Source organism: Nymphaea colorata, chromosome 9 (assembly GCF_008831285.2).
Source record: "Nymphaea colorata isolate Beijing-Zhang1983 chromosome 9, ASM883128v2, whole genome shotgun sequence".
Taxonomy (NCBI): Eukaryota; Viridiplantae; Streptophyta; class Magnoliopsida; order Nymphaeales; family Nymphaeaceae; genus Nymphaea; species Nymphaea colorata.
This window is the reverse complement of record NC_045146.1, coordinates 15,122,891-15,186,114: the sequence shown is the minus strand read 5'-3', so window position 1 is coordinate 15,186,114 and position 63,224 is coordinate 15,122,891. Positions and strand designations below refer to the sequence as shown.

At 40.2% G+C, this 63,224-nt stretch overlaps 7 protein-coding genes and 2 long non-coding RNA genes across 16 annotated transcripts; 3 read left to right on the top strand and 6 right to left on the bottom strand.

Moving 5' to 3' along the window:
- Window positions 1-3,676: 3,676 nt before the first annotated feature.
- LOC126410363 (uncharacterized) lies at window positions 3,677-7,623 on the bottom strand. Its single transcript, XR_007574213.1, has 4 exons — window positions 7,058-7,623; window positions 6,813-6,934; window positions 5,079-5,177; window positions 3,677-4,972 (listed from the first exon to the last, which is right to left on the bottom strand). It is a non-coding gene; the product is annotated as an uncharacterized LOC126410363 (long non-coding RNA).
- Window positions 7,624-8,305: 682 nt separating this feature from the next.
- Window positions 8,306-13,273, bottom strand: LOC116261382 (endo-1,4-beta-xylanase 1). 2 transcript variants are annotated; one of them, XM_031640117.2, is made up of 7 exons: window positions 13,100-13,273; window positions 12,408-12,998; window positions 12,163-12,331; window positions 11,347-11,696; window positions 10,965-11,142; window positions 9,625-10,161; window positions 8,306-9,537 (listed from the first exon to the last, which is right to left on the bottom strand). In XM_031640117.2, the coding sequence occupies exons 2-7, from the start codon at window positions 12,734-12,736 to the stop codon at window positions 8,422-8,424; spliced, it is 2,679 nt and encodes an 892-aa protein (XP_031495977.1). In that variant the 5' UTR covers window positions 12,737-12,998; window positions 13,100-13,273; the 3' UTR covers window positions 8,306-8,421. The 2 variants fall into 2 exon arrangements, with proteins under 2 accessions (XP_031495977.1, XP_031495976.1); XM_031640116.2 differs by having other exon boundaries at window positions 12,408-13,273.
- Window positions 13,274-17,077: 3,804 nt separating this feature from the next.
- Window positions 17,078-20,524, bottom strand: LOC116261061 (ubiquitin-conjugating enzyme E2 1-like). Of its 4 annotated transcripts, none has more exons than XM_031639666.2 (7): window positions 20,378-20,524; window positions 20,000-20,111; window positions 19,770-19,854; window positions 19,524-19,616; window positions 17,651-17,739; window positions 17,469-17,554; window positions 17,078-17,372 (listed from the first exon to the last, which is right to left on the bottom strand). In XM_031639666.2, exons 2-7 carry the CDS (start codon window positions 20,069-20,071, stop codon window positions 17,330-17,332), a joined length of 468 nt encoding a protein of 155 aa, XP_031495526.1. In that variant the 5' UTR covers window positions 20,072-20,111; window positions 20,378-20,524; the 3' UTR covers window positions 17,078-17,329. The 4 variants fall into 4 exon arrangements, with proteins under 4 accessions (XP_031495526.1, XP_031495525.1, XP_031495524.1 ...); XM_031639665.2 differs by lacking the exon at window positions 20,378-20,524 and adding an exon at window positions 20,225-20,367; XM_031639664.2 differs by lacking the exon at window positions 20,378-20,524 and adding an exon at window positions 20,221-20,365.
- A 7,919-nt stretch (window positions 20,525-28,443) lies between these two features.
- On the top strand, window positions 28,444-29,618 carry LOC116260616 (EPIDERMAL PATTERNING FACTOR-like protein 2). 3 transcript variants are annotated; one of them, XM_031639067.2, is made up of 5 exons: window positions 28,444-28,565; window positions 28,682-28,812; window positions 28,930-29,015; window positions 29,130-29,164; window positions 29,278-29,618. In XM_031639067.2, the coding sequence occupies exons 3-5, from the start codon at window positions 28,976-28,978 to the stop codon at window positions 29,530-29,532; spliced, it is 330 nt and encodes a 109-aa protein (XP_031494927.2). In that variant the 5' UTR covers window positions 28,444-28,565; window positions 28,682-28,812; window positions 28,930-28,975; the 3' UTR covers window positions 29,533-29,618. The 3 variants fall into 3 exon arrangements, with proteins under 3 accessions (XP_031494927.2, XP_049935668.1, XP_049935667.1); XM_050079711.1 differs by having other exon boundaries at window positions 28,682-28,816; XM_050079710.1 differs by having other exon boundaries at window positions 28,682-29,015.
- Window positions 29,619-38,043: 8,425 nt separating this feature from the next.
- LOC126410392 (uncharacterized) lies at window positions 38,044-41,304 on the bottom strand. The gene is made up of 2 exons (XR_007574312.1): window positions 40,536-41,304; window positions 38,044-38,319 (listed from the first exon to the last, which is right to left on the bottom strand). It is a non-coding gene; the product is annotated as an uncharacterized LOC126410392 (long non-coding RNA).
- Window positions 41,305-43,510: 2,206 nt separating this feature from the next.
- On the bottom strand, window positions 43,511-46,093 carry LOC116261327 (cysteine desulfurase, mitochondrial). 2 transcript variants are annotated; one of them, XM_031640036.2, is made up of 2 exons: window positions 45,840-46,093; window positions 43,511-45,294 (listed from the first exon to the last, which is right to left on the bottom strand). In XM_031640036.2, the coding sequence occupies exon 2, from the start codon at window positions 45,230-45,232 to the stop codon at window positions 43,853-43,855; it is 1,380 nt and encodes a 459-aa protein (XP_031495896.1). In that variant the 5' UTR covers window positions 45,233-45,294; window positions 45,840-46,093; the 3' UTR covers window positions 43,511-43,852. The 2 variants fall into 2 exon arrangements, with proteins under 2 accessions (XP_031495896.1, XP_031495895.1); XM_031640035.2 differs by having other exon boundaries at window positions 43,511-45,257; window positions 45,840-46,091.
- A 1,627-nt stretch (window positions 46,094-47,720) lies between these two features.
- On the top strand, window positions 47,721-49,878 carry LOC116261040 (probable xyloglucan endotransglucosylase/hydrolase protein 10). The gene is made up of 4 exons (XM_031639630.2): window positions 47,721-47,940; window positions 48,689-48,789; window positions 48,898-49,091; window positions 49,372-49,878. The coding sequence occupies exons 1-4, from the start codon at window positions 47,754-47,756 to the stop codon at window positions 49,772-49,774; spliced, it is 885 nt and encodes a 294-aa protein (XP_031495490.1). The 5' UTR covers window positions 47,721-47,753; the 3' UTR covers window positions 49,775-49,878.
- Window positions 49,879-50,695: 817 nt separating this feature from the next.
- Window positions 50,696-53,852, bottom strand: LOC116260053 (probable E3 ubiquitin-protein ligase RHY1A). The gene is made up of 4 exons (XM_031638130.2): window positions 53,706-53,852; window positions 53,221-53,600; window positions 53,013-53,125; window positions 50,696-51,075 (listed from the first exon to the last, which is right to left on the bottom strand). Exons 2-4 carry the CDS (start codon window positions 53,413-53,415, stop codon window positions 50,772-50,774), a joined length of 612 nt encoding a protein of 203 aa, XP_031493990.1. The 5' UTR covers window positions 53,416-53,600; window positions 53,706-53,852; the 3' UTR covers window positions 50,696-50,771.
- Window positions 53,853-58,936: 5,084 nt separating this feature from the next.
- Window positions 58,937-59,719, top strand: LOC116260615 (ethylene-responsive transcription factor ERF084-like). Its single transcript, XM_031639066.1, has one exon. It carries the CDS (start codon window positions 58,937-58,939, stop codon window positions 59,717-59,719), a length of 783 nt encoding a protein of 260 aa, XP_031494926.1.
- Window positions 59,720-63,224: the final 3,505 nt, after the last annotated feature.

Genomic DNA, 63,224 nt, shown 5'->3' with positions numbered 1-63,224 from the left:
GAAAAAGAAATATATTTGGTTGGCGAATGAAAAGATGTAATGAATAATAAATCAAATCAGTGGGCTGGGCGTGGGGTTTCCCCGATGGTAATACAATGCCTTCCTGAGATAAACTTGAAAGGTTATATGACCAAAATAAAATTTCTTGAGTATGATTTACCCACCTGTCGGTGGAAGAGACTAGAGAGTCACTTCTTGCCTGCTTAATTACATTCTATCTAATTATCTATTAATTTTTCTTCAATCTAAATTGGACCATTTCATGTCAATCTTGTAGAACAGTACTGCGAATATGGAACAAATCTTAAAGCGCGGAAATAAATTTTTGAAAAGGAAGGCAGTTTTCCTGCTACCAATCTCACTGACCTGCATCCCGATCTCGGCTGCTTCTGGTGGCCTTCGTGGCTGCGGAAGAAGAGAGAAATGCGGCTCATAAACAAGATTGATAATGTTGGCTAGCTCTAGCCTGGGCCATGTACTATGCAAGAACTTTCAAATTCCTAGTTGGAGATCTGACCCTTCGTAGGCTGATAAGTTCTAGATAGTGAACGCACACAAAATGTTAGGCTTCGTTCAAGCAGGATAAATTTGAAAAACATGCGATTGGTTGGGATAATGTTCAAAACTTCAAAACTGTGGTTAAAAGAATAGCAGCATCGTTGAAAACAAAAGTCTGCAGATTCCTTTTGCTGTCAAATCGATAGTGTTCAAAATGATTTGTTCCAAACTAGTTTTGAAATTTCGAAGTGGAAAACCTAGTCATACCAGATTAGAATGTGATAGCTGGACCCTAATGTTAGCTGTATCTTAAGACCAGGTCTTAGATGCATAACCCCTTAGGAGCTATTCCTAGATCAAAGAGGGAGAGGTAGGTTCATATGCAACCCATTAGGGGTTGCTCCTAGGTGAGGGAGAGATCCTAAGTCCATGTCATTTCCTTGCTTTCACCTCTCAAACACAAACAGCGGGAAAAGGAGAAGAAAGAGCACCAAAAGTTAGGAGCACAAAGACTGAATATTAGGGGTTAGAGAGAGATAGCTGGTTGGTAAAGAGACACTAAACTAGCCTGTGGTAGGATCCTACCCTCCATGGTCATCCAAAAGAGAGGAAAAAGAGGGCATATAACTCAACTGCTCCGGCACTGCCTGCCCCACCTACAGACCTTCTCCTATTGACATGCATAAATACACATACACACACATAGACACACACACACGCGCACAGGTGCACGCATGTCGACACTCACACTCGGGTTAAGAGGAGACATCTTAGGAGTAAGCACCAGCTAAACCCATAAAGGAAGACCTACCATTCATCCCCTTGTTGCAAAGGATTCAACAGCAAAAGCTAGAACCTACTGTAACAAGGCTTATCCCGGTAGCTTTCGTCTTCCATTAGAGCACTCTCAACGTTCAGCATCATATGCACTCTCATGCTAGTGATGCCATGGGCCATATGATGGTGAAAACTCACTAATTTTTTTGGCAAAAGCGACATGTCCAATTACGTGTATAACTTAGATTGATAAGTCCGATTGGTAACAGTCAAACACTAGGTAGAGCACAGACTAGCTAGCCAAGTCTTTGAGTGTCAATATCAAATCAATTATGCATGAAGCTTCCTGCAATTTCTTCGCCGCTTCTTATCTCAACAATTTAAGCTGTCAATGTGAACTTATTGTTGGTCTTCATACCCGGCATGTGCATCCATCCTGGGCACCCACATAGATTTCAGAAAACGCTGAGACCTTTTAAAACAATAATTGCCGAGAAGTAAATTTCCCCAGAATTTCCTGAAGATGCCATCATTTAGAATTTCTTGGTTTTGTCATATGACTTCATATGGTGATATACTGTAAGGATGTCGAGGGAATTTTGAAGAGCCATTTACTTTTGAAAATACCATATTTTGCATGATGTTTGTGCCGAGTTTTTTACATTAGGTTTATAAATACACATTACAGACCAAAGCTTTCAAAGAATTGAAATCAGCTGGCTGCCGGATGTTGTTGGACGACTAAATATTTAAAACTTGTTAGTGTCACTAAAAGAACCACGCAAGAGAAACATTAGCAACAGTTTATGGTGTAGTGATAGTTTATGATGTTTTTGGCAACTAGTTTTAGATATTTAGACGGTTTATGGTGTTTTTGATGTTTGATTTATGATGCTTTTAGTAACAATATTTAGCCATCCAACAACATCTGTCAACCAGCTGATTTTAATTTTCTAAAGTTTTGAGTATTTTTCTGGGGAGAAGCCAAAAAAGTAATTCACTGCCCCACACTTCATGTGACATGGCCAACCATTTTAGATTCCTGTTAGCTCTAATAATTGAAGGGCAAAACACTTCTTCTCCATAACCATCAGAGACTGGGGCATCGTTTCCATAACGTGTATCTTGAGAACAACTGCCTTCCATATTAAAGATGGCATGTGTTAAGCTAAACTGACTCCCCGTTAATAGGACTGCACAATGAGTCTGGTACCTTGAGCTCTGCTCCAGCTCTACTGTTATAAGCTTAGCCTCATTTAAATGATAGTTTGAGTCATAACTTCAACTCGAGAAGTTTAATCAGTCGAGTTCAAGCCTGCATGATTTGATTTACATACCATCAGACAAATAAACCCTTCGTTCAGCGGTCTATATGGGTGGATTTCCACTCATCTTTCGTCAAATCACAAGTCACTTTTCTGAAAAAAGGGGAATAAATTTTCAATTGAATTGAGCTGGGTTGAAGGCTCAGCTCCAGCATACCATTGGCTTGGGTCATGGCTAGGCTCGAGTTGAGCAACGAGTTAGACCTTCATTCCTTCGACTCTTTCAAGCATATAGCTTGAGCTTCATAAGGGTCGGGCAGGGTCTGAGCCTCCCTAGCTCAGGCTGCGTTCACTTTTATCTGTCCGACCTGCATTCAGCTAATTCTAGCGACACTTTTTTCTCCACTAAAAGAACCTCCAAGATCCTTACAAGCTAATAATTGCACAAGTAGCTTCCAAATGCTACCTATGGTCCTTAGTATACAACACTTGCTCAGTATGTGCCTGCTCCCTTTATTCAAAGAGGTGGAGGTGGTGGATTCCACTAACGGTTCAGAAAGAAGTAGGCAAAATTCTCCTCATACACACACAAAGAACAAAAGCATACTGCATATGCTTTATTCTCCTGCAAAAAGTGTCCATCTCCAAATTTCTGCCTCTCCTTGTGCATCCCAGTGTAAATATCCAAGGGCTCCAGCATGACGAGCATACATATGTATGCAAATGGTTAGAATAACTATTGTCTAAGAAAGTCCAACAGGATAAAGCTAGCAACTAAGAAAATAATTTCATCACGGAGGTGCTGAATTTGAGAGTTTAACAACTATCGGACTCCATTTTTATCCTCATCGTGTATTCATTTCCTAAAAAGAATCTTCTGGTAATCTCTAAAGCACCATGTCGCAGCTGATTATCATAAGCTACAGAAGAATTACGACTCCAAAGTAGCAACAATTCCAACTTCATGATAAAGAATTTCTTTCAGGAAAAAGAAAAGATTTTCCACATCTTATGAAGGACAGGCCTCCAATGTAGATACAAACAATAGGCCACACATCCAGCAACGTGACAGGCGAACACAAACAAAAACATCTGCAACCTCCAGATTCTATACAAGAGAAAAAAGGCTACAAACAGGAGAAATATAAATCTTCAACATATCTTTTCTGCTAATTTTCCATCATTAACCTGATACTGCATCACATAACTTGTAATCCAGAACTTTAACAAATATCATACATTGGTTAAGCCTTCAAGGATCATAAATAAGTCAAGACCAATAAATGAAACATGAACTACCAAAACAAAGCAAGTGAGAGTGCAGTTACAGGTGCATTTGGAATTTCAAGGACAATTCTGCAGTTACCTTGGTCATAACTTGTCACTATTTCATTTATAATGATAAAAATTTGTCAGGTAGAAGAATCAGTCTATGAAAGACGAAAATTCTACAGTTTTCACTCATGTCATAACATCTAAGGACAAATGTCAGGAACAACCAACAGTTCACACACACACACGGGGAGAGAGAGAGAGAGAGCGCTATATCAGGACAAATGTAGTGCGAGAGAGAGAAAGAGAGAGTTGCATCAGGACAAATATAGTGCCATCTGTAAACTTTTTATTGCCACAAGCAACTTGCCCCCTCACTTAACAAATGGATTACGGAAGTTCTTGATATATGGTAGCCTTCATAAATGGACAGACTAGCGTTCATCATGTTAGTATGAGTCATAGAAGTATTTTGATCCATGAAGAAAGACTCTTCAGTCAGATCCTTGTTTGCAGAAAAGAAGATGGCATGAAATGCAGTACCGGCTGTGGACAATAGAATTCCAGGTGACATGTTCCAAGCTCCTGATATCACCACTTCCTGTCCAAATACCTTCAGCCACAGTGTTTCTTTTGAGATCATACCCATAACCCAGGCAATGGGAGTCACGGTGGGGTCAGACTCATTAAACAGGTCCCATCCCTGATTTGGGGTGTTCACTTTAGCAACTGCAAATCAACTACCAAAGCAACTGAAAAGGAACCAGATCCTGTCTCTAACGATTCCAATGAAACCATGGTGCACGAATTCTGCATTCATCAAGACCAGCTCAAAAATTCTAGGACTAGATGTAGGCAAGGTTGATGCTGGTTGAATCAGGCAGAACTTACCTGAACTTGGTGCAGATCCATGTTTCCATCTTAATCCAGTCCATTACTCCACACAAGATTAAGAAAATTGCAAGTTTAACAGTGCAACATAGTATAAACCACTAAATCACTAGGGATCATGTCCTCCAAACACACGTCTAAGATAAGACCAGAACCAGGCTATATCCAAATGAGAAATACTCCAAGACGATCCATCATGTTGTCAGAATGACATTTTAAACCAGATTTGAAAGGGGAAACAAATCCCTGCAGGCTCCAAAAATTGTAACCTGTCATTAACACTGCCACTTAATCAAGTTTTTCTCATCAAAGCTTCAAAGTGATGTTTCAACTTATTCTCTTTAAAGCAAGAAATAAGGATCAAGAGACCCTTACCCCACTCCTCCTCAACCAAAAAAAAGGGAATGATAAAATCTCTTGACAAACATGTTAGTCTACACCACAATCCTCCCAAACCTTGCATCTCCTTCATTTCTGATATGAACAGAACCAATATAGTCATTGGGTTTAATCTTTACAGTAATAGAAGTTCAAAAGGAACTAGAGCCTTGAAAAAAAAGTAAAAATAGAATGTTTTATTTGTTACATGCCACTTATACTGAAAAATGGCATGTGCTATAGCACAAGTTCCAGGTGGTGGTGGCTGTGACATACATGGGCTGGCCCCTGTCTCTGCACTGTGTGGCCTGATGTTTGGTAGTATGACCTGGTCACCAACCGAAACTAAAACACATAAAAAAGCCATGCAGAGCATCCTATCCAACAATAGGTTCAATTTGAGCTCTGGTTTGGATTTCTAACAATATGATCTAAATACCATTACAAAATGGTCAACCATATGACATTATTATGACTTGTCCATTTGATTATGGGGCAGAACATCCACTCTAATAATAAGGCTTTATAGTTTATACTGTTCAATCATATGAAAGCAATTGTCTGAAATCCTAGGCTGTACAAACTCAAGTCACTGAACACTGATAAAGTATGCTACAAATAATTTAGTACATATGGATGTCCTTTTTCCTGGTCTTTCCTAGTGGACAAAACATGCAGAAAAAATGCAGGATGAACTGTTGGTGTAACCATCTGCATGCACAAATATATACATAGTATCTGGTTCCATCAGCTAAACTTTGTCATTGACATTGTTTGTTATAATACTTTGAATAGGATGGGGATTCCCTTAAGGTTCAATACACCATCACCAGGTGTGGACCCATTGTTCTTCTTTTATTTCTGTGCATCAATGTTCATGTATTGTTAACTTATTCTATGTAGTTTACTGCAGCTAAATCATACAGCTATCAGGTTCGTTCATGTATGGAGGACATGATCCCTAGTGATTTAGTGGTTTATACTATGAAGAAACAAAAACAAGAAAATCATATTTTCATATGTCATTCTCTGAAAGGAACCATCTCCCATCAGAGACAATTCTATAGATAAATGATATTGCACTCAACATGCAATCTGCAGCTTTTTCTATCTTGGGAAATTGGGGGTTTGCATGCATGCCCTTGATATCATGGTCCTGTTCATGTATGATCGCTCTATATCTTGAAGAAACAATTAAAGCATTTATTATAATCCAATGCCAAAACATCTGATCAACAACTAAACATTCAGCGTGCCCAACATTTCCAGCAAGCCAGAAACTGTGCTAACATTTTCAGGATCTTTGCAATATTTTGAACATCAGGTAAATTCTTAGGAACTTAAACTGAAGGTTGCAGCAGAGAAGGATCAAACATGTTAACCATGAAAAAAATTCAGAAGCACAAACACGAGCTAGCAGAGTTTCCATCAAGAATATATTGGAGGAGTACCAAAGAGGATTAGTCCAGAACACAAGTGTGAATTGTTAACATGAAAAAGTCAATGTTATGAATATGAGATGTCGAAAATTATATATGAAGACCATTTTTCTTATTAATAATTCAACCAAGTGGCCAATCAACTAACCAATTGAGGAAGAGTCCTAGAGACAAAGTTTATGATAGTTGATTAACAAAGCAGATTCTTTATGTCCAAACTTAAGCATAAACCAAGAAGAGAAACCGAAGAAAGGAACACGGAAATGGCGAATGGCAATCCACGAGGGGACACCTTAGTACTTCAAGAGAAAAATGGAAACCGTCCAAAACTGCTGAACCAAGGAGTTGTGGATAGTCCGATGACCTTCAATTCCCCAGCGCGTTGCTGTGGATGGAACTCCAGAGACGCCGTTCCTTCAACATGACAATGAGACGCATATCAAACATAAAAACCGTAGTGCGCGAGAAAGGAACAGCGTCAGGGAAACACACAGCGGGAGAGAGAGAGAGAGAGAACTAGTCGCTGCGAACACCTACTCTGAAGTCGACGAAAGTCACGAAACGATCCTGCTGAAGGGATCACCTCCGAAATATATTCAAATCAAAGAAGAAAAAGCTGTACAAGAAGAAACAAAATAGATACAGCGCAAAACAGCAGAGGGACCCATGAGTCCAAACTCCAAAGCCAAAAACTAGGGGGAAGAAGACCAGTTACTTGCTATCTGTTTGCAGCATTAAGCTCGTGATTTCCAACGCAGGGTCGTCGTCGCTCACAGCCACTCGGTTTTCAAATGGGAAGCAGAACGAGGGAAACAGGTGGCGATCGTTCGTTGCTTCGCCTTGATTTGCTGATTCTCAAAAGCTTTGCATCCCAATAGGGGTGGCATTTTCCTAGAACATGAGAAAGCAACGTTTGGCCTGCTATTTACACATTTTACAAAGCTGTCATAACTAAACCGTGGAAAAATACACGGAGGGGAAATTTATGCTATTTACAAACATTTAGCAGGAAAGTTTTCGGGAAAACATATCCTAAAAGGTATATAAATGTCAACAAAGATAACAATATTACAAAATTGAAACATTGCACATGAGGTTTATATGCTAATAGAGTATAACGTTTGCAGGCTAGGATTCTTCGCCTGTTCAAACCTTTGTGTAGACGGGAGACCTTTTTTTCTTTCCCCATAGTTGAAGAGAAAAATTCAGCATTGATAGCAGCAGTAAAACTCCGCAGGTCCTTTCCAGCTGAAGAGTAAATGCAATTTTGGTTTTTATGCAAGAAAAGACTTGTGAAAAGCTCCACCCAAGAAAAGCTTGTCAAAAATTCAACTTCGTTTACTAATCTTACAGCCATGACTCGTCTTACTGACCAACACCTTTGGTCTTTGACGGCAGAAGGCTGTCCAGAGACTGAAGTTTCGTTCCAGTGCATTACAGTGCAAAGCTAACTGCAGCATAATCAAGCTAGGAAGGGTTACTCCCTTTTATTTAACATGTACGAACTATATATAGAAAATCAAATTGATGGCGTTCAAGCAATGGTAATTTGTGGCCAATGAAGGTGAACTCAAGCTCAAGCTTGGGTCACCTGAGAAAAGATGCAGCTTGTTAATACAAAATAAGTTGATTTTGCGTTCTAGATTTCATGAGTTAACTTAAATGGGTATCCCTATGATATCAATATGTCACCCCATGCTCCAAGTAGCAGGACTTGAACTTTTAAGCTTACAATTGGTAGACCAAAACGTATGATCACATGCACAAGCTCTCAGAAGAAAAGTGTCAGGCAAATCAAATGAAAAGAAATATTTTATTCCTCTTAAACAATATCCGTGTCAAGCCGAAGTACCAGAATTTTTCTGCATATATCAGGAGCTTCATACAACCAGTACTATGCGTTACAGTTTTATTTGAATCTCCAATGGAGACTCCCCTTTATCGACAACAAACGTCTGAGCGACCTGCCTCCCGAAATTGAAAATTTCCAGATTATATGAGCCAAGGAAACCTCTGAACCTGAACTCTCCCTGCTCATCAATGTGCCCATGTGCATGGGACATCCACTCTTTTTTGAGTGACAGGTACCTCTTTCCAGCTTCATTTATATCACCTTCTGCACCAACCAAGTATGCATTATCCCTGCTCATAAACAGCTCCCAGAATCCCCATAGCACGATCCCCTCAACTGCAGGATGTGCATAGCATTCACGAAGCATAACCTCCAAATCATCAGCTCGTACATACTCATTGATTGATGAGACATCAAGTTCTGTAAACCAAACTGGAAGACCAAGTATACCCAGTTTATCCAGTGCTGAGCAGACGATGGATCCCACTGGATTGTCGATGTGACCCTGTACTCCTATTCCGCCAACTGGTGCACCCTGCTCTTGAAGATCAAGTATATGCTCAATGTACTTCTCCGGAGAAGATCGTGTGTCATCACCATCCTCTACATGATAATCATTCACAAAAAGCATGGCTGATGGGTCTAGTTGATGGGCTGTTTTAAACATGTATGCCCTTATGTCCTTTCCTAACCTATCTTGATAAAAGGACCCATGCAACATTTCATTATTTACATCATAGTGTCTGAACCTGCCTTTGTACCTTGAAAGAAGGCTGGTCAGACGATTCTGCACAGCAGTCCTCAGGTCATTACTGTTTAAAGATTGCACCCACTGTTGAATGGCAGATTGCACTTCCCAGAAGATGCAGTGGCCTCTGGTCTCTATGCCATGGCCCAAACACAAATCCAACATTTCATCTGCATCCTTGTAATTTAAATTTCCTTGCTGAGGCTCTGTCCAATACCACTTCAGTTCATTGCCAAAGACAACCCAGTTAAAATTGTTCACAAAGAAATCAACAAAATCTTCATTGTCGATGTTAGACCTGCCGATGCATGTACCAAATGGAAAACTGTTTCGGATCTGTTTAACTCTCACAACAGTGCCAGATAGTCCATCTGAATCTGAGGATGTAAATTTGAGTATGACATCACGCTTCCGAACCTGAAAAAACAAGTAGGTACATTTTTATAATATAATGCCATAAAAAATATGATTTGTGACAATGATTTCCAGATGTTTCCAGCATACCTTGTCAATTTGCTTCTTTAGATGCTTAAACCTTGCCTGCCTATCAACAGGAAAAATTTGAAGACCTGCTACCATTAGATCAACTCCTGGAGCAGGGCCTTGAATGTACACCATTATTTTTGTTGGTTGTTTCTCCATTCTGAATGAACCCCCAATCTCGAACCACCTGTCTTCACTAACTTCAACTTGGCCCCCATTTACCCATTGGTTGTCTACACCCAGAGCAACATTAACATTCTGAGGACCATTTGCCATCGAACCAACACGTACCCATGCAGACACTTGGTAAGTCAAGAACAGTTTTACTTTGTCCGAGATCATCTGAGCTGGTCCCATCCAGTTTTGTGTCCGATTGGTTACAAGGATATAGGAACCAGTAAGAGGTTCATGTGCTCCTAGAGATTCCCTTGCCATGGGAGGAAGCAAGTGAGGTGAACCTGTAGATACAGCTAATGTACATGGACCAAGCGGGAACCATCCATTCAAGCCATTAGACAAATTGCTGTTCTCAATTATGTTTACTCCATAAGCAGGATTCTGCAAGAGAATAAGAAGTCACAGAAAATATTTTGCTTACTGTTTACTACTGAATAAGACCACTTCACATTACACATGTTTACAGAAGAACAAGCTGATGATTCCGGCCTGTCTGCATTACATTCAAAAGTTCAATAGGTGATGCATTGGGCACAAAAACTAGAGTATATTCTTTTGCTTTGTCAGGTGACAGGAAAGTTATGGAAGAAAGTGATTCTTCCAAGAAGCAAATGCTGCAAATCAACCAAAAGGTAACAGCTCCATAAGACTCCTTACCAGTCACATCAAAAGTAGCCATAGTGTCCTCCAGAAATTATTTTGCATCTAAAAGTGGCCTGGCCCTGTATCTGCTTGCATGATGAAATGGCCCCTCACCACACATAACTCATATAAATTATAAAATATTGCAATAATGTGGATGAGAAAATAAATTATTTAAAACAGAAAAAATAACAAATGCATGCAAAAACCAATAGAACTACCTACAGTACAATCAAAGCAATAAGGATATCCTATGATCATGAAAGAATCCGAACATAGAGTTGGTGCCCATGTCAGTGGTCTATACCATTTGAGGTAGACTTACCAAACAGCTAAACCATAAACTGGTAAGTATATAGCCCGAGATAATTGTCAATTCTGTCCCTTCCAGTAAAACAGTAGCAATCAAATGATAAACATGAACAGTCATATATGTGCAAGGTATCTCTGACAAACATGAGATAGAGAGAGAGAGAGATAGATAGATAGAGAGAGAGAGAGAGAGAGAGAGAGAGAGAGAGAGAGCTTCATAATTGACTAACCTCAAGGACAGGTGGAAGTGAAGGTGGTGGCTTCATAGCATGCTTCACAACTAAACTGTTTACAAGTATATCAGTTCCTGCTGATGGTCCTTCCAAATATATAATTGCCCTAGAAGCAGCACCATTCAAAAGAAACTTTCCTTGCAACTGAGTCCACTCCTTATCTGTTGCCTGTACACTGTATAAGCAGCACCTTTCTCTATAAGTTCAATGCAATCATTCTACCAAATTCAAATGAAATATGAGGTCAATCTAAAAAATCCTACATCTCATTAGAAATTATGTTCAGAGGAAACCTATTAAAACAATAAGTGTTAGATCTACAAAGCAAGGATGATAGCACTCCCAAGACGAATTGGCGTATAAGTCATGCCACTCTTACTTGGCAATGCCAATGTATTGCTCTCGCTGGTTTGTGTTTTGAACCCATAATGTTGCCCGTACATCTGCACTGGGAGAATTTCCGAATATTCGAACAATTGCACTGACCTCGTAGGCAAGCTTTCTCTGCACACGACCAGTTATCTCCTGCTGAATCCCGTTCCAGTTTTGGGTGCGGTCAGTTGCGGAAGCGAAAACCTTTCCAGTCATCGGGAGAACTTTACCATCTCCCATGGAATCATGTAAAACAATCTTGCAACCTCTTTCAGACCAACTATTAAGACCATCTTCAAACCGAGGATTCAGTATGATGTTTTCAGCCTCATCATCTGTAACACCTTTAACCTCTTCCTTTAAGACAACAACAGAAGAAGCACAAGACTACAATTTTAGCAGCTCATCCGTTCAAAGAATGACATAGCATGTGAACTACAACTTCCAATGATTTTTTTTCAGTAGTGGAGAAACCAATCTTGAGGTAGTAGGACTAGGTGCACTGGTTTAGCCCACGATACCTATGCTCGCCTCCCCAGCAGCGTAAGACTCTATGGTGAAGGCTCCTTAGCCCATGAACCTTGAACCAAGCAAGCATGGCAATTGGCAAGTTTACACCCATTATCAAATGAAACGTCCATAGGTTTCCAAGAATTTTTGTTTGCAGGGATCACAAATTAATGTTATAGACAAGAGATCATGCATTCTGATCATGCATTCTCACCGTTTTCTGAGTTACTTTTCTAACAAAGTGGGATGAAATTTATCCACATTATAATATAAACAAAGCTGCAGATATATAAAAGCAATTTCAGAAGAGCACCTCAAATTTCCTGTGGCTAGGGCCAGAACAATGACAAAGGTAAACATGATCAACAAGCAATTCAACGCCGGGATCAGGCCCTTCCAGGTAAACAATCACACGTACTGGAACACTCGTCAAAGAAAACTTCCCTTCCAACTTAACCCACTTGCCGCTTGACGCCTTGGTGCTGCAACAAGGGATTAAACTCGCCCATCTTTCATGAAAATGCAAAAGCAAAAAACAATGAAAAAATTCAGGGCTACCTTCCAACGTGAGCAAAAGTCGGCGAGGAACCCACGTGCTCCAATCTGACCGTAGCTTGGACATGAGACTCATGGCACCCACGTACTCGAACTGAAGCAGAGAAGGTGTAGCTGGAATGCGGGGAAAGTCTTGAAGTGATGTCCTGTTCTAGGCCTTGCCAAGGCTGGCTTCTATTCGAGACAACTGCATAGGCTGTCCCTGATTCAGAAACCACTCCTTCAGCGCAACCAGATGCTTGTGATACCACATACCCATGGCAGCAATTTGGGTGCCAGAATTGCAAGCCTCCAGAGAAGTCATGGTTGAGGATGATATTGTTATTTGCCATTTGATGAAAATAAAATCCAAAGAATAGATCGGTGACAGATTTCCTTTGGACGAGGAAACGGTACTTGGTACAAGAGGATTGTTGTTAGTTGATCCTGCCCATCCCTTGTTCTTAATGGTATTTATGCAGCCAGCTAGCAGAATAAAGAATTAGAGTAGAAGAGAGGGAACCAGCGTTTTGAGAAGAGTCGGTGGCTTTGACTTCTGAAAACATTTGAAGATTGAAGAGAGGGAGCATCGTCATTGCGTAATCAGATCCCCACCTGCAAAAAATCAAATGGCTCTTCCTAGATTACCCATGGGAAAGAATGTTTTGCTGGGGAGCAAGTGAGGCTTGAGCGAGTTGCTTATGCTAGTGTCATACATTTTAGTAGACGATGAACCAATAGGCCACATTGGCAGAACCATTAAAAACTTAATCGAAGCATCCCCGTGCTTATCTAACGGAAGCAAGCTCCTGTTGAATCCCTTCTCCATTGCAGCTTTTTTCGTGTTGTCTCTGCAGAAAAGCATGGTTCAAGAAAGTTTCATGGTTAGCTTCTTTTGCTCATCAGTTCTGATTTCATCTTATCGTAAGATTCGAGATCGTATGACCTTGAACTTGATACGGTGGAAAAGAGAAAGACTAGAAGGCCTTTACAAGTCAGCTTGCTTATTGGTAGGCTGGTTACAATCACAAATACGGGGGCAGGAGAGGGACTTCTCCTCTCGTCATCCTCTTTCTTCTATTCTTTTTAATTTCTTTTGTTTTTAACCGTAAGCGTTGTGGACCCGGGGGAGGACGCACTGTTACTGAGAAAAACTCCACGCTAGGTAAGCTTGAAGTGCATTTCAAGGTTGGTTGGTTGGTTTGCTTGTCCAATTTTTATATTGAGGCAAAGTGGGCATGGAAGATGACAGATCCCTTCTTGTGTGAACCATCTAATCGTGCTTTCCCATTTCCTAAGCAATGCTGTTGGCAATCTGTTCATTTCTAAGTGGCATTTGAAAAAAACCACAGTCGTATCTTTGCTTTTTTCTCTCTTCCTAGGTCTCCATCAACAACAAAAGCGATTGTGTCATATCACAACTGATTAGCGAACGAAAGGGGAGCTTCGGCCTTCATTGCATTGCACGAGATTGTTGGTAGAGGAAGGATTGGCACCGACTGGGAGAACAGAAAAATGGGAATCGAATTAAAGAACCATCAGGTTGAGAAGAAGACCAACTGATGCTGGCCTAGAAACAATTCTTTGATATGTCTAGCAAATTTTGGATGAGGAATTAGAACTCTACATAAAGATTGCCCATGTTGAATAAACACATAAGGGTTGATTGCTAGTAAACCTAATCCCATTTGATTAAGTGTTTGTGTTTGAGACCTTCAAGATGGAGAAATCAAAACCTAAATGCATGTAAGGTTGTCATATAAACAAAGTGGTGACTTCCTTGGTGGCCTAGACGCGGTTGACCTGAGAATGGATTGAGCTTAGAGCTCTATATAGCTCGATCCATGCCCCATTCGCAGGACTATTTTAATGATTTGGAAAAAATAATCTCCCTTTCTTTACGTTTATCGAATTTTAAAAAATTAACTCTCTTTCTTTCTCTTAACATGAAAGATTAATATCATCATTTTTTTAAATAATTAAACGTCGTTTGAGATAAAGAATGATGTCGTGTTTGGGTGATATCCTTAAATGCCATTTTGGAGGCAAAACATTGTTCTCTTGCCTTCAGAATGATGCTTAATGCGTGTTTGGGCGACATTTGAAAGTGAGTTTGTGAAAGAAAACCAAACAAGTTTTGTCAAAAAAAAAAAAAAAAACACAAGAACGTCGCTTTTTCCTTGTCATCCAAACACAAATTAAGTTTAAAGCCTGATACATTAAAACAATGTTATCACAAAACTGTGTTTTTCAAAAGCATCATTTTTTGAAGGTGGCATCCAAACACAACTTGGGAGTTGACTTTCTTAAGTGATGGAATGTAATACATGTATAGGGGCTTATGGAGTTTGTAGACTAAGTGGGTAGGACAGCTATGTAAGCTTATTATATGTCATTTAGTCAATGTATACATTCCTTTTAATGTTATTTAAGGGAAACCACCTTGGATTTAAAGCCTCTAAGGTCGTACCGTTATACATTTAAGGCTTTGACTGGAACTTAGGAGGACTTATTGTACATCATTCAATTCAAGTATTGCACTTGCCACCTTTTGGTGGCTTAAAGGAGTACCAAACCCATAGTGACCATGAGATTCAAACTTCAAACACTTTGAGTGTGAGCCACCTTGCTGCTCAATTGCGTTATGCCACTTGAAACAGTGGATGTGTACATTTATTTTTAAAAAAAGTAAATGGAAACTTGTGCTTCTACTTGGAGAAAAAAACTTTGTAGGGGGAATATATATATATATATATATGTGTGTGTGTGTGTGTGTGTTGAATGGTGACTCTAGTTTTTTAGAGTCATCTAATTTGCACTGTTTGATCCAACATGATAGACGATTAAGAAAAAAATAAGAAAAAAAAAGTCATGGGTATTTTTGTCTTCTAATATTAGTTTACATTTTTTTCTTCTTGTTTTTCTCTTAATCATTCATGTGCTTTTGTTAGATGATATATATATATATATATATATATATATATATATATTGGTAAAATGTATACACATTTAATACATGATTTTTAATAAATAATGGTAACATTATAAAAAATCAAAAAATGAAATTGAGGTTTAATAAGGGCTAAATGGGTTTTCCTCTCCAGGACCGGAAGACCGAACTGAGTAAGGCAAGAGTCGGATTAACCCCAGATTTTCTTGACAATCCCAGGGCTAATGACGATATAGACAAGTTTTCAGCATTACATTTCCAATAGTTACACAACCAAACCAATTCCCTTTGTCCATTAAGCTTTTCACTGGTAATTACCAAGGCAGATTAGAGAATTGATTTTAACCACTATGGCTCCCCATGCTCCACTGAACAAGGTCTTGTTGTTGTTAAATTTTGGCTAGATATTATATGATTAAGAATCTCAACAAAGTATTTTGTCCCAACGCACCCCCCAAACCCCAACGATGGATCTTATACAAGGAATCTAACAAAAGTTTACTATTCGATTTGAAACCCTTCCAATTGTTAATTTAGGGCTTTGCTCTTAACAGTAACAAGTTTTAGTCCTCAAGTGATTTCCGTGGTAACTCTTAGTTCGTCCTCGTATGCAAACATACACACACATTATGTGAGCATGTGCACAAGCAAGTGTTATTTCCTAAAATGAATCATACTTTTTGGCTTAATGCTTCCCGAACTGATTAGATTAATCATTGACAAGAGATGTGGTCGTTCATAGTTGTTTGGGAAGGGCTTGCTCTCTGAAGGGCACAGTATGACAAAAATTGTAAGCTGTGGATGTGGGGAGGGGTTTTTAATCCATTGCTCCATCCTCCATTAATCAAGAATTTTTATCTTTGAGAAGTATCATTGACTATCCTATAAAAAGGGCTTCAATCAACAACCATTTGCAGAGTTATCGCACACAAAGACGACAGAGAGAGAGAGGTAGCCAAACAGAAAATCAAAGTAAAAATGAAGATCTCATCAGCCATGTTATCACCAAACAAGTTTAGCTCATTGATATCACTCTCAGGAATCCTGCCTCAAGTACCCTAGTCATCATTGTGTTCTTTGACTGGACGATAACCGGGACGGTCTCAAGGTTAACTGTGGCGTCATAAAAGTAACCAAGTTAATTTTTAATATACAAAAATATGCAAATAAAGCAGCCTCGCACTAAATATATTCAGTATATGTTTACACTTTGGACGAATCAAAGCCGACCAACATTTAATAAATGATCCATCTTTCTTCCGCATCCATTTCAAGTGAACATTGGGTTATGAGTTCACTGGTGTATTTAAGCTCACGGGGATTCCGGGTGGGAGAATCAATATTAGGTCTGAGTCAGGAATCAGGATGAACTCAGCCTAGTCTTGGCCATGTTCTCAATCAACAGACTAGGACAGTGATAGAAAAACCTAATAAAATCAATCAGATTTTCTGATAAATAGTGGCAATAAAATGGAAAGCATCTGATCATGCGGACAACAGGAGGTTACATGCTCTGATTTGCTCAGCATTGCTGCTGCTGTCTTGTGAACATTCAGAATACAAATCCACATTTCATCAGAAACACTTTCAAATGATGGATCAATGATGCATACAGTTGTTTTAAAACTTAAATGCAACCTTATATGTTCAAGAAGCTGCATGTGCCACTTTTGCACATGACATCTTTAACTGACAGAACCTTTTCCCCTTCCAATCACAGGATATGAATGATCACAACCCAATCTACGACAACAGAACAACATTCGTATGCAAGTCAACCTCAAAAGTTTAAATATATGTGCAATGGATGCTAACACCCAAACAATGAATCTCATAAAATGTCATCACAAAAGCACACAACAGTGAAGTACCCACAATACCCTGAGCCAGAATACACCAGCACAACTATGACACACATCACTGGAAGTTGGACATGATTGTTAAACATAATGAGGTGTTCTGAAGGTCTAGAAACTGGGCAACCCAATGCACAGAGCTATGATGACTCAATGGATCTACGAGCACACCGTCGAACTTTCCTGTAGAAAGGAAATTGCAAGTAACAGAATTCTCATCCAGTGCTAGAAGGACTTGCCAATGAAAAAGGATCAAGCATATTAAAGAACCCAATTTACCTGTTATAACCCTGAATATCACACTGGTAAAGGTGTGCCGCTTCAGGATTTGCAGGACTTGCTGGATTTGGGTCGGTAAGAAGGGACTGCCAGATTCGTAGAGAACAAAAGGATCTCGCTTAGGGATTTTGTGCAGACAGATATGAAAATGTTATTTTCAGCATGCAAAGAGGAAACCTTACTTGAATTGAGGTTAATATTGTGCAGACATTGTGACATGGTGACCAGGCATCCTGGATGATGTCCATACACAGTGTACCATCATGATAGACTACAAAAAGAAACACAACAAGGTAAAATAAAGTAATGGAGCATATACACATTTTCATTCCTTTTTTCTTCTTCAATGTGAAGTCGGTCTATCCAGTATTTCAGTCATTCATGATAAAGAGATAATTATTAGCCATCCAATCGTACAGACGCTGAATAAAAGAATCTAGTGAAGCTAAAGCTTACAACACAAATCATCTTCTCTGTCGATACTAATAGTTCAACTGCTCATGCCTGAAAATGTGAACGTTTAAACTTTAAACCCAAAAAGATGAAAACTCATTATTTTCTCTATGATCATTTTACTGAACTACTATGATTAAACCCAGTTCTCTAGCACAACTTGTGAATGACAGAAAAGCTTTTGATGTCAGTTTCAATTTTTAAGGGCTCTCATAAAGATGTTAGTCATCAACGTCTACCTTGCCACCACATATTTGACATCACACTTCAGGCATGGTTGTAGGAACTGTACATGACATCGAGACAAGAAAAACTAATATTCTAGCACAATTCAGCTGAATGATCTCATCTTGTAAAAACCACCTTACTTTGACAGTAAACATGATCTAGCAATAACGGGAAAAGAAAACATTTTGATCTATTACCATCAAGGAGGTCAAGTGGAAATTTTCCACATGCAGCTATCTAGTTATAAAGCAGGCCAAATGCAACCAATTGTTTCCATCATACATCGAGGGCGTAATTGGTCATTTCATGTGACAAATGACAACAATGTTGGATTCAGCTTGTTTTCCATATAAGTGAACTGCTCTTCTACCAAAAAGGAAAAAAATGAAGGTCAAATCCCCTTCATAGAATGTTTCCACAGGGGAGTTCAGTTTGATTCATGGAAGCTATATGGCTTCATGAATCATCATAAAATGGGCTTGTACAGGATATCTTTATCTGCAGAATGCAGTTCATGTTTTTTCTGTCTGAAAGGAATGCTAAAACACATACCCTGTATCTACTAAGAATCAAAATGATTCAAAGAGATGGTATCCCATGGGCAAACACCATGGATAACTCTTTTAAAGGAAGACAACCCAAGAGAGATCTCAGACTGTATTTCTGTATGCCAAGCCAAACATGAAAGGGATGATAACCATGTTTTCTGCCTGTTTGTGATGGGGAATGTCAAGGGAGGACCCTGCTGCAGCATCTTTCGCATGTCTCTAGGTAGACTTGTCTCAGGATAGTGCTCTACTTTACATGTATTTTGGAATTAGAATGCCTGGATTATGTGTATTTCTTTAACCAGATGGCTGAGATGGATCTCTCTTCTTTGACATCCCACATTACTGGGTCAGCACAGGATGGAAGTTCCAAGGATGATTTGAAGGTTTCTCATGACAAGCAGTAAGATGACATAATTAGCGAGATATCAGAAGACGCAATAGGAGCGTTGGCTACACACCTAAGATTCACAAATGGCACGCAGACACTGGAACAACTTCAGTGAACATACATGATGCATGTAGGCTTCTGGGCAGTTTCAAGGGGAAAATAAAAAAAAAAAATTCCCATCGAAAGTACTATGGTTGTAGTTTCTTCTTTATTTCAGTATCAAAAATCCTTTCCAACCTGCTGAAAATATTATCTTCATAAAGACGGACAACACATCTTTTAATATTGAATTGAAAGAGAATTGTTTCAGATCTATCCTTCAATAGAAATTAGTAACACCGTGTATCTAGATCTGCCAAGACACATAAAATGAACTACAGGGTAACGAGCACATAAATAAAATTCACCGGAGAAAAGGTGGGGAAGAAAGCCAACCATTTGGATGAAAGACTTCCGATGTGAATCTAACACGAGGGGGCTTCTCTGGATAATTATCTCCGAATGTGAGACGCAATCCAAAGATACCGCCTTCAGACAATCAAAATTCAAGGACACCCAAAAATTAATCTTAAGAAAAGAATAATGTTAAGAAAATGATCAAGAGAAAACAGAAATGGCTTTAAAATCTGATCCAGACAATCAAGAAAACCCCTTTAAGAATTTAGAAGGTATTGCAGATACCCTCCCAAGGAGTCTCATCCGGGCCAAAGATGGTGGCGCTCCAAACAAAGAGATTCTCGTCGGATAGCGGACTTGCGCTACAACCCTGAGGCGAGCGATGATCACAAGGAAACACCATAATTCAATAGCGAGATAAAATTTTAATGAGACTCGGAAAAATAAAGAAATGGACTTCCTCAAGATTGAAACACCCAAAAAACATGAAGACCGAAATCTGTCTACGATCTAACCTCCGGAGGCTCATTCCTGATGGCTTTCAGATCGGACATGAGCCGCAGTTGCGCAGAAGATGACGACGCCATGACCCCGATTCAGGAGAATTTAGCGCCAAGACGCGCTTCTCTGTATGTTCAATTTATAAAAACAATTCCCATTTCGTCACAACGATCAAGACTGAATACTCATCAACAAATAACAAAGTACACATAACATTAAGAGAAAAGAATTGTACCCACAGAGAGAGAGAGAGAGAGAGAGAGAGAGAGAGAGAATGGTATATCTTATCGTCTGGTAGAATGATGCGACAGCAGAAAGGAATCTGTAGTTCTCTAAGGAGAGGAGCAAAAGAAAATCAGAGAGAGAGATTGAGAGAGAGACGTCTTGCTTACCACCAAATTTCCTCCAATAATAAAACGCAACGGTTGTTTTTCTTGTTTGATTGTTGCTCGTCCAGGTGCAGTCTTACTTCATAATCACATTCACAAATAATCGTGGGATTTTTGGCGAGAGAAAGTCCGGCGGTGAATTAAAAGCTTTTTCCTTAAACATTTCCTAAAACAACAACCGCGAGGCTATATAAACGTTAATATGGCCTGAACTACGCATTAATATCATGACAATCTGGAAACGTATAACAGGGAAAATTTTAACTCTCCCCCAGTTTATATCAGTTTTTTTAGGAATGTCAAGATCAAAGATCGACATTTTAAATCAAACATCCGATATTTCTATACATTATTGCACATGAGGTAAATCGACCTAGAGAAATAAAGTAAGAAACACTTCTTTTTGACTAAGCCCTTCATTTTCGTCAGCAAAAAGTAAGAAACTCTCAGAGTTGCCCTCCTCCAATCATCCATCTTCTCTCCTTTTTTGGGCTCATGCCACCTCTTTTGTTTGGTGAATGATATTTGGTTGGTCCTTCACTCATTCAATTATTTCTTTTCAAAACTTTTGTTACATATGAAAAAAACGGATAAGTGCAAGCATATGGGTCCCTCGGGCTATGAATAGGGAGGATTCCCTCTGAAACCCTAAAAGGTTTCAATGACAGGCAAGGAATGATTGGAATCATTCTTTTCTTCTTGTATTTTGCATCCCCAAATTCTGCTTTTGATATGGGCAATGAATTAGTGGCCGGAGTGCGATTTCTTGAACGCAGGATTTGATGGCATGTGCATATGCATATGCAGATAGAAATTTAATGACCATAGATGCGACGTTGGTGCACTTCCTTCGGACCCACATCCCATCTGGCTTACTCTATTTATATGGACCTGAACTGCTTAGTCTCGCATCTTAATAAAAACAATCTCCAAATTGCAGTACAGAAATCGGCGTTTGAGTTGTGCATATTTTATCTGCTGGACTAAAGAATCAGGAGAACTTTCTTAGTATTAATTAATCCTAGACCACAATGACTTTTTCGTATTAAAGAATGACCCAGGTAAACATCTCCACTTTCGAATGGCCGGTTCGAATTGAATCCGTCCAACCATGATTGGTGCACCATCTGTCTATTCTGCATTTTTATCTATTTTTCATTTTTTTATATTTTCTAGTTAATAAAATATAGCATTAATTTTGGATTCTCATTTTCAATTTGAAAAATAGGTTTCGGTTGTTTAAGAGAGAAAAAAAAGGCGAATGGCGAGTGGGCCCAGTCTAAGTGGGTTCGAAGGGTTCGGGGCTGGGGCCATGAGGCTAGTGGCTACCAACTTGGGGGTGCAAACCGTGCGGATGGGGCCTATGGAAATCAGCAAGACAATCCCTTGGTCTCATCATTGCAAGAATGTACTGACCCCACAAGCTTTCATTTCATAATTCATTTTTATTTCACTTGGACCAAGACCCAAGATCCAATATTTATTGCCAAATCCAAAATGTTTGAACTTAAATGTTTGAACTGCACGCTTAAGCATGTACATGCAATCATTGGAGTTTTGTGAATATGAAAATGGGTACATGACTATTTGTTTCGGTGTTTTTGTGTGTGGTCAGGTGTCAGAAAAAGACTCAAGTCTCCACCCAACTTGTTATCCCTTATGATATCGGGCTTGCTTTTGGTATCTTGAGTGTTGTCTTCGTTCAGCTTTTACATCAGCAGCCCTTTTTTGGGGCACAAAAGGTTAATGCCACCAGAATTTGAAACGGGAACCGGCCACTTCTAAGCCCTTGCCCTGGTGTTGCACCAAACCCCTTGGGAAAAACTATTCCTTTTGGTGTTTATGATTTACTTTTTCCATTGACACATACATTTAGGTCTTTTTTTGCAACAAGGACACTAAGTTCATGGTGTTCAGTTGTCTTAAAAATATTTTATAAATGTATCTCAATTTTTATGACAGATTTATGGAACACTATATTACTATTTTTGTTGTCAAACACCCCCTTAAAACATAATGCCCTAAAAATTAAAGCACAATTTAGTTTCAATCTTTAGAATAATATTCTAGTTGCCAAAAAAAATGTGGTTCTACATACCGTCCAACCCCTCTCCTTCTCTTTGTCTAGATCCATGGTTTTTATAATGTAATGTGAATCTCATTCTGCAGCTTCAGTGGATTAAACAGTTTAGAGATCAGCCTCGGATGTCAAATCTACTATAAAGATGTCAAATCTACTATCAAAATGTACTATCAAACCTGGCCTTAAGGAGCAGAGACAAAGGGGAAATGAGAGTGGGTGTAAATGAACATCGTTTATAACCACCTAGCCAATCTGATCATTAAATTATGACAATTTTTCAAATCCAACTTCTTCAATGAGCTCAATGTGGGGTTGACGAAACTTTGTCAAAACCCAACGCACTAATACCAAATTTATTAGAGCTTCTAAATTCACAGTTTAACATTGATAAAAAAAAAATAGAGGGATCATAATCTAATTCGTACATTTCAATAACCTATTTCCACACATAGATTTAGGTCCCCATCGTTTATCCGCCAAGACAAACTAAAAAATATAAAGGATGGGAAAGAAAAAGTAAGTAGTTTAAAGTCAAAAAGAAGGGAATTTTGACGCAGTAAAAAATAATTACTTGTGAGATATTCTCAGACAGATCTAGACATATTCGACGATGGATAATTCCTTTTATTGGTGGATGTCTAATCTTTTAAAATAACAATAAATCAGTAGTCCAGTTATTGGTAAAACTGTAAACGCCAAAATTGCCAAGGCATGTCCTCAAAGCAAAAAACTGATCTCTAAAATGTTTTCAGATGAAGCTAAGGCTGTGCTAATTAAAAACCATGGTTTTAGCCCCGAAACAAGTTTTTTCCAAAATAAACTTTGTTGTTGTAACCAGTTAATTATCAGAATCATGATCCAAAGCGAATAGCTAGTGATTTACATGATTTTGGCACGTAAAGAAATGCATTTCCCTTCTAAAGGTGAACAGCTGAAGGCCTTTTTATTTTGAATCATATATGTTTCTGCTCAACAATCTAAACGAGAAAGAATTAAGAGGGATCATGATCCTTGATTTTCTTTATAGTTGTAGGCTTCCTTGGCCAAACCACGTTCGTAGCGCCAGCTTCCTTTGATCTATTCTTTCTCAACTTCTTTTCCTTTCGTTCAATTTATCTTATTCATCTTTAACGTGATAGTTAATAGAGTCATAATGTGGTCTTCATTTTTCTTATGGGTTATAAAAACACACTATAATCATTACAAGGATAGATGTGATTTGTTTCGAGTGAGCGAGATGATCGTCCCATCGCCTGAAGCAAGGCCTGAAGGGCCCCCATTCTTCCTGCCTCTAGGGTTCTGAGCTGCGTCGGTGTCAATGATAAAACGGTGCACCCTTCAACTAGATGTTATTTGTTTTACATCTCTAAAACGTAAATATCTTTTATTTTGTTTGCAGATGATCTTGTTTTGTTGGTATCTGGAACTAGTATAATGTATCAAGTAATTGAACCAACAAGAAAGAGGAAACGTGACTTACTTTTGCAGCGGGGAAGCTTGGATACCGATGGAAGATTTGGATGAGCAGTGGCCGTCTTCTTGTTGACATTGACATCCTGCCGACCTCAATGCACTCCATGGCCATCTCCCCTCTATTCAAAACCATCTGCTCTACTGTTGGACCTTCTCCGGTAAATTCTCGTAGCGTTGTTAAGTGCCACCAACTCAAGGTCCAGCCAACTATACAAAATGATCATCTCCAACAGTTAGCTAGTCCACGGCTGAAAGTTGGTCCAGTCCCATAGCTTGGTCCCAGTAAGGCTGCCATTCTGAACGTTGCAGAGTTTACACCAAAGGATGATGTGGTCAATGTTGGATCGAATCCTTTAAATCTCTTTTTAATGTTCATTTTCACGATGCGATTTGGTGCCATTCTACTCACCAAAAAGCCTTGCAGCAGAACAACGCAGATCTGTCGACGCTGGTTTGTAGTAGCTCTGACCCTAAGGAGAGCAGAATCAGATCCAGTTAAATATTGCCCCACCTACACCTGACCAAACTGAATTACTTATACTTTTTACCCAGCCCACACACTCTTAAATATTACAGTAATCACTTTTCTTAATGGTTGGATATTTATATGTTCACCACTAAGTGATTGTGCAGCCTTCACTGAATAAATGGTAGAGCACAATTAAAGATGGGACTGATGGAATCCGACCTGTGGTTGGGCATAGATATACACCCTTTTAAAGAAAAAGGAAATATCAGAAACAGCTAACACCGTAATACACGTGAGATATTTGAGAGAGGCCGATCTATATATTGTGATCAACGCAAAATAATAAGCCTGAATTCGAGGGAAACAAATGATCAAAGAAGAAGGAGAACGGGTCATCGTTCTGCTGTCTGAACATTTTCTCGACAGCCCAAAAGTGAATCACATAATTGTCAAGAAAATTTCGAACTTGTTTTTGACCACCACCACCACCACCACCAGCTGATAAGGGGATTCCTGACAAGGAGAGTTTCCCTCTGCTGCATGCTTCTTCTCCTTCCCGACTGGGCACCTTCCCGGATCGAGCTAAAATTTAGAATAAAGAAATCAAAGTACTTAACACAGCCAAGAGATGAGCAGACCAAAGAGATCAGAGTAGGAAGCAGAATCTTAACAACCACTTGGAAATCGCGTTTCATGGAGAACCATCCCACAAACAGAGAGAGAGTGAGAGCCTGCCAAATGGCCTTTAGCAAATTTTGGGAGCCATTTCTGCTAGGGGAAACTTCCACGCAGGCCTGCTAAATTCCCCTTTTAGTAGTCTTCAATGGTTTACCCAGTTTATCATGAAACTTCCAGGTCACAATATGTAACGTTATCTTCCAGCAGACTTTTGATCTTTTACAACTAAAACGTACCCCCTGATCTACCTCTCAAACTCGTCGCGAGTACTCTGACATGACATCTTGACTGCCTAAAGAAACCAACAGCATAACTCCAAATATTGGCTGTAACTGGCAATTGAACAACAGATGTTTTCGCTCTCCATTCTTCAATAGATCCTTTTACATAGAACACAAGAGGTCGAACTGACACAAACAATTATATTCTTTGCTCTATAAGAGGCCTAGATTGCAACCAATCAGCAAACACCAAGAAGCCCATGGAAGCCCTTTGGAAATGCATAAGTGGACCAAAATCAGCTGCCCAATCTGCTTGTCTATCTGTCAAGGCCATGTTATATGGGATTCCAATTTGGGTGGCTCCTTTCTATATAATTTTTGGCTCTGGAGTACTTTTCCATATTCGAGCCCACTTTCAAATGCACGGTTGAGCAAGTCTTGATTCGAACATTGTGATGATGCCGCAATTCAACACTTTCCTGCAGCGCGTGTTCGTGGACCAGTTTTTTGGTGCAATAATGGGTGCAAGGCAAAGAACATCTCCTCCTTTATAGTGCTAGAAAATCAATCATTCCGAATACCCAACTTCGGCATGGAGGGAGTGGATGTGGTTTGAAGGGGCGCATCCCAGAGCTCATTGGTTCACCTATTTGATTTGTGAAGGAAGGCTGTTATCCCAGAGTTAATTCTTCTTCTGCCCTCTTTCCATCAAGTCCTGAAGGATTAAGTGTGGATAGTTCAAAAATATCCTAATTCCAACTTTTCAGCATGGTTTTGGCCTATGAAATGTTGGCCGAAAGCATCCTTCCACACTGTTCTGTCGGGTATTTTGCTTGCCAGGAACGAAGCAGGGTAGTCCACAAGAGGTCATTTGAAAGGAAGCGTACAGCATTTGGGCCAGCTATCAGGCGCAGGCGAAGGAGCCTTTCGAAAGATCCATGGCAACAACAGAGCCATGGTCAGAGGTCTCAGAGTGCCAATTTTGCAACCAAATTGTGATGAGTGACAAGAACACCAACAAGACGTGCACCATCGGAGTTCGTCACTGGCAAGAGAATGTTACCATGTTCGGTATTAGAAATTTAGAAGGATATACATTGATGAAAATCTTTTCCTAAGACAGGGCTGCTGAACGAAGCCTTGGAGGAGGAAGGTAAGAGCAGGCCTAGCACATATTTGTGGTAGACAACCGTCAAGCTTTGTTGAAGTGGCTTCTGCCAAAGTTTTTTGTTTAATAAAATGTCAAAGGCTATCTTGCAGCAGTTTATTGCGGCCTTGAAAGCCATTTAGAATTCCGAATATTGGCACAGAAATGTGCGCACGTAAGCTCTTTAGTTTTCTATGAACCTACTGTCAAAATTGCTTATGGATTTATTGGAAGTATTTGGCGTCCTTTATAAAGTATCATCCCCATTGCTGAAATTAATCCGTACAGCTGGAAAGAACCTTGAGTCGGAAGTCCACATAAGTTACTTCCATCATATGATGTGTAGAGCATATTATTCTTCATAAACAAAAGCCATAACCATTCTGAAGCTCTTTTAACAAAGGGTAGCCCAACCATCTTACCACCCAAAATCATGCTTTATAGGTACTGCAATTCCCTACCTAAGTCAGCTTCCGGGCTTTAGGTATACTCTTCCATTGTGGCGAATCATTGTTGTCATAAGTTCGAGTCCACAGGCTACAACAAGACAGATACTTGCACCTCATAAGATCAGATCATAAATCTTTCTTCATCAGTGCTAGGTAACCCAAAAGGGCTAGATTAGCATTATTTACATAAAAAATTCTTCTACTCTCTGCACAACCCTCAGTAATATAGAATGACATAGTACCTCTCTCAGGCTGGCGCCTGGCATATGCGGTTTCTTACAAGGCTCCATATCTCATAAAAACTTACTGAACATATTCCCTAGAAGACCATAAATGGAAGCAGGACAGAATGACAAACAGCGAACAGAAGCAGACAAAATAAACTTGATTAAGGATAAGTGGCCAACAGAACAGAGCATAATTGTCTTCCCCTGTTAAACTTAATAATCACTTGTTCCTCGTCTGAACACCTAAATTTTTAATGAGAAATGGACCAACTCTCCACCCATACACCTAAGTTCCTAACAAGTTACTTCTCTCATTTAACAGACGAAGTGCAAAGAAAGAAAACTTATCAATCGGTGATAACAAAGGCTCACCTTCCCGAATATACCTTCCCATTTCATTGCATCAGAGAGAGAAAGAGAGAGAGAGAGAGCGTGTCTGCGTATGTGGATTAATAAAAAAGCTAACTGGAAAAGGCCGGTACCATTAACGCACATATACGCCCGTATGGAGAAGCAATTAATAAGGATACAGTGCCTCACAATCTAAAAAGATTGGGGAGGAGTTTCCTCTGACTCTCGCTGCTCTAGAGCCTACCAAAATCCCTCTTTCCCAAGACAACCGCTCATTCCCTCCATCCAATAACCGCATGTTTAGCATCATCACGTAATAAGACCACACCGTCTATTGCCCTTTCGCAGTCTGCAAATATTATTTCGATGATCATCATATCTCGTGGAAGATCTCTGCAGCCTGCATGGTTCTGTGTTCATCTGATCACGGCCGATTTCCTCCAATGGGCGACATTCTTGACTTATGACAACACAATGCAGAAAAGATAACAAAAAGTTGGAATGATCTCTCTCTACCATCGTCGTCACAAGCAGAACAAATTGATGCCAAGCCGTGCTCTGTAACTAAAAGAATTAGACCAAACAAGTGCCTCTTAATTGCTGCTGATTGAATTCATCAACAGCATCTAACGGTTTGGATGGCCTAGAAGGGAGAGATAGAGAGAAACAGAAAATCTGGCTACCTCCTTTTCGGAGGCAGTGTTAAATTTCGTTTGCCATTTGAGGCAGTAACTAGCAACCACCTCTCTGACACCTTAGAAAGCCACTTCTCAGAGACAAATTGGAGACGTTCGGAATTTGGATGCAGAAAGCGACGTCTTGAGATGTGTGATTTAACAACTATAAAGCATGTGTTTGAAATTTTTGAAATATATCTTTGGTACGTAAATAACGAGAGATTCTTCAGCCGAGAGAGAGAGAGAGAGAGAGAGAGCAGAAGGTGGCGTGCGAACTTGGGTTTGGTCAGATGCAAAATACATACAAGAAAAGCACCACACGCCAAGAGACGCCCAGCTGTGATTTCATGTCTCTTGTGGAAACTTAGCTGGGCGATGTGGGTTAAGTCCCTTCACTGATTCTGGAGGCAAAGAGTGTATTGTTATTTCACTTAACCATTTTTGTTATCAATGTATCATTGTTGGGTCATGATAATCAGACTCATGTTTTTTCTGTTTTTCCTTTTTTTGCTCATGAACCAATGTGCCGCAGATTGCTGAGGTTTCGTGGGCATTCATCAGATATCATGCTTGTTCCGTCGACCGAACAACGTATATATATTATGGTTAAAACTTAAAAGACGGCATCAGTCTAGGCCACTCAGACTCTTTTCAAGATCACCTGTAGGTCTCTCTGCTGCTTACCCCTCTTCCCTTTCCTTTGCTGCGCACCACTATAAAGATAAAATCCGGAGGCCACCAACTAAACACCTATTGCTCACTTTTCTTACTCATGGACAGACGTTGCTGCCTTTACGTATGTCTTCTCTCCTCTCTAGTGCTCCTCATGCTCTTAAACCCAGCCCAGTTGAAGTTCCCTGTTGCAGGTGAGTGAGGCCACTCTCAAATCTTCTTCTCTCGCACTTAACGTGGTTTTCGTTGCTCGTCTTTCTTGATCTGCTGAATAACCTTTGTTCTTTCTTTAACTTTTCTTGTTTCAGGAAAATCGCTGTCCACATTGCTTGATGAATCTAAGGTAGTGCCTGCAGCCAAGCACATTGCTGATATCTAAAACCGCCTCTTCAGTACTATTTAGATCATCTGTTAAAGAAAGAATATGGTCACCTCATTTCTCTTCCTCTACTGCAGGTTCAAGCTGCTGAGGGAGAAAGCAAGGTTGTTTACGGAGGAGGCATGGTCATAGGCTCAAGGCCTCCAAGATGCCAGAGGAGGTGTGCTTCTTGTGGGCACTGCCGAGCGATTCAGGTGCCGGCCGTCCCTCAATTCAAGAACGGAGGAAGAGGCACCGTGGTGTCTTCCACAAATGCAATAGGTGCTGATACATCGAACTACAAGCCCATGAGTTGGAAATGCAAATGTGGGGATGTAATCTACAACCCATGAACGTCAAGTAACAACTCAGGCAGAAACAAAAAATCATGTCCTATAATTTTACATACGTAAATCCACCTTGTTAAATTTTGTATTCAGTACCTTTCTTTCAATCCTCTTAATATATATATATATACATCTTTCAGTTCAAAATGATAGTACATATTACATTGATTTGCTGATACGTGTTGCATATATGAAGTTATGAAATATCATGTTTCATTAACGTGAATTGGATGCAAGTTCACTTTATTATGCGTTGATGGGGCTGAGTGGTACTTGGTACGTATGGCCTGCAACGGAATCTGCATGCCCACTGCACGCAATCTGCAGAAACTTTTTGAATCGGAGACAGGCAAACTGATCGAGCTGTGGAGGCTATGTGCATCTTCGTCTGCCACCACAAAAAGATGTTTTGATTTTTTCTGAAAAAGATGAAAATAAGTTTGTTTGGCTTCAGAGAAAAGCAGAAAAATGGTTCACGGTATTTGTTTGAATCTTTGCGCAAGGTCTGGCGCTTCGCCATATCCTGCAGAGAATGACCTGCACCAATTCCTTCTATCTACCTTTTTCTCTTTTATTTGAGTTGCATGGGTATGTGGTAATGGTGAGACTTCTTCATAAAGCATATCCCGGTGGCTTTTGCCCGCAAGTCTTTTCAAGCAGCTCTCTAGCAAGCAGTAGGCATTCATTTCGCAGTTAAAAGGCAAACTGGATTTTACTTCTTTAAAATTTGCTCACAGATACTAAGTAGCACCTTTTTGGGTTTATGACGCATATGGGCCATGGCGTAACTAGAAATTTTTTAGCTAAGAGGTACTATTATTTCAATTTCAAACTTTAAAGGACACTCACGTATTAGAAAAAAAAAAGAAAAGAATGAAATATCATTGTGTATAAAGCAGTTAAATTTGGTGCACTGGTGTGGGCAATTGACCATAGCAGCCACAACGTGGCTCTACTACTGAATCTGGGTTTACATTACTACAGTTTGGCCCTTCGTAGCTCCGGCCGCGGTAATTGGACCCGTCCAAGGTATCAGCACTTAACGGTCAGCTTCTTGGGTTGGTCCGACTAAGTCACTGGCTGGGTCAGACCTGTATTGGACCACGAATTGAAGGGTCTACATGATCCTGCAGGTGGGCTTGGATCCAGGACTAGGATCAAGTGCTTGATCCTCTTAGACCATGCATGGTCCGGTGCCAATCACACTTACAAAGGCTCGACCAGGGAATTGATACCAAGTTCAGCCTCACATATAAGATTGGCTATGTTTCAGGAGGGATAGTTTTGTTCAGGTGTTCCATGATGAGAGGTGGAACGCTGGAATATATAAAAAAAAACACCTACCATATAAGCACTCTAATCGGTGCCCATATTGCTTATTTGGCAAAAATAACTTTTAAACATAAGCCACTCAAGTTACCACAAGTACGAACTTATGGGCACATTTTAGACTCAATTCTTTGTTAAATAATTCAATCTAGATTATAAGACTTTTGGCGGCACTGTTAGAGTAGGGACCAGTCCTCGCGAGTGCCGTTCTGCTTTGAGAATGTTATGGGTGGTTAACACCACACCCATGGTCCATTTCTAGCTACCTCAGCCCAGACTGGAATATGTACAGTAGTAGGTCACGTGAAGGCAAATTCATGTACGTTCATGCCTAGGGCTGGAAGTGGGCGAAGCCGACACCCCAACGAGCCCAGTGGACTGGCCCACTTCCGGTCCGGTCAGGTCTGTAACTGAAACAACAGAGTACAGCAGACAGGATGGAGGTTGACCCACATTACACTGACCACTCAAGCAACCGAGCAGGCTTAGGACAATGGTCCTCATGGCATACGATACGACCGAGTTCATAAAATGGTTTCTCTCTTCTCTCTTGCCATATTCCTTTGCAGCTATAGATTTCATCCTCATAAAATTTTAGCAAAGAAAATCTCGAGATATTTTTTGAAGTGTGTAGGAAATTTAAGAAAATTATGGCGCAGAATGGGGCCAATCACCCTAGACCTTTCACCACGCGGGCCACCACACCATCGTCGTCGAGCACAACGCCCCATGAAAACAACAGCCCTCGTCTGGTTGCTGAGCGAAGTTGTGCAGAACGATTGTCATCATGAGGAAGCGATTGGCACCAAGGGCTCCCTCACCTTCCTCCGCTGGCTCACCAACATCATCCCCTACCACAATCCCGTACCCTTAATAAAAGATATCACAGAGATCAAGGAGCCGAAATGTTCGCAGAGGCAGCAGGAATTGAGACCTACAGGGCACACGAAGAAGGTGAGAGCACAGACGCCACCGTTCCCATCTTCCAACACGAAGTTGCAGGGTTCCTTGACACAGAGAAGGCAATCCGAGACGGCTCCTCCCATCGCCACGGTTCTCTCTCTTTTTCCGTTCCCCCCTTGTCGCTATCTCCTCCTGCTGTGGTTACAGCTTGGCTTTCTCGTTCTCAACACGAAAAACCAACATGATTCTGAGTGCCAGAAACTAATAATCGCCACCAAATTGCATTTTTCGGGGGAAATTCTTCGTACCCATCTGCTTTTAAAACAGCACAAGAGGAATATACTCACAGGAAATGCAGCCAGTAAAGCCGATCGGGCATTAGCTATGCTTATCAGCAGCTCATCTTCCTATGATTGCATGTTACAGAATCAAGCCTGGAGCCAAGTCTTGCCACTGTCGACTGGTCTGCAAAGTACAATCCATTGAAAGATTTTGTGTCCTTGCAAGAGATTCCTCCAGTGCTTCTAAGCGAACAGCTTAGAGGAACATTTAGTAAATTAGTTAGTTGGTCCTTCTGACTTAGACGCGTGAGCAATTTCCGAACTGCTACCCGATCGAAGACTCTCCTACTAAACCACCGGGGTCTTCCAAGATTGAACAGATATTGGGTTACATTAATCGCAATCCCCCAAAAAGATGGTAAATAGAATCTTCATGTGAAGGCAGAGCCGTGTTTTGGCCTTTTTATTAGATAACATTCCAAACTTTTATTATACACTCCTCACAACTGTGACAACTCTTATCTACCTCTTCTTGATTTTTTTTTTTCTTTTTTCTCCCTTGTCACTTTATGAGCAGAAAGATAGACAACTGATCCAAACTGTAATATAAACAGAAGTCATATCCAGTTTATATATAAATCACTAGGGGAATCCTTTACACACTTTATTCTTACTACATTGAGGTTCCATATTAAGCCTTCTACTTCTACATGCGAAATGGTGATAAAATCACCTTAAGAACCTGGTTACAGGGCTGAAGAATCTATTAGGTGGCCATGGTATGGGTCTTCTCTTCCTTTTGAAGATGCAGGGCCTGATCATCTTACGAAATCGATTGCTTTTGCTGGTGTTCATCATAAGCCAATAATGCAACAATGCCCTCACGAGAGTTGTGGTGGTGCCAAATGATCTCTTACTAAGAAATCTAGTGTTCGAGAACTGGTGCATGTTAAATCAGAAGCTTTCCGATAATGTTGACGGAGCAGTCGTCGGGACTAACTTTACTGCCGTTCGTGGGTTAGTTCTAGCCTTCCAAATGCTCCACTAAAAAGAAAAAAAAAAAGTTAAATCAAGAGACAAAAGAAATATATATATTAAGTCGTGGCCCAGAAGGAATTTTTCTGACACTAAAATTCCAGAACAATTTTTCTGAAACAAGTTGGGGAAAGTTATTCCGAATGCAAGATGTCATCGAAATTCTGAAACTATTAGTCCAGTTTCATGGGCCTGAAAAATTATCCTAGAAAAAAAAGTCTAACATTTGTTAAAACGTACATAAGGTTTGGGTCATGAAGTCTGGATCTAAATCCAGATTCAGACGTCATATTAGGTGTTTCCTTTTTAAGGTTATATTTTTTTCATTAATGGCATGGCTGTAATATTCTTTGTTTTGAATAGGACTTATTAGTCCATGGTGTAAAAAAAAATTAATTTTATAATATAATCTTAGGTTCAGCAGATAGTTACTATTGCTGCCGTCCCTATCATTTGGCACTTCTCTTCTGTTCTCCTTCTTTCTTGTTTTTCTGTGCATAAGTCTTCTGGATGACACAATAATCTGATATTACAATCAAAGCCAATTGTAAGGAGTTACTGGAAGTACGCTCAAAGAGATCTAAGTTGTCTTTTTACTTAAGAAATCCCATTTTTCTAACGATAATCTGATCTCTCATCATCTTTGTCTTTGTCTTCTTATTTCTATTCTTTGTGATCTCTCATCATTCGTTTTTTCCTTGTTATTCTTTCGGTATTCTTTTTAATCTATACTCTTATATAGTCCTCTTTTTAGTCTGCTCATAATTCTGACCATTCTTAGTAGGCCAACGTCCCTTTTGTCTAGTCAGTTCCTTATAAATTAGTAGCAATAGTACTAAACCACTATTTATCATCACAATTGGCAGCGCTTTCATTATTATATCTGCTCTATAGTTCTTTATTCTCCTTTATATTTGGCCACCAATTTTGTCCATCTGTCAAGCTTGTGCATGTTGATAGAAACAAGTTACTATCTTTGTTCTTTTCCAACAGGGCTCTCACACCAAAAGAAAAAAGCATAGGTTCACAAAAAGTCTTCCTCTCTTTGCCCCACTTCCAGCAGGTTTTATCCCCCTAGCAGGCTCAAAAAAAAAAAACTTTTCCTTTTCGCTTATTTGTCTGCAAGATAGTTGATAGGGGCTGATACTGTTTTATTGTTGATTAGAGGTCTCCTTCTTCATATTCGTCTTTCTTATTTGTTTTGTTTTTGTTCCTCTAGTTTTGTTTTTGTTCTTCCCTTGTCAATGGATTCCTCTACAGATTCTGGTGGCAACTTCTTCAATCAACTAGTCACTGAAAAACTCATTCTAATTTCTTGACCAAACAAATACTTTTGTTTACAGAGTCCAGATCTTGATGAGCATCTCGGTGGTTTCTCTCTTGCACCACTGAAGGTTATTGAACAGACATCTAAGGATGAGAAAGGTGCCACATGTTCCAAGTTCACAAATCAAGAACATACATCTTGGGGAAAACGCGACCAATCTTTGGTCGCATACATCACTTGGACACTCTCTCAAGTATTGGCTACTCTTTCATATGATTACACTGTAGTAGAGCTATGGAATCATTTATCTCAAACCTATTCTCAGATATCATAGGCACAAGTTTTATTTTTGAAGAAAAAATTTCAGAATTTGAAAAAGGGTTCGATGTCAGCCATGGTGTATATTTGTCGCATGAAGGCCATCACCGATAAGTTAACCGTCATTGCTAGTGCTAATTCAGATAAGAACAAAGTACAACAGCTTCTAAAGCGCTTAAAACTTGATTTTGACATGCTTACTATAGCACTGTAGTGTTTTCCGCAGCTGCCCACTTTTGAAGAACTAGGCAATGTTTCCTCATCACGAGAATACCATGAAGCAGACAGCAGAAGAAAAAGATTCAACCAGTTTTCATTCAATGCTTGCTACGTAGGCTATGGATGAGGAAATGGAGGACATCAAGGGGGTAGGGGCAGCGACCATTTGGGACGTGGAGAACAAGACAGTTTGCCTACACCCATCATTGCAGGGAGCTCCATTACAAGAAATCAAAACCAAATCTCCACAAGCTTCATAGAAGGGGACATGTGAAAGTTAACTGTTGGCTTAACCCACAGAATAAAGAAAAATGCATTAGACTGAAAATAAACCAATTATCCCACAGAATAAAGAAAAATGCATTAGACTGAAAATAAACCAACTAACTTTCAGGAAACTAAGATACCACGAGGAGATGTACATCAGGTCTTATTGTCAGCCTTGTCACAAATAACGTTCAAGCAAAATGATATGCGTTCAATCGTCAAATTTACTCGTCCTGTCTATGTTAAGGATCTTCAAACGAATGAGATGTTTGCTAGGAAGAAAGGAGGGGGCGGACAACATGGAAACATATGCCTTCAAGGAGAACCCAATCATCTCTTCAGTTTCTGTTCTTCAGTTGGAACCATCGAAGCGTTCTTCAGAGTCGTTAAAGTGTTTCAATTCTAACCAGAACTCTCGCACAATCGTTTGAGGCATTGTAGTAGAAGTTTTGTTAAAAGTGTTGTTTCTAACAATATTCCAAAGTCTGTTTGCCACATCCTTCATAGTCTAAGAAGTGCTCGAGTTCACAACACTGTAAGAGTCACCTTCTTCCATTTCATATTATTAATAAGAGCTTTGAGGCCTTTTGAAATCGTTTGCTCTAACCTTTGGGAACCCACTAACATTCCTTTTTTTTTTTATCTAAAAGCCGATAGTATATCATTTTCATTGATTCATGTTCCTGCTATACTTGAATATATTTCATGAAATATAAACATGAAATATTTCAAATATTTCAAAATTCTCATTCTATAGTTAAAACAAAATTTTCAGCAATCTTCAAGATAATGGCATAAAACGATAGATTTCTTACCCATATACCCCACAACAAAATAAAGTTGCAAAAAGAAAAAAATCACCATATAATAGAAAGTGCTATAAGCATGTTCCATGACAATAATGTGCCCATTAGCCTTTGGACGGAGGCTTTTCATACATCGGTCTACATTACAAATTGTCTCCCTATGTCCATCTTCAACGAAAAATCTTCCTATTATATTTTATTTGATCAACAACAATGCTATAATGAAATGCATGTTTTTTGGATATATTATGTGCATAGTTATTCATCTTTAACAAATAAGTTTAAAGACAAGGGGACAAGGCGTATATTTATAGGATACGTAGACTAATATCAATGATACCGGTGTTATGATCCCACTTCAAAACGTGTAAAAGCCTCCAGAAATGTTTTTGATGAACAAGATTTTGGCATGGACCCTATCTTTTGGCACTTTTCTTCTCCTTCTTTCTTGCTTTTCTGTGCATAAGTTTTTCGTTAGATGACACAGTAATCTGATATTACAAAAATCTAAGACCCTTGGCTTGGCAGCATTAGTTCATTAAGATTACAAACATCTGGATGTGAAAATAAATGTACTCCAATTGCTAGGCAAGACATCAAGGGGAACAATATGCATAACCGACGATCAGTGAAAATCCAGAAATCAGCTGGCATAGAATATTTAAACAATGCATGGATTTCAAAAATTTTAAGCAGGAAGCTGATCTTGACCTACTTGCTCAACTACAAAAACGGAACCGAAAAGATCACCATAGGCAGCATTGATGAACACTATCAATCTATCATTAGTGAAAGTATAAAGGGATTAATCCCAGCTCTTCATCTACGATGTCAATAACAAAGCTAGTAAACAAAGAGGTGAATGCAATTGTCATCTGCACAACTACTAGAATTTGACTGTCAACATACAAAATGAAAATACGCATTCATAAGTTTTATTTACCAGCAGTCACAGCATTCAAGCTGAGAAGCCCCTAATTTTGAAGCCTAACAAGATCATTCTTCAACTGAATTATGAGGAAAAAAATTTAAAAAAAAAAATTAGTTGTATAATAGAACGCCTCCTCCATTTGTTACACAGGCAATATGTATCTGCCAATCACATTTTGCTTCAGCCTGCTCGCCATCTTCTAAAAGGATTTGGAATAGAATGACAATAAATTCCAGTTGTCATGTTCAATGATGCCAAAAGAATAAGAGCAGCTCAGTTGCCCAAGCATGAATGACCAAATATGGTTCAGTAAAATCGCAAAAAACACACAAGGACACCAGGAACTATTTGTTCTCTTTATCAACCATTTTATTCAATTCAAAGTTGTACTGCTTGTTTGAGAAGCACTATAAATTATGCTGAATTGTACTGATGTTCAATACAAAACTGTTGGGGCACAAGACAATCATGGTCTAACATGTACTACGAGCCAATACTATGTCGTCATATTTCATTAACCTGTTCTTTCAACAGGAAAATGGGAAAAGCACTAGATTTTCAACCTCATCTCTCTTAGAATATCCATTTGCATGCAAGAACCATAGTTCATAATTATCAGGAGCTAGCCAGTTTAAAATGCTAAAGCACAGCAATCATTGCATGATATCTTGTGCACAGTAAAATACTAATATTAGAAGTTTAGAACAAACTGCAAAATTCTAAACAATGGTGGTTAAGTTCCTCATGTTTTGGAGACAAAGAGGATGATAAAATTTCTTCAAAACTAATAAACTCCTTTCAAAGTACAATTCTGAGAGGATGTTCTTATGAGGTGACCAGTATCACTACAAATTTTATTCCAGAGCTACTACTATAATTCTCTCCAGTGCTAATCCTGCTTTAAGACCCCTTCAAAATGCTACGTTCAGAAACTTCTGCATTTTTTCCCATGTTGCTTTACATTACAGGACAAGAAAAATATCTAGCTAAACTGAGTACCTTTTGTTTATCAAAGAAAATTTCACAAGTTTCCGCCTATTACCTCTCTGTCTCCCATAAAAATACTTTGACCCAGAAAGCAAAGGAAGTAGAAATAAATGATAAAGCCCACAAATGATATGGACACGCTTATTTTTTTTAGATACATAAAGACAAGTGATAAACATCAAAAGACGAGAACAGGATTTCATTTGTAACACACAAACAAGTATAACTGCTTAATTGTTTTCCAAGGGAAGGAAAAGTTCAAATTTAGTGACAAATAAATAAGTAGTGCAATTAACAAGCAAATCTTACAATCCAGTGCCAAGCAGCCAAAGGACTACAGTCAGACATTGCTTGCAATTCAGATTGAAGCAGCTTTTCTTTTGCATAGAATGCATTGTTGTGTATATTTTCCTTCCCAGGCTCTTCGACCTTGCCATTGAGTTCCACAACCTAAAAGGACAGCATAGGAGCATGAGTCATATTATCTGCACTAATGCATTTCTCCAATGCAAATGAATGGTCAAATGTCATGCTTTTTCTTAAGAAATACATACATGTAATGATCATAACATCTGATGATAAATTTTCCCTTTTCATTTTTTTTGATACTGCCTAGAGATGCATAGTACTATTGAATGCTTTTGACTACATTAAAAGAGGAACCTGCTACCCTTGCTGGCCTAAGGATTAACTGATTACGCATGGATAGGCAATAGTAGCAGGAAGACGTCTGCAGATGCCCTTAGGATAATACATGAAAGCACGAAAGGCATATGATATCCAGTTTAGAACTGTTACACTTTTGTATTTTAATGATGGTTATACACTTCTTAGCCATAACATGCATATAAAAAGCTAATACAGGATGATGTAATAAATGCAAAACTGTGGCCACAACATGTGTCACTCTGGAGCAGATGCTGAACTTTTAACTTTCAGAAGCTTTTACTTGCAAAATACCTCTTTTCATTGGTTTCTAATGATTAAACATTCATTAGCTTAGGTGTCACCGCTTTTCCAAAACTACTTGTTTCTCAAGAACATAAATTTGCCAGTACTGCTAAAAACAGCATTATTCAGCCAGGTTCGGGATTGTCCTGAAAAGAAAAATGGATCATGCACATCTCCTTATTTTGTCTCTCCCGTTTACTAACCCTAAGTTGTCAAATTCGTAGCCAGGCACAGACCATTCAAAACCCTAAAAAACCAGAGAACTAGTCGGTCCAAGTCAAAAATGAACCTTACAACATTGCAAGTTGTATATATTTTGGGACTTGCTTTTTCACTCCCACTCTCGTCTCTCACTCTCACCAACTTTCTCTCTCCTCCCCCACAACAACACGCCCAGCGGCCGCAAAAAAAAAAAAAGAAAAAGAAAAAAGAAAAACCCTTTTTCATTCTTTTTATTTTTTTTTTTTAACTTTTTTTGCCTACACTACCCTACGATTGATGGATTCTAAGGAGACGAAGAGACCTAAAAACCATCCCTAAAATGGAACTGATATATATATATATATATATATATATAACCAGTAGTACTAATTTTTGACAGGTTAACAACTCAACCATGAGACCTACCAATGAAGGGATGAATGTCAGACCAAAATGGTTAGATAAATATCATCTTTCCAATGCACAGACTAGACAAAAGGAGGTATCTGGGCAATGAAAAATACAGCTAAACCAAACCTGCCTGATTGAAAGTCTCACCAGGTTTACAATCACCAGCCATATCCATACAAGCAACAAAGAAATGTTGATCAACTAGTGCAATTGTAGTACCATATTTTCTATACTCGCCAGGTTCTAAAGCTCCTAAGCTAAAAATACATGTAAGCTTAACTTCTGCTTCAGTTTTCCCATCCTAAAACAGAAATGAAACAGATCTCATTTTCAAAGCCCAACTCCACATGTTTCTAAACAGCAAAAGAAATGACTAAAGAATATGCCAATTCTATAGAGAAGAACATTTATAAGTACTTGGCTACTCGATCCATAATGAAATAAAGAAGATCCAACATAAAGAAAATTCTAGATTCATTGAAACAAGGAGGCTCATAAACTCAAAATGAGAATAAAAAATGAAAAAAGCACAAGCATTTTTTTATAATTTATGGTTCACCATCTGAAATCGGTCCTAGAAGAGAAACTTGGTTGCCCTTCTAGTATAATGAGAAAAGGTTAGTAGCATTATGTGGAACAAGTATATTAAGAGCAGCCAAATATTTCCAGTATATAATTAACCATTAAATGTTTCACATGAAACATATCAATGATAGCACAAGAATCGGAGTAATAGTTACAAAAGGTTATAACTAAATGAGATAGCCAAAAAGTTATAACTAAATAAGATAGCAAACTAATATCAAATCTGTAGGAAACCAATTACTGTTTTCACTAAAGCAATGAAGAGCAGGTTCTGTGTTTTCAGCTCAGTTAACAAGCTAAACACAGATATTAGTACTGTCAATGGAACATGGTTGAAGAAATATCTTTTCAACTTCCCATAGTGTTTGTTATTTGTATTTTGCCTCTTATGATAGACAAGTATTTTTTTTGCAAGAATACATGTCCTTGCACCATAAAATACAAGAATAGATATCAGTGCACCAGGAAGCACAAGAATTAAAGAGAACCATGATGGCAGAAAATTATCACAACTTTACCTGGAATTTGATGGGACATGCATAAAAGTTTAATAGATCAAGGCAGCAGACATATGTACTTTCATGGTATTGAACCCCTCTCTGCAACTACAAAAGAGTGTAATACCTGCAGACAATCAAAATTCCTAGATATTGTAGTTTCCTCATGTAGGAAAAAGACATTGAAGATGAGAATGTTCTACTGAAAACAGCAAGGCATGCCATGAAAGTATGCAGGGGCATTCCCTAATGAACAAACTACTCTCCCACATTTGAATTCACTAACCATCAGTAGGACCAGACTTGAGATTGATAAATCTTAGCCCTACCGAGCAGCAGAGGCCTGGCTGAGTTGAACTTTAACAGACCAAGAGAAATGTGTCCAATTCAATCATTTTTACAGGAAAAAAATGCACACACACACACACACACACACGTATATATATATATAGAGAGAGAGAGTTATAGACACACACACAAATGCCCATAAAGATTAGTAATCTTACTCCTTCACAAAGCAGCAGAGGCCTGCTGAGTTTGAATTTCAACAGACCAAATGAAATGCAAAATGGACAATAAAATGATGAATGCAGGAGCACTGATTTGCAAAGATGGAAGTACTCTGCAGATGAACTGGCATAACATGCAATGGACATAATTATTATTTTTTGAGGGAAACAATGCTGGCATTAAATGTTGATGAGGTCATTGGTACAAATTTCTGTTAAATCGTTGAACATAACACAAGCTCAGGAGTATTCAAAAGCTAAATATAAAGGTTGAACCAAAATCTGGCTGTGTTGACCTGGTCAAGTGAATCTATTTTCATTTATTGGCAACAATTTGTCCAGGGCCAGAAACTCATGACGTATCTTCCCTTGTTTCCTGAGCAATAAAGATATGCTTCTGAAGCATTTTGGCCAGATTTAGCTTGCCAGTTCTAATTCATGCTGCTTTTACATTACTATCCTCTGTCAATGAGTTTGCATCCAAGGAATAATTGCATTCACCATTTCAGTATTCAAAGTCAATCTAAAGAACATTATGCTGCTTTATGAGTCCATGTAAACCATACAATGTTTGAGGGCTTAAATCCGTCTATCAATATGGCATGGTTGCAAATCATTGTTTATCCCAAGCTATGCCGTGTATAAACAAGTCAGAATCTTATACAATTTAGACTTTCCCCTAATCCTTTTCAGTTCCCAAGTTCATCTAGCAAACATCACGATTTTTGTGAAACAATGTGCAGTTGAAGGTTATATTGCATTTGAAGTGAGCAGTAGTTATCTCAATTTTACTGCAAGTTTATAGTCATCTCACCTAGTAAGGATACATTACAAGTCCATTTTACATCTGAAATATGATCACTCTCAAGTCTCAAGTTTACATTCATTAGTATCATTGCTTGTTTATGTGTGCATCCTCAGATTACAAAGGATCATAACGATCCTAAGTAAAATAGCTAACTATAAAACACATGATCAAGATTTAAGAGTAAAACGTGACCTTTTCAATGACCACAACTTGTATACAAGCAGTAGCACATACAGTATGTACTGCGTACACATTAAGAACTAGATAATTGTCACCAATAAATGAAAAGGATGTAGGAAGTGACACAAGTAGCAGAAATGGAGGTAAACATCTTGAAAACATTTAATGGGGCATTTGATAGATGCGGATTTCAGATCCAAGGTGATTTTTGATAATTGAGAATCTCAGATCCATGGATTTTAGGTCAGACCCTCTCCCATCAAACCTCAAATCTGAGGATCTCAAATCCCTTTTTTCACATAGTGGTAAAAATCCGGTGTTTGTTTACAATGTGGGTCCCACATAAAAGGGTTCTTAGATCAGCTAGGTCTGAGATCCAAGGTGTGACTTGGGAAGCAGCATGAAGCCAGAAAACATGGAAGCGAATCCTAAAAAAGGAAGCAAATTTCCTGGTATCTAAGGTACATAAACTAAAACGACTTGTAGCAGAAGTGGCAAACAGTGCAACCTTAAGTTGCCTGCCCATCGGTTCCTTTTTCCCTGCTTTCTTTATCAGCACAAACAGCATTTCTGGTCCATGTCCATTTTAATTTCTACCTGTCTAACTAAGATCCTAACTAAAGATATAACTATTTCTCCACACTGCATCCACCAAACATTTAGTTGAAAAGTAAACCATCAACATTCTTATCAACAGAAAATGGAAGGACAGACAGCAAACGAACACCACAATCCCACAATCTTGCATCTGCTCAGGTTGTAGAGAATAGGTTTGACTAAAGAAAGAGACACCAAACAAGCAATGATAACTGTGCTTGCTAAGTCCGTATCTCAAGCACCCACAGAGAGATCTTGCATCTCACAGCCATCTATAGTTGTACAATGATAACATAAGCAAATATGATATATATTTCGCTGGCACACCATGACATTAAGGTTTGCACAATTGTGACTCTTAAACCAAATGACAATGAGTTCATAGGCAAACTAATACAAGAACATGAAACTTAGTTTCCATTAGATTTTCCAACCTCTTCTCATCTGAGGAGGTCTAAAGAGTACCTGATACTGTTACTATGTACCGTAACCTAACCGCATAGCATCAGACAAAATGCCAGTAAAACTAACATCCATAACTTTCTCTTGAATGATGGAAAAACAAAATTTTACAGTTAGAAGATAAAATAACATCTTTCAACAACCCAAGACTGGGCCATGATGACCAAAGAATTAGGCTAAAATTTAATGCTCAAAAAGGTCAGGATCAGTTATCAACAACTCATCGACAAAGTAAGCACGTATCGATGAGACCAAACACAATCACAGAGTGCACCAAGAAAGGCAAAGAAAGAAAATAAGGGAAAGGAGAAGCAGAATATATTGACAGTACCACCCTAATGTGTCCGGCTAGAGTATATTAATTGCATAAGCTGGGATACCAACAAAAGCCAAAAGCCCCAAATTATCCAACTAGCAGTAACATGTATATACAAACAAAATGTTCAAGTAAAACAATTATAAGGAGGACCAAGGCACAATAAGTACAAAGTGGAAACTGTCTTCCTTCTCTTCCTTTCTCTCTTATTAGTTCTAAAGGGCCAAGACACAAAAAAAGGTATTACAAATGAAGCTCCAAGAAGGTAGTAGAAATCCCTCCGTCTTGATCACAAAATAAAGACTTACAAGCATAGCTCAAGTTGTGTCTGTCAACCAATTCATGTTTCTTTTAACTGCCAATCATGGGAATCCCTACCACAAGCTAGATCGATCCAATTGTTCTCTCTGCCATAATTTTACCCTTTCATTATGTAAGCAAACTCCCACCAATTCTAGATGTCAGCTCAATGTTGTGCCCATTGGATGCTCTTCAGGTCGATTCCTTCTTTGACCATCTCATACAGAGGGCTCATCTCCCTCAGTTTCTCAACCTGCTTCACTGTTAGCTCAATTGCCCGGTCGATCTCTGCCTCAGTAGTGAACCTCCCAATCCCAAACCTGATTGACGTGTGAGCCATGTCCTCCTCAACTCCGAGTGCGCGCAAAACATAGGAAGGCTCCAGGCTTGCGCTGGTACAAGCACTCCCACTTGAGACGGCCACCTCCTTCAACCCCATAAGCAGGCTTTCGCCTTCCACATAGGCGAATGACAAGTTCAAGTTCCCAGCGTACCGATGGTCCATGCTACCATTCACCACCACTCCATCAAGCCTTGCCCTGATACCATCAAGCAGACGCTTCTGCAACGCCTCAACCCTCCTTGAGTCATATGCCATCTCGTTTGCAGCGATCTCACAGGCCTCCCCAAACCCCACGACCAGCGGGGTGGGGACTGTGCCACTCCTGATGCCACGCTCCTGCCCACCGCCATTCATCTGTGGCTCTACACGCACTCTTGGGCGCCGCCGGAGATACAGAGCACCAACCCCCTTGGGACCATAGATCTTGTGACCGCTGAGTGACATGAGAGAAATGTTCATCTTCTCAACGTCGATGGGTATCTTCCCAAGTGCCTGCGCGGCGTCAGTGTGGAAAGGGATGCCCTTCTCACGGCATATCTGGCCGATCTCAGCGATCGGCTGTACGACGCCGATCTCATTGTTGACAGCCATGATAGATACAAGACCGGTGTCGGGACGGATGGCGTCACGGAGGCGGTCGAGGTCCACGAGGCCATCGGTTCCGACGGGGAGGTAGGTTACTTCAAAGCCTTCTTGTTGAAGGTGACGGCAAGAGTCAAGGACACACTTGTGCTCCGTCTGGGTGGTGACCACATGTCTCTTCTTCTCGCGGTAGAAGTGCATGACCCCCTTAACGGAGATGTTGTTCGACTCGGTGGCACCGGAAGTGAAGAATATCTCCTTGGGATTGGCACCCACAAGAGCCGCCACTTGCTCCCTCGCACGCTCCACTGCCTGATCGGACTCCCATCCATAGAGGTGAGTCCGAGAGTGGGGATTGCCGAAGCGAGCAGTGAAGAAGGGAAGCATGGCATCCAGCACTCGCGGGTCCACCGGCGACGTCGCTTGCATGTCCAGGTACAGCGGCCTGCCAGCAATCCGCACACCCTTCATCGAGATGTTGCTGCCTTCATCCCCGGCATCACCGCCAGAGGAGAAAGTGAGCGGCAGGTCAGCCCTCTCCACAGCGGCCGTCGCAGTGGACATCGGCCGGAGGGATCGTCCACCCAATCGTAAGGCAGTGGCAAGGACACTCCGCTTCATCCTGTTGTATGCCAGCGATGACTGGCTGGAGACAGAAAAGCAACTCTCATTGAAACATTTGCCTAAGAAAAGCATACAATCCAAATATCAAATGACTTGCAGATACAGGTTCTAATGGAGTATTAATTGAGCTGTTGAGTACAGTGTGGTTCACCTCTTCTTTCAATTCAAGAACTGACAAAATAACAACAGGAGTAGCAAGAAGTTGGATATCATGGCCAGAAAAAAAATAGAATACAGACACAGACGCACACAAGGAGACCTCAGAGTGCTAGTCATTGGAATTATTTGGACTGTGATACACAAACACTCCAAACAGTCATTGCAAATTTGAAATCAGTTGGACTGGGAAATGTTCTGCACAAACACAACGACAATTTTGATACACAACAAAGACGGGTTGAGAAAAAAATGACAGAGAGGCTGCCGGAGACGCCCCTGTGTGCGTCGGACGACCGATGCACCAGCGGACAAAAAGGGGGCTGAACGAAAAGAAAGGAGGCTGTTCCGGCAGTCCCATTCTGTCACACAGAGACCGTGTGCGAGGGAGAGCCTCTTTCTCCGACGATCGGGATGAGGGCATAGGCAGTGAGAGAAGCCGACATACCCGGTTTCCGACTAGGCGAGCGCTGAAGACGACGCCGGGCTGAAGACGAGGGGCAGGGATGAGGAGAGTCGTCGATGGGAGGAAGTCTCGCCGGCAGGAGACAGCGTTATCCGCAGCGTCCAGAGGTGCAGCGGGGAGGGGGGAGGGAGATCTCGCGGAAAGGGATGGAGATCTCGAGCGCGGGGAGACGGAGAGAAGGAGAGCGGGAAAGAAACAAGCAGAGGGGAGGGAGGGGGGAAGAAGGAGGAGGAGAAAGGAAGGGAGGGGGAACGAAGATGACTAAGGCGGCGGGTAAGGACTGAGGACAGAACCAGAGGTCGAGGGTTTTCTTGCTGTCGTTTTCTGCTTTGGGGGTGACGCCCGGCATGAGTTCATAAAACCAGCTCGACACACTTGCCTGCCGCGTCAAAGGAGATATTTTAATAGGATGAACAAAGTACCTGGCTATGTTCGTAATTGGAATGTGTCTGTCTGGCGAAACATGACAATCAAAACTGAAACCAATTGATCTTTGTTCATGGAAATTCTGATCCTTATATGGTCACATTTAATCCATTTTTATAAAAACCAAAGTTTTTAATGAGTTTCAGAAACTTGTTCTTTTTTTGGTTTCGACGACACATCCAAACCAGTTGTTGAATAATTGGTAGGCTTTTCACTTCCTTTATAAAATCAGATTTTATCAAAAACCGAATTTTCCTCAAACCAAAGTTTCATGGCACACTCTAGAAACAAGCTTTACCTTGATCTTCACTCTCAAACTACACTTAAAGTTTCAAAAAAGGCTGTTTAAAAGAAAAGAGAATTAGACATTCCAATGAATTTCCTTCCTGCCAAAGGTGGTAATTCATGGGGCTTCTTAAAGTCACTTACTACCTTTTGACACTAGCATTAGAGTGAATTTTTATCTGAGGTCACCTTATCGAATAATTGTAATTATTTTCGAACCAGGCTTGAAAAAGAAAAAGAAAATTTGAATAGCGCAAACTTTGTAAGACATGAAAGAAAAATGATTGGTGAAATATGCAATAAACTTTTTTTTCCTCCAGAAAAGAGAGCTGTGCCATTGGCATCACGTTGGTTATTTTTAATCGCCTCTCCGATTTTTCAATTGACAGAGTTATTTTCAAATTAAAATAAGATTCTGGTGCCAACACGAATATCGTAAAATGTGTGACAATGAGGCTGGATTTCTATGTCCCATTGTGGTCGCGCGCGCAGGTCATGCAGGGAGTACATTTAATGATAAATATATGTATTATATTTTTTTCTTCCCGAAATTCTCGGGGAAAGTTTCAATGGTCGAGCTCACCAATGGTTTGGATCAGATTTTGGTTTATGTGTGGCCAGATCCGATTCACTCTGATGGTGGATCTTGGATTGGAGAACCCGAACCACGCTGAAGTCTAAATCCACTTCCTACTCTCTAAGCTGTTGCTTGTATACTGTAACAATAGAGATTCTCAAATGGGTTTGGATAAAAACATATAGCGAGCCCCGGCCCGTAGATAATATCGAATACATTTTTTTAGTTAAGATTCTGAAGTGAATTTTTATTTCTTTTTGATGAACAGTAAACTAGAATTCTGTTGATAGTCGGTCGATCAATTGTCTCCAAACTTTGGTTCCTGTATGAGGAGGATAGTCTTTTCTTCTCCCTTGGGAGATGTCGGTGAGCTTGGTATCCCCCAAAAGCAAAGGAAAAGGCAGAATAAGGTGGTAACTTTTAATGTTCCATCAGATGAGATCACTTCCTTTCCGCCCTCAAGCTATGTTAGTTTGTGCCAACAAGCCTTCTTTCCTTCCTTCCTACTCTTCCTTTTAGAATAATGGCCTGTTCATCTCCTGCTGATATGCCATGGAGGAGGTATGAATGTTCAACGCAGGGAAATCTGGTCCTAGGGAAGCAGAACCATGTCTGGGAGTTGCATAAGCTTTGCTGTCTACCTCTTCTTCTTCATCAACTTGATTCTTCGCACATTGGCTTCTGTTGTCTCTGTTGGTGACTTTAATAAGGACTTCTACATCACATGGGCTCCTGATCATTTGAATACCTCTACTGATGGACGCGAAAGAAGCTTAAGACTCGACCAGCAATCTGGTACGTACCTGAACAAGGTTTCAGTCATCGTCACAGTTCATAGACTCAGTATTATATATTTCACACTTTGAAAAATATTTGTACCAGATATTTCATAGACTCAGTATTATACATGGAACAAAATGTGATGGTTTATATCGTCAAAAATATCCGCAGAGAACGTAATGTGGTGAACCATTGAGATATTATCATTGACATGTCGGCCAGAATCTCTAATATTTGCTTTTAACATGTTTTAGATTATACATTAATTACCTCACTACTTTTGGATTCTTTTATACATTTTTTTCTTCTAATTTATGCGACAAGGAGATGCTAACGTTGTCAACTAAATCTTAAACTGTGTTATGAACTAAAAAGTCCAAAGAAAATGCTCAAGTCATTGTTGAGAACAAAGCTGGTGGCTATTATTTGGTTATTTTGAGGATGACCAATCTTAACTAGACTCGGTAGTAGGGTCTACATTGAATCAGAATGAATTTATCCTTGTCACCGTATCCCTTGTTGGCTCTATGCATGGCTCGAGCTTAGAGCTCTGTCCTCAATCAAGGAGTTGGCTGTCGCATAGATACCCTAGCCTGTTTATAACTTAGTGAGAGTATTTCTTTTGCTCCATATTATTTTTTATCCGCATTAGTGGACATGGAGCAAACTTCAAGTTATGTATATGCATTGAAATCAATTCTGCAGTTTGAGAATTTGGATTCAAGCAAACAACTGATGAAATGCCAAATGTGTTCAACTACAGGCTCAGCGTTTGCATCAAACGCCATGTTCTTGTTCGGGCAGATTGACATGCAGATAAAATTGATTCCCGGACATTCTGCCGGCACCGTCGTCGCGTATTATGTTAGAGCTTTCAATCCTAGATCCCCTTGATTTGATCCGGGGCCTATTATTTCAATTGGATGATCTGCTTTGCGGCGGTAATGCTAATTGATCTTGATTGCATTGCAGTTGACATCTGCTCAGCCTAACAGGGATGAGCTCGATTTTGAATTCTTGGGCAATGTGAGTGGGCAGCCCTACATCCTTCAAACGAATGTTTATGCCGATGGATTTGGTAACAGGGAGGAGAGGATGTACCTGTGGTTTGATCCAACAGCAGATTTTCATACATACTCTGTCCTCTGGAATCTTCATCAAATTGTGTGAGTCGGTTCACCTTCACCATTGGACTCTGGTTTTCGAAGTTTTCAGTTCATAATATAGAAGAGTTGGTTCGAACTTTTTTGTGAAGAAAAGTTGTTATTGAAATTTGATGGCCTTGATTTAAAGATGTGAAACATTTGCTATTGAAAATGTTCTATTATTAGATCATAGATGTGTGTGAATCACATCCATGAAATTGTTTATCCATCCGATGACATCACCAATTGGTTTTGGGGCAGGAAACAACTGTTGATGCTTAAACTTTTTTCCCCATTTCAGGTTTATGGTGGACTGGGTGCCCATCAGAGTGTATAGAAACCATGCAGACAAGGGCGTTCCCTACCCAAGGTGGCAGCCAATGGGGCTCAAGGCCAGCCTATGGAACGGCGACAGTTGGGCGACACGCGGCGGCCAAGACAAGGTGGACTGGACCAAGGGCCCCTTCATTGCATCCTTCAGGAACTATAAGATAGACGCCTGCGTTTGGAGAGGCAACCCAAGGTTTTGCAGGGGTGCAAGCACAAGTAATTGGTGGAACAAGCCTGCGTATAGGACGCTGACACCTAGGCAGAGTCGCTTGCTGAGGTGGGCAAGGAAATACCATCTCATCTACGACTACTGTGCTGACAAACAAAGATTCAAAAACAACATGCCCAAAGAGTGCACCTTTCCAAAGTTCTAATTCCTGTTTGTCAAAGGTTGCAAGTTGTCCGGATTTGGTTTGAGGCGTTTATAACTTTTAGTTTAATGTATCCAATACCATTTCCCTTTATACGTATATATAGTGTTTCCAACAGTATTGATTTATAATGTATGAACAGTTCATAATACTTTTTTGAAAGTGCTTTCAGTGATAGGTTTTCATTGTTTTTAACTATCTAGCAATATCTCACTTCAAATTTGAACATATTCAAATATATTATAGTTTCTTAAGTCCCCGGATTCGATGAACATGTCACAACATGAGTCCTCCTGTGTCATAAGGAAGACGGCCAGAAATGGCACATCTCAGAGATGGGGAAACCAACTACAGGACGAGAATCTACTAGAATTGAGGCCCACGGGCTGAATTATTAAAGTTGGGGATCGCATCTCAATCTGTCATGGAGGTGCTGGTGTGGCCCTACTAAGGCAAGTGGTTTTTTTTAATTGGATCTTAGATCCACCACACTGAAAACTTTCACATCCTCCCATTCATTTACACTCTCAACAGTAAATGAAAGGAGGGAAGTTAGATCTGAAATATATGGGCCCTCAATCATTCCTCAGCTGGTGCACCCATGAGATCTGATGTCAAATGCAAAATTCAGGTCGAATTATGATGGGGCCTCTCAAAACTAATGCATTTACTTGATATATACGCCCAGTCAGTCTATTCATTAGGTACATATACATTACATGTTTCTGTAATTAGAGCTCTAATTATATAGTTTCTAATATTTCTTTGCAACATGTCTTATCTATGTTTGGAAATGCGTTCATGATTTCTGTGGATATCTAGAGAAAAAAATATAAGCCTTTTTTTTTCAGAAGTCTCTTTATTTTGGAGAGATATTTGTGACCGTACTAGCTAGGATATGAGCTTATTATAATGGCACATGCATTCAACATGAAACACTAGGCTTTCTTCCTCAATCGCTTCTGTAATTTCACTAGCTAGCAGAAGTTTCAGCATGTTTTTAGTCCCAAATGGGTGGCTTTTCAAACAGAAGGATCTGTTTTCGGCAACAAGGGCAGATCGATTGGGTCTTGAGCCACGGTATGACACAGGCGGAGTGGAAGTAGTGGGCACAGGGAAGGTGCACCAAGAGCTCGCCCGCTTCGAAATGGTCCAGGCAGACTGCACACTCTTCATGGCGGGGGCGCCCCCAGCCAAACTTGCTCCACTGGAACTTCTTCTTGCTCCGTCCGTTCTTTGAACCAAACACTTGTAAGTGTAAAGGACCTATCAGTAGCCTCGACTCGATTTCTTCATCCTCAACCCTGTATAATCACGCATCCATTAGTGGCCGATCGAGATCTACAATATTTCATCTAGTCTGTTAGAATGATGATATATTCTACAGCGCCTATGCATGGATAAACCTTACACGATGAGTAATTAAGCCCTTCAAACTGTTGGAAGACGAGAAGTCTTTTGAATTTTGGTTAGTGTCCTCAAAATGGGTTAGCACAATGGCTTGGAGTCTGGGTTGGTAGCGGTTTCAAAAAAGAAGTCACCGATACGCAAGTTGAAGTATAGTGGAAGAGAGTCTTCAAAAGGTTGGGTGGGATCTTCAACTCTCTGTCTCCTGCTCACTGGAAAGTTTTGATTAGTGGATATGCTGGCTAAGATATGATACTTTCAATCTTTTCAAAGCAAATTTTTGAACATTCATGAAAGTTCTGAAAGGGTAATCAACAAGTATATGGTAGAACTTGTTTTGGAACGAATTATTTCTCAAAGGGTTAGGTCCAAAGAAGTACTTCATGTTGGGCAGATCCGTTGTACATTTTTACAGGTGGTAGCGACCTTGGATGGTTGAAGAATTTTACCTAGGAGGGCAGGGAATTTAAGGAGATCGAACAAACTCGGCACTCACGTACTCTATTTGCAGTAATGAGAAGGACAGGCTCAAACTGGTTAAGCAAAAGCAAATAAAAGAACAAACGTCTAACAAGAGATGTGCAACTTTAAAGCATCTTTAACTTAGAAAAAAGCCTCGAATATCATATGTGTAGGACCCATATGACGCTTGTCTGGCCTACCTTGTGTATACAATTAGGACAAGTTTCACGTGTGATGTTGGCATTGAAAACAACAAAATAACTTTGTTCATCTAAGGAGCGCCATACCTTTCCACTATCGGTGGGTTGTCTCTCCTTTTATGAAGCCGATTTCATGGTAAAAAAAATCAGGGAAGTGGAAGAAAGTGAAACAAAAAGATGACAAGAACTCAGTCAAGGTCCAATTTTAATTCGGTACAGACTACAGAGTGGTGAAAACGAAGCCACTTGCCATGGCAAGTTAAGGGCATTTATTTTGATTATGTGTAGGATATCTTGTCAACCTGTTGAACTTCACCATACTGTGGTAGATGGATTCCAAAAGACCTCTGGTACAAGGCTTTAGCGGAGACACAACTCATCTTTTGCTCATAGTACCCAGAAGAGCTATGAGACAAGCCGCGATTTGACTGCGAAGAGATATAACAGATATCCAACATGATGGTTAATTTATAACAGAGTCCATCCCACGTGGGCTTACAAACGAATTACTAAGCCCAAAGATGGAAAAAGAAAACCCAATTGAAGTCAGGATCGTCTACATGATGCAAAGCTATCTGCAAGGAAAAATTGCCTCAATAGTTTACTCTTCTCAGTGGTCGAGACAGCTCCGCGTTTTATCCTTTGTCTAAATGAGAAGAACTAAAAATGATGTCATATCAAGGAGGGAGTCCGAGAAAAGAAAAGGGAAAAAAAAAACCAGCATGGACACCAATGGACATTATATATCATTTAGGTGACGACGACGACGACGACGACGATGATGATGCCACTACTCCATAGGCTTCTTGTTTGTTATGAAGACGATGATAATGACTTGAACCGCCCCAAAAGACTCCCTCATCTACATCTAATTAAGAGGACGTATCTGACTGCGATTGTCTGTGAACTCTGCGTGCATCCGTGCTTATGTGGGATCAGATCAGTTTCTAGCGAGTGCTTGAGCAGCGCAAGAATATGGTTCACACATTTAGAATACACGGACAAGGAAATGAAAGTTTCTCGGGACTCGGGTGAAACAAGCGGCGCCTGAACCCATGGGTGTGCAGGTGGATAGCACAGAGAGAGCGAGAGAGAAGCTTCCCCTCCCAATGAGGGAGAGAGAAGAAAAAACATTGCACAGAGAGAGAGAGAGAGAGAGAGAGAGAGAGAACCTTATCATGTTGCCTGCTGGGTTCCCCCTAGTTTTCAATCTTTCGTCCAGCCTTTCTTTTGCTTCCCTTGCAACTTGTGCCAGTGTATCGCCTCTATTCATCAAGCCCTTATCCTGAAAAAGTTTTCCAAGGCAACTCTCTTGAGAAACAGAAAGATAAAGGGAGATGAAATAAAAATTGGGCAGCCTGAAGAATATGGGCAAAGAACCTGCTGGAAACGGTGCTTCTGGTGAGAAGAAGGCTGGTAGCTGGTGCCAGTGTGCAAGCAGAAGGATGAGTGCCTTGTTCCCCTCTTCTCCACGGCGATCTGAGAACCATCAACAGATATCCCTGGTAGGAAGCTTCCTCCTTGATGCAGTCTCCTCCTCCTTGCACATTCTACACCAGGAAGCTGTCCAGCCATCCCCTGTCCTCTCTCTCTCTCTCTCCCTCTCCTACAGGATGCCCTTCGTCTTAGAGGGACTGCAAAAAATTCAGCATCCCTTTCTTATTCATCACTATTTACCTCTCCTTCATCTCACCGTCGAGTGAAGTTCACACAAAATGACTTCCCAACCTCAGATGCATGACTGGTGACTCCTCAAGCACCTACCGTTCACGAAAATGGACAAAAAGAACAGTTAATCAGAAAGAGTCTTACACATATAATTTTGGGATAAAAGCGTGAAACATAAGATTCTAGGAATTCATTACCAGGTTGGAGAAAGGAAGGGCGCGGTGATTGGTAACGGGCGTCAACTTCATCAATCTATATAAATTATTAAATGTCCTGTTGCACTGCTACAGGCAATACCCCAATCATCTCTCCCTGGCCTCTTCTCCCACCTCCCTCTCAACCAGTTTATAGGACAAGATGAACTCCTAATGGGTCCCCTTCCACGTCACTGAAAACAGGACAAGGTGGGACAGCAGGTCCCCATTCCACTAACTCTCAAAGTTGAAGTTAGTAGGTTTGGTAATGAGCCCCTATGGGGCCTGAAAGAATGTGAATGAGACGGATCAGATCTAAATATACCAGCTGTTCTGACGCATTCAGATTTTAAGAAATCAGATAAAAAACCAAATCCAGCTTCTATATATGATCCAATTCCTAAATTGCGTTGAAAAGTCTTTTTAAAACAAAAACAGATCTCAGCGGAAAAGCCTTCTCGAGTACTTGCAACATCTCACAGCCTATAATGAAACTGAACTGTGGGAGTTAGCAGGATTAGAATTCTAACAAGGTACTTTTCTCTTTATAAAAGCAGTAAGCACTAAATGGGTTTCCTAACCGCTGAATGAGGCACATATTTTGTATTGTTATCAGAAGAAAAATCGACTACTAGTGGGGAAAGTTTCGTGCATTTAAGAAGATGGCCACACTTGGGGACCAATGCTACTGGGGGAATTACTGACTGCTTGCTGCTGCACTGCTTTTGAATTTAATTATGTCCAAATTAATCAACTCCAACTACCACCTAGATAATGCTTGTAAAAGAACATGAAGACTGTGACCTCTGAACTTCAACTTGATGGGGAGGAGGTGGGCAAAGATTTGTTGGAGCAGTGGCGACGAAATTTTTCCTTCTGCAGTTGCAACCTCTCTCAGGTTTCAAGTAGTTGACACTGATCACTCACCTGTTAATAGTTTAAAAGTTCATAACATTATTCAAGATTCTCGTCACGAATTTAGTATCGACATAGACTTTATGAATAGTTTCAAATAGTTTAAATTTAAAATGTTTGTAGAACGACCTACCAGCTACATATTTGCAGGAGAGTGCATGAATCAAGAAAGCCGTGCAATTTTATTTTTAATCTGATTTTTCTTTATTGGGGTCACACTTTGGATCTGAGAATTTGAAACCAAATCCGGATACTAGAGTCAGATCTTTATTTTGTTCGGGCTTAGGTTCGGATTCAAATACCTCAACCATTTACAGAATCGTACCATGATTCAGATCCATTTTGCTGGCCAGATTTAACTAAAACGCGGATTCAGTTTCGGGCTGGTAATTGTATCTTACCGACACACTTGCGTCCCGAACTTGAAATCAATATAAAACCAGCTATTGGTTGTATTTGTGTCTTTTGCAGGCACTTGGCGAGATGCTGCCATCAATTTGAGAAAAAAATATTGAGCAGTCTAGAAAGCCCGGAGGGGTAAATAAAATTCAGCTTACACAAAACTTTTTACAACTTTCTGATATTGAAATATGGTGACATTTAACGTTTTCTCTACATACGTCAGATGATGGTGGGTGCTAACCTCTGGATAAGTCCAATTCAAATATATATATATATATATATATATATAGAGGTGTGTTTGATTGCTTTGGTGAAGATCATCTCACGATGCTCTACCTTGTGCTGTATATACATCCTCAAAAGGGTGTCACGCAACCGCGGCGGGAACTCAGCACAGAGAAAGCCCATCATTTTTAGTGGTTGCTCATAAAGCCACCCGACCCTGTGTTTGAATGGGAAGATTTACTATGCCTCAGTTTGATGCACAGGAAGTTTTTTGCATGGTGTAATTTTCAAGAAAAAAATTTCAGAAAAATGTATGGTGGAAAGAAATTAACTTTTTCCAAATCCAAGTCATGTTTGCCGGGTTTTTTTTTTTTAAGAAAAAAACTTCACTGTTTGATGAACAGGAAAAACCTACCGTGGATAAATTTTTAAACAGTTGCATATATAGCCCAGCAACATATAGCGCTAACTAAACATTGTAAAACAGTAGACCAACATCTTGAGACTTCAAAAAATAATACTGTAACAACATAAAGAGTGTAAGAACTCGCTAATGCATCTTCCATTTTCCCAATATAAAGAAATCCGAATCCGACTAATGTTAGTATCAGTCTTCCCACAAATGACAAAACCCAAAAACCCCAGCCGATCAAGAAACTCAAATGAATAAAACGGTGAAAGATCCCCCTAAGTATTTCACACATCACAATAACTAGAACCCTTCCACCCTAAATCTAGGGCAAAGAAAGGGAGGTGTAAAAAGAAAAATATAGAGAGTTACTGGTCTCTGATTGTCTCCTTCTCAAGTAATTGAAGATCAGGTACACGAAAACGATGGTCAGAGCACTAGTGAAATGCCGGTATTTTCTCTACAAAACAAAGACAGGAGGGGATTGAGGGGAAGCCCCTATGATAGAGTCTATTGCTTTCATCCTCACCATACTTCAATTTTTTTATTGGCGACTCCCTTTTTGCGTATTATGAAGTTCAACCTAATTCAAGGTATCCCTAGTACTTAAGCCTGAGCATCCCCTCGACTAGGCCCAAAAAAATAGGCATCAAGCTGGTGCCAGTGAGCCTGTCCAATTCGACTCGATAAAACATTTGTAATATATATATATATATATATAAACTGGGCTTAGGCTCGGGTTTTGGGTCGAGCACGAACTACAGTTTACGAGTTGTGATCCAACCCAAACCCGACCCCTCGTGGTGCCGGCTCAATGCCCAGGTCTACTAGTACTCTTCCAATGAATAGACCTTTCTCTTAAATTAGATCTCGTGTTTGTCTACTAATTTCTTTCAATTCTTCTATGTGCACTCGTGCACGAGCATTGGCTATTGTTAAATTGAACAACACCACTTAATGGTTCGGATGAGTATTTCTTTATTAAGGTAAAAAATTCTGACATTATTTTGTCTCTCAAATGTCTCGGTATGCGATCAGGATGTGTTGATATATGCTATATTTCATGTCGCCATAGGACGAAGGATGGCCGTGAGAGTCCGTGACGTGGGAAAGGAAATAGAAGCAGAGAAAAGAAAAGAGGTGCAAGATCTCATGTCCTGCGCATGCAAGGCCTCGCCTTGGGAAAACTATTTGTCACCACCCTCACCTCCATACGACAATTACGTTGAGACAGACATTCTTCCATTCACCATTAAAAGAATGCTACTCCTTCACCTCATTAGACCAGTCGGCCACCTTTTCACTGGCTCGCTTCCCGGTGCACAAGATCTTCCAACAGATAAATCTTTCTCTCCCCCTCCTTCCTTGCCCAGTTGCCCCTCTCTCTCTCTCTCTCTTGTTTCCAGAAATATATTTTTCGATTGTTGAGTTGCTTAATTTGCGGACATGCATCATCGAGACCCATTCGGTTTGACCATAGAACTTGCTCGTCCACCGAGCCACCTGGTGAGCCGTGTCCATTTGGACTCTTTGGTTGTCTGCTCTAGCCGCATCTTACTAACTTAGCTCTGCATGCACTAATACCATATCAGGCTGATAAAGACTTTTCTTTATTCTTTATTAATTTATAATATTTTAAATTATTTTTACAACTTACTGTTTTTTCTACAACATTGGCTCCTGAGCTTAGCTTTACTTACTTTGACCACCATTCACCAAGGACATATTTTTCTACTTTATATCCTTTTGCCAACCCATGATTTATTAGGCAAAATATATCTATAATTCGATTTAGACGGGGTCCTTCCTGCGGTTTCATGGAAACCTAGGTCTATTAATTTTTGTGAAATAATTTAGTTTAAGGGTGTTTGGTACGCAGGGACATTCTTCTCCAATATAAGAACAGAAAGACCGTCCATCCATATTGAAGCGGGGTGAACTGAGCGGTGACCCCATTTAAACCTGCTGTAATTTTGGCATTGGTTGGCAGTTGGTCAGCTTCAGTATCTCAGGTTTAAGATTATTATTTTACTGTGAGGAGGGACATATAGGAAGCTAATATTTTAAAGGTCGAACAACATGTTCAGACAAAGAGAATTGGGATTTTACAAACTTGGCAGTCAAAAGAATTACATTCGATTAATTTCATAGACAAACAGACTGGTATAGTTATGAGGCCAGCTTTTAAGTGAATATTGAATTGATCTGTATTATTTTTGGTTGAGCAGAAAATTAACAACCCCATCGTATAGAAAAGATGTCTGAAGCTCTCTATTTCCCCTGCCTTCACCACTTAAGGCAGATATGTATAATGTCAATGAAAATCAAAACAGATAGCTCCAGGCCCAACCAGCTATCCTTCAAGGGCCCGACGTCCACTGCTTCTCGCAACCATCTTCCATGGGTGCAAGACTCTCCGTCGAGGCCAACTGGCTAGCCAAATTTCGTTTCAGGCTTTCGTTCAGGTGCTCGACCGAGCCGCAGCTCTAGATTGCCCTTAACCAACAATTTCGAAGCAAGTGTTCCTAAGCCGAATTTATTTGTTCACCAGCCGATTATGCAGGCTGACCAGGTCAAACGAGGGTTGGGGCAAAGCCTAATAAGCCGGGGAAAGGGAGACTGGGGCTCGTCTCCAAAGTGCCGCTCCCTGTCCGTCGGTCACATCTTCTTAATTAATGGCATGACTGGCAGAAACCAAAGCCATTCCCTTCATTTTGCCTTGTGCCCAACTCTTTTATATCTATATATTTCATATGACAAGAATTTGTCAGGATGCGATGCAAAAGGAAGAAGCACTCCGACAAAAGTGCCTCGACCAAAGGGCGTTCTTCCCTTGCATGCCGGCCGGCATCCCAACCTTCTTCCCTCCCTTTTACATTCTTTCCTTCCGTACCAACCGACTCCTTCCTTTAACTTCATAAGCTATCAGCAATCTTGGTTTTAACGTATAATAGTGATGCTATGCGTGACATACTTGCTCAAATCATTCGGCAAATCAAACGTGAGTTATACCGATTTTTATATTTTCAGCAAGGGCATCATATCTTATTTGACTAACTTATGTATAGATAATACCAAGTTCTTACTTCACTTCTGTAAGCATTATTTAACATTTTATCGAAAAGCTTTAAAACAAACCAAACGTGGAATACTGTCCAATAAGAGTAAAATGGGAATTTCTCATTAACAAAGCGCTTATAAAATGAGGGGTTTCTCTGCATTTGTCGTCAGTCTGTGAATCATCTTCTTTCTCTCTTTCAAACACTCAGAGGTCGGTGCAGAAATGGCCATGGAGGCTGGGATGATGCCCAAATCAGAGCCATCCACCCTGAAACAGAAGCCCTTCTGCGATGGACAGACGATCCCAGCTGTCGATCTCTTCAACGTTCCCATCTTCAAGGGCGACTCCTTCACCCCAACCTCCTTCCTCTCCTCACAGCGCCCCCAGATGCTCCCTACCACCACATTTGACTCTTCCACCATTCGTCTTGAAGGAATCGCAGAAGTAGTCGGCCCTTACATCCTCTTCGGCCTCTCCAACGCCTGCACCTCCGCCGCTTCCAGTGCTTCCTCCCCTGCCGCTTCCACCAGCTCCACCACCGTCACTACTGAACAGAAGAAGCCGGGGGCAAACTCCACCGCCGGTGTAGTGCCGCAGAAGAGCTACCGCGGTGTCAGGAAGCGCCCCTGGGGACGGTGGTCGGCTGAAATACGCGATAGGATAGGTCGGTGCCGCCACTGGCTAGGCACCTTCGACACGGCGGAGGAGGCGGCGCGAGCCTATGACGCCGCCGCCCGGCGACTCCGCGGCTCCAAGGCTCGTACCAATTTCGGCTCTACCTCCTCTTCCTTCCCCCGCTTCCCTCTTCCCGACGCTCCCGCTGCGCCGAGGAAGAAGTGCTCATCTGCCTCCAAGGGTCCTCCTGTTTCTCCCGTCACCTCCGTCAGCCACCTTTTTGGCTCCTCTCGCGGCGTGTCGTCGGCTGGCGACGCCAGCGCCAAGACTGCCAGCCGCGTGCCTCGGTCTCCTTACGTAAGGATCGAGCTAGAGTTGAAGTTGAAGTAGGCCCGGTCTCTCTCTCTCTCTCTCTTTTGGTGGTTGTTTCCTTCACTAGCTTTAATGGAAGATTAGCTCCACTGTCTTTTGATTTCAGTTGTAAATCCATATCTTCAAGCTTGTTTTTGTGAATGGAAATTAAGCAACAACGGTTCTTTGAAGTGTGTTGTTAAAAGACTCTGCGTTGAGTTCCTGCTAAATATAAGTAGGGTTTCACCAGGTCACGAATCTTCCTGCTATATCTAAAGAAAAACCAGGCACATGCCATCATGCCATCGGTTTCATGAGGAGAGAACTTTTTGCTTTGTTGCTTGGAGACTCCTCGCTCTCTCTGATGTTACGTACTGAGTAAAATATTTTAAAATCCAGTGACATCCGTCCTCCACCTTTTCATGAAGTACATTCAGGAAATTTGCATGAGTGTATTAAGTTGAATATTAAGACTTGATACTGCCATTCTGAAGTCCTTAATGGGCATACACAGAAATAAAGTAGCTTCACCGTAAGTTCAGGTAACATGCCCGCTATTGACGTGGTCATTATTTTAAGCATTGCCCGTTGATGATCGATCAAAAGCTTCAGTCACCTTTTTGTGAGGGGAAAAGCGGGATGCACAGAGCGGGGGAGAAGCTCGCCCGAAGATCGTCTTTGCAGGGTGACGTCATAGATTGATGGGCATATCAATCATTTGTGCAGCTTGTGGCTGATTGAGTGTCAATTCCCGATCTCCACGTACAAAGTGCATACTGCAGATCTTCACAAATCTAAGCAAATCATTCCTCTCTCTGCCTCTAATTAATGGCGTGGGGCCGTGGCTCGCCTTCGTCCTCCTCTTTTAGCAGGGATCGGGTGGCTGGATTGTTGAACATGCGTTTTTGTTGCTTGACACGTAAAGCAAAAGTAATTGGTATTTTGCGTACTTTTCTGTGAGGTGGTGGAAAAGTCCGGTGGGTTTCCCTGAGAATGCTTCATTTGAGATAATATGTCTCGCTCTCGCAGCTACCTTCCTGTGGGAGCAAATGAAAATGCGCATGTTCAAAAAATCTGCAGGCAGAGAGAGAGAGAGAGAGAGAGAGGAAGTACTCTTTCAGGCGTAGTCATTAAGATATTCAGATTAACATTTTTGGATTATTCAAGTCCGCCTATCGGTAGTGAAATCTTACTTGCGTAGCTGGAGAAAGGATATGGCTGGAACGCCTAAGTTATTCAACAATTTTTCTTCTTATAATTACTTGGAGTAGAGATCTACGAGAACGAGAGCCTAATGTATAACAGGATATACAAAGCAAAAGATCCAGTTTTCTATGGCGACAATTGATTGTTGCGAGATTTCACTCGGTGATCAAAGCCACACCGCAACGCTAACATTACTGGGTGCATCTGCCCTCAATTAAACAAGATGGTGGTAAGAGCTCACCGGCTCTATTGCGTGAGCAAACTCAGGTGATGATGGGTGAGCAAACTCAGGTGATGATGGGTGAGTAAATTCAGGTGATAAAGGATGATAATTATTAAAATGTGGGCATCTACCTGATGGTTCATTACATCATACTTTTGATTGGGCCGTTCACTTCTAATATGGAGAAAATCAGGTGTTGAAAAATATTGATGGTAATATTATTGTATATTTAAATCTAAAATGGGTTCTGTTCAACTGTTTGCATGATCAAGCTTAAAACCAATAAAATGGGAAGATGTCGAGATTCAATACCTCGATTGCAATTAATTGCATTGGCAATATTTGCTCAGGGTGTGCCTGAAAGAAACCAGTTTATCTGTATGTTGTAATGGAGATTTGTCGGTCTTGGAAAATTAAAAGATCGAAGTGGGTCTTGTTTGCATAAACTTGTTCTAGGGCCATGGAAAACAATACACAATCTATGATTCTAAAATACTTAGGTTAAACTCAATACGCATTCTCCAAGAACAGAAATACTTTCCATTTCGTGTTATTGATTCACATGACCTAGTGATAGATTAGCTAGCAGGAAGAAGAGTGGGAAACCAAGGGCATGTTTGTTTGTTAAAAACCAAAAAAAAATTCTTCTTTGCCTTTTTTTGGCGGCTTCAGACCAAGAATGAGTCTAGGAAATGGGCATCTAAAGTTCTTGAAATAGAAATGACGCCCACTTTAATTTCTGCTACTCCATCGTCCGGTGTGTGCGGCAGGCTTTAGTAATTGACTGAGAAACATGTGTCTATCTTTCAAATTCAATGGGAGATGGAAGGGGCGAATGCACCTACATATGTACTGGCTTCTTTTTAATCAACCGGGCAGCATCCTGAAGGAAGAAGATGCATGAGGACGAAGATAAGAATGTGAATGCTGCCTCTGTTAGCTGACTGGTGCACTTTATTTTCCCAATATTCATTGCCTGGGCTTCCTCCCATTTTGGTTAAGAAAATTTAAAATGATAAAAAAAAACTCGATATCATTTTTACTGGGGGAATACAAAATCTATCCCTTAATACTTACACGCCAATTATGTGATACGACTCTGTAAATATTGACTTCACATTAACTCCATATAAGTATAACTATACGTTTATAACAAAACAAAAAACACCCATTTCCAGGAAACCTTTTCCTGTAAATATCATGGACAGAAGCAGCGAATAGTAACACGAATGCTTTTGTAAACATGCATAAAAAGGAAACAAAAAGCGCATCATCCGCGGGTAATGCTGGGCTTTGATTTTGCTTCTGAAACCCATCACCTCTGTTCAATCAATTAAAATCAATGTTGGTGAAAGATTAATGAATTGAATCGACCGAAGATTATGAAATCGAAAAAATACATTAATTACTACACTTATTTAGATCAATTTGCCATTTGTTTGATCCGAAGCGGTTAATTTATATTGATTTTTGTCATAATAGTTGCAGATTAGGAAAAGGATATATATTTGCTCAACGGAGAGAGAATGTATTATAATATTGCATAGAAGCAGAGAGACAACTTTATTTTGCGGTGTGGAAAAGTGGGTTTGGGTAACCGAGAGAGAGAGGGAGGGAGACGGCCAGATGGGAGGGGGAGTGAGTGATTTGGTAAAGGAGGCACAAAAATACTTTAAAAAATAAGAATTTATTTGAAAAAAAAAAAAGAAAAACAACGTTGCTTATGATAAAGAATAATATCCACTTTTGAAAAATTTTCAACTGGGCCTATTCATTTTTTAAAACATTTTTATGGAAGGCAAGTTAAACCTTCTCAAAAAGCATAACTAATATTGCAATCCACTTGCCATAAAACTGGTGATAGACATCAAATGTTATCAATTATGACATTCACAATTTCACGTGGAACACCATACATAATAAATAACATGCTTTGAAACGAACGCGTATCTGCATTTTTTTTTTTTTGGAAAAAGCTGGTATTTAAGCGAGTGAGAGATGGAAAGAAGGGTGATTTGATTGATAAAAGAGGCACAAACATAATTTTAAAAGTTAAAACTTATTTAAAAACTGTAACGTGTAAAGGAAACAACATTTCTTTTTATCTCGAAGAAA

What these genes read in the sequence shown, in the direction of transcription:
- LOC116260053 (XM_031638130.2), bottom strand. Translation starts at nt 53,415, where the DNA reads ATGGCTGGACAGCTTCCTGGTGTAGAATGTGCAAGGAGGAGGAGACTG. An exon ending in AGAAGCACCGTTTCCAGCAG is followed by an intron (nt 53,126 to 53,220) that starts GTTCTTTGCCCA and finishes AAACTTTTTCAG; the next exon opens with GATAAGGGCTTGATGAATAG. An exon ending in CCAGCAGGCAACATGATAAG is followed by an intron (nt 51,076 to 53,012) that starts GTTCTCTCTCTC and finishes GTGATTATACAG; the next exon opens with GGTTGAGGATGAAGAAATCG.
- LOC116261382 (XM_031640116.2), bottom strand. Translation starts at nt 12,736, where the DNA reads ATGGCAAATAACAATATCATCCTCAACCATGACTTCTCTGGAGGCTTG. An exon ending in CACTTCCACCTGTCCTTGAG is followed by an intron (nt 10,162 to 10,964) that starts GTTAGTCAATTA and finishes ATTCTCTTGCAG; the next exon opens with AATCCTGCTTATGGAGTAAA. An exon ending in TAAAGAAGCAAATTGACAAG is followed by an intron (nt 9,538 to 9,624) that starts GTATGCTGGAAA and finishes TTGTTTTTTCAG; the next exon opens with GTTCGGAAGCGTGATGTCAT.
- LOC116260616 (XM_050079710.1), top strand. Translation starts at nt 28,922, where the DNA reads ATGGACAGACGTTGCTGCCTTTACGTATGTCTTCTCTCCTCTCTAGTG. An exon ending in GTTGAAGTTCCCTGTTGCAG is followed by an intron (nt 29,016 to 29,129) that starts GTGAGTGAGGCC and finishes TTCTTGTTTCAG; the next exon opens with GAAAATCGCTGTCCACATTG. An exon ending in CATTGCTTGATGAATCTAAG is followed by an intron (nt 29,165 to 29,277) that starts GTAGTGCCTGCA and finishes CCTCTACTGCAG; the next exon opens with GTTCAAGCTGCTGAGGGAGA.
- LOC116261327 (XM_031640036.2), bottom strand. Translation starts at nt 45,232, where the DNA reads ATGAAGCGGAGTGTCCTTGCCACTGCCTTACGATTGGGTGGACGATCC.
- LOC116261040 (XM_031639630.2), top strand. Translation starts at nt 47,754, where the DNA reads ATGTCTGGGAGTTGCATAAGCTTTGCTGTCTACCTCTTCTTCTTCATC. An exon ending in AAGACTCGACCAGCAATCTG is followed by an intron (nt 47,941 to 48,688) that starts GTACGTACCTGA and finishes GTTCAACTACAG; the next exon opens with GCTCAGCGTTTGCATCAAAC. An exon ending in GCACCGTCGTCGCGTATTAT is followed by an intron (nt 48,790 to 48,897) that starts GTTAGAGCTTTC and finishes ATTGCATTGCAG; the next exon opens with TTGACATCTGCTCAGCCTAA.
- LOC116260615 (XM_031639066.1), top strand. Translation starts at nt 58,937, where the DNA reads ATGGCCATGGAGGCTGGGATGATGCCCAAATCAGAGCCATCCACCCTG.
- LOC116261061 (XM_031639666.2), bottom strand. Translation starts at nt 20,071, where the DNA reads ATGGCGTCGTCATCTTCTGCGCAACTGCGGCTCATGTCCGATCTGAAA. An exon ending in TCAGGAATGAGCCTCCGGAG is followed by an intron (nt 19,855 to 19,999) that starts GTTAGATCGTAG and finishes CGCTCGCCTCAG; the next exon opens with GGTTGTAGCGCAAGTCCGCT. An exon ending in GATATTCAGGGTTATAACAG is followed by an intron (nt 17,373 to 17,468) that starts GTAAATTGGGTT and finishes TCCTTTCTACAG; the next exon opens with GAAAGTTCGACGGTGTGCTC.